Source organism: Hordeum vulgare, chromosome 4H (assembly GCF_904849725.1).
Source record: "Hordeum vulgare subsp. vulgare chromosome 4H, MorexV3_pseudomolecules_assembly, whole genome shotgun sequence".
In the NCBI taxonomy this organism is placed as follows: Eukaryota; Viridiplantae; Streptophyta; class Magnoliopsida; order Poales; family Poaceae; genus Hordeum; species Hordeum vulgare.
The window spans coordinates 239,178,383-239,250,471 of NC_058521.1; positions in this window are offsets into that span (position 1 = coordinate 239,178,383).

The following is a 72,089-nucleotide window of genomic DNA, read 5'->3' on the forward strand; positions in this document are numbered from 1 at the left end:
CAAGATTAAACACAACAGGAGTGACAATGGGACATTGTAAGTGCATCTAGTGCCTCTTAGTGATTTTGGTGGTTTGAAGACTTATAGGTTAAGTATGTAATGTCTTCATGAGTGTACACAGGATCTATAAGTCGATGAGGAGTTTGAATTATACGATGAATATCGACCCCTAAAAATGTATATCTTCGGCTGAAGAAATTGGTCTTCTACTGAAGACTTTCATCGCGAAGAAATTGCGACGAAATTGATATTCCTCATGAAGATATTGAACATGAGGAATTACGTGTGTCCTGAAGAAAAATGATACCAAGACTTTGAAGCATGAAGATTTATTCTTTCTATGTCATTTTCTTCACTTTTGAGTCATAGGAACACCGTACTATTAAAGGGGGTTGAGCTAACACTACGGAATGAATTTCCTGATGATGCTGAACCCAAGCCTAATCCTACAAAAGCCTCAAGTGAGGAATATGAGAGACATGAGGACTCTCACAATTGAGGGTCTCGACCATTGCCGCAATTGGCGTCGCATCACCGATATTATCCACACCAACGATCATAATATCTGAGGGCATTAATGTCAAATCATGTGAGGATGCTCCCATGCTATAAATATCCGCCCCCACAACCATTAGCTGGTTGGCTGGTCGGCAAGAAACTGACACTTGTCATTTAGAGAAACCCAAATTCCTCAGAGAGTTTGAGAGTAAATCAGCAGTGAGGAAATACCCCAAACACCAAACCACAAACCAAAACCAAGTGATTGAGCTTCACTTAAGATTTCCTATGTGGAACTGAAGCCTTTTACCTTTGAGGACTGTGCATCCTCTAGACGGTTAGGCTTCAAGGTCTAGAGCAATCCAGCAGTCAATTGTGGATCGCCGGGTGACCATGTTTGAGAGGGTTTGGAAGTATACCCTAAAGACTTACCAGGAGTGTTGGGTGAGGACAGTGTGTCCTTAGCCCAAGGAGAATACGGTAGGGACTGTGTGTTCGGGACCGTGTGTCTTTTGGTTTCAATACCAAGCCACTCCAAACCAGACGTACAATTGTCACAATAGTTGGAACTAGGTCATCAACCATTGTCTTCACTGTGATATGAGTTCTATTTCTTCAACTCTGTCAATTCCTCAATATTGTATGTTGAAGATTTTCATTGTCTCTGTTTGAAGAATTTGGTGAAGACTTTCTCTGAATTTCCTCAACCTCAAATTCTTCACGCGAGTTAATCCTCACCGGCTCAATCTGTGTCTGTGTACTATGCAAACTGTTTTCCATATTCCTCATCTAGAAAATTGTTGTAGTTATACTTTGCACCCCTGATCCTTTGCTACTTCCGCTGCAAGTTATTCATCAGTGAGTAATTTCCTCAGTGATGAAATTCTAAAAATCTCCTATTCACCCGCCCTCTAGTCGATATAATGCACTTTCAATTGGTATCAAAGCAAGGTACTCCCTTCTTCTGTGTACTTTTGGTTTAACCACCTCGAGTTTTAGTTATGTTCACTGCAGGCATGATCAAGGTTATTGAGGATGTCCTACTTTCGAAGGAAAGGACTTTCCCTTCTCGAAGACCAAGATGCACATGCATCTACAAGCTATTGACAATGATCTCTGGTATATTGTGGAACATGGTGTTCCCTCCATCACTGCTACTGGTTCTGCCACTGATGTGAAGAAATTCAAGCAACTTGAAGTGAAGAATATCATTTGTGGCCATCTGAGCAAAGGTCAGTATGGCAGAGTGAGTGCTTTGGGCTCAGCAAAACTAATCTCGGAAAGGCTGTCCAAAGTCAATGAAGGAGTATCAATTCAGCGTGACTCTCGTGTAGATGTTCTTAGCAATCTCTTCAATCACTTCAAGAGGCTTGACATTGAAATCTGCCAAGATAACTTTGATCGCCTCACTGACATATCAAATGAACTGCAAGCACTGGAGCTCGAGACATAACTGACCATGAAGTTGTGAAGAAACTGTTAAGATCTTTGGATTCACGATTTGATACACTGGTTCCTGATGATTCAAGAAAGAGCAGACTACAAGATGCTTGATCCTGCTGATACACTCGAAAGACTCAATACTCATGAACTCCAACAGGAAGAAAAGAGAGATCTATATGGACCAGCTATTCTAGACCTCGTGCACTAAAGGCCAAAGCAATTTTGTCATGTGAAGAGGAAGACTCGGATTGCAGCATTGGTGATCCCGAAGAACTTGCACATGAGCTTGCAATGCTCGTGAGGAAATTCCAAAAGTTTACAAGACGTGGCCAGTTTGGTAAATCTTCAAGAAGAGATATGAGGAAATCAGAATCTTCATCTGAGGACTACAAGAAAAGAACCTGCCACAAATGCAAGAAATAAGGTCACTATATTGCCGATTGTCCTCGTTGGGTGAAGGAATCAAAGAAGAAGAAATTAAAGGATGAAAGTTCTCATGACTCGAAGAAAAATAAGAAATCTTCAAAATCCTCATCCTCAAAGTCCTCATCGCACAAGAAGACTAGTTTCAGAAAGGCTCGGGCACTTATTTGCAAGGAAATGGCTTCTGAGGCAGAATCTGGGGAATTTTATGAAGAGGAGGGTTCTGAAGAAGACTCAAAATCTGGTGTGTCTAGTATTGCACTGCCTACCACATTCGTGTGGAAGTCAATATTCAACCTTGAAGAAAATGGCAAAGCCATCTACACTGATAACTATTATGATGACTTCTCTCCAACCTATTGCTTCATGGCAAAAGGTTCAAATGTACCGAATGACACTTCCTGCTCTGATTCAAGTGACTGTGAACCCGATGATTATAAAAAACCCAGTTACAGTAAACTTGCCAACATTGCAACTAAACAACAAACTGCCCTTGAAAAGCTTCAAAAACTGCTAGACAGAAGCGATGACCTGTTGAATGATGAAATGAATCTTACCCAGATCCTCACTGAAGATATGAAAAGTCTTCACTCGAGATTTAATAATCTTCAAGATCGTCATGGCACACTCTTCGGTGATCATGAAAAACTTTACTATGAATTTCTACAAAGGAAACTTGATCTTGAGAAGCTGAGGATGTCTCATGATGATCTTTGAATGGAAAACGATTCATTACTTGCTCAACAGATCAGTGCCGCTGAGGTTGAATTAATCCCACCATGTCTCAAATGCATCGAGCGTGAAACTGCCAATTCTTCACCAGAATCATCAAATGCTTCTATTTCTACAAATTCTTCAACTGCTCATGTGGTATCAAATTCCTCACTTGAGGAAACCACAAATGGCACTGATGAAAATGCAGGGCTGAAGGAATTGTATGTGACAGGCATGTACAAAAGTCTCAAAGGGCATCAAACCCTTTCCGATGTGCTCAAAAAGCAGATTTTGAACAAGAACCCGAGGAAAGAAGGAATTGCTTTGGAAAGGAAATTGAATGCTGATGGATCATACTGCAAACCTGAGCAGTATCCCAAAACATCATGAGTAGCTGCTAAAGGGCCTCCTGTTGATCCATCCAATCTAATAGGCTTTGCATGTGAATTATCCTATTCCTCAGATGAGTCATTTGACTGCAACTATAAACTATTCAAAAATCAATCCGGTGAATTATTTGCTCGATATGTTGGAACTACTTGCAGGAATGGACCACCCGAGAGGAAAATCTAGGTCCCCAAAAGTTGTCTTGAAAATCTTTAGGTGAATGTTGTCATGAGACCACCTATGAAGAATCTGAACCCCAGATCAAATTCCTCAGTAGGACCAATGTCTTCAAGAGGATCAAAATCCTCAAATGGTCAAAACTATGATCGCGCTCGTGCTAATGCTACTGACATGCAGGGAACCTACAAGTGATATGAATATGAGCATTACTCTTCAATCATTATGTTCATAAATCATCAAAGAACTTCTTTTCCTATTCATTTGAGTACTCTAACCCCCTACTGTGAAGAGAAGTGCATTATGTTCAATGCCCCCTTTCTCATATGGTGCTCGCAGTATGATCAACTCTTCATCACCCCTTCAGATGTGGGTGGTGAAGGAATTGAACTAATCACTTCTGTAGGTCAGGTCTCTAGATGAAAATCATCATCTGAAGAATTTGCTGGAGACCTGAGGAAAATGCTTGATTGGACGCAAGCTAACATTGATGAAATGATAATATTTCACACGTCCTCAAATCTACTGTTTATGATGAAATTCCTATCTGATGAAATTAATATCATATTCTTCAAGTCTGAAGCATATGAGATGGTAAGATGTAGTAATTCATCTACAGGATGACAAACCTAACAGTACTGAGTGGGTTCTTGATAGTGGCTGCACACACCACATGGCTGGTAACAAAAGCTTGTTGATGAATATGCCATTGACTCCATCACCACTAAAGCAAATCACTTATAATGACAAAGGTAAAAGCAAGGTACTGGGACTTCGCAAAGTAGCTATTTCCAAGGACAGGCATCTGGACAAAGTGATGCTTGTTGAATCCCTTGGGTTTAACCTCATGTCAGTCTCAATGCTTTGTGATCTTGATATGGTTGTTATCTTTGGAAAGTATAGATGTGTTGTCATCATGGAATCTGACAGATCCAAAGTCTTCGAAGGTGTTAGAAGAGGTGATTTGTACATTGTTGATTTCTCTACAGGTCCACACGCTGGCGAACAAGAAGCATGTCATTGGCATCGAATCAGTCAAATTACTCAAGGACCACCTCTTTGGTGCTTGTGAATCTGGAAAATGATCAGATCCAAACACCCCTCGAAGACTATCATGACTACTACTCGTCGATTTGAATTGATTCAATTGATTTTATTTGGACCTACTCATTATGCCACTCTAACAAATGCAGCATCTTTATACGGCTTTTTCATAGTTGATGATTATTCCACATATACTTGGGTGCATATCATTCTGTATAAAACTCAAGTGCAGGAAGTGTTCAAACGATTTTCCTCAAGGGCCTCGACGAACTTCGGCGTCAAGTTCAAACACATCAGGAGTGATAATGGGACATAATTCAAAAATACGGGTCTTGATGCTAATCTTGATGAACTTGGTATTACTCACGAATTGTCTGCTCCTTATACTCCTCAACAGAATGGTGTCGTCAAAAGAAAGAATAGGACTCTGGTTGAGATGGCACGAACCATGTTGTAAGAATATCAGACTGCTCGTTGTTTCTGGCCTAAAGCAATCAACACTGCTTGCGAAATCATCAATAGTGTATATCTTCACAAATTCCTCAAGAAAACCTCATATGAACTCCTCAGTGACAACAAACCTAATGTATGTTATTTTAAAGTCTTCGGTGCCAAATGCTGGATTAGAGATCCTCACCATAGCTCAAAATTTGCACCTAAAGCACATGCGGGTTTTATGCTTGGTTAGGGAAAGGACTCGCACGCCTACAGAGTCTTCAACACCTATCACAACAACGTTGTTGAAACTGTAGATGTGCGGCTCGATGAAACTAATGGCTCGCAAAGAGAGCAATTGCCTCCTGATCCAGATAAACTATCTCCTGAGGAAGCAATCAAGCTCAAACCTACTGAATACATTGTTCCTACTAAGGAAATTGCTGAAGAAATCACTCCCAGCACTGATTAAAATCAAGAAGATGCTCCTGAGGAAATTGCTCCAGAACAAATTCCTCAGCCCAGATGAAATCCTCAACCAGCTATTCCGAGGATTGCAAATGAAGTAGAACTTGATAAAATCCTCGATGACATCAACGCGCCAGGTCAAAAGCTTCACACTTAGTTAACTTTTGTGGGCATTCTTCTTTTGTGTCTATCACAAAACCTTCAAAAGTTGTTGAGGCTTTCATGGAACATAAGTGGATTCAAGCCATGGAAGAGGAACTACTTCAATTCAAGCTAAATGACGTGTGGGAGCTCGTCAAACGACCAGATCCTCGCTAGCACAATATCATCGGCACCAAGTGGATTTTCCTAAACAAGCAAGATGAGGATGGTCAAGTGGTAAGGAATAAGGCACGACTTGTAGTCCAAGACTACACACAGGTTGCAGGAATTGACTTCGATGAAACTTTTGCACCTCTTGCTAGACTTGAAGCTATTTGAATACTACATGCTTATTCTAATCATCATAACATTACCTTATATCAAATGGATGTGAAAAGTTCATTCCTCAATGGTAAGTTTGAGGAAGAAGTATATGTTGCTCAACCCCCAGGTTTTGAGGATCCGAAGAATCCGAATAAAATCTTCAGACTAAAAAAGGCACTCTATGGCCTCAAGCAAGCCCCTCGGGCATGGTATGATACATTGAAGGAATTCCTCATTAAGATAGGCTCCAAATGTGGTTCACTCAATCCAACTCTTTTCACAAAATCCTATGACAATGAACGGTGTGTGTGTCAAATATATGTCGATGAGATCATATTTGGCTGTACTGACAAACATTACAGTGATGAATTTGCTTACATGATGAGTGAAGAATATAAGATGTCTATGATGGGGGAGCTGAAATTCTTCTTAGGTCTTCAAATTCGTCAACAACGAATGGCATCTTCATATCACAAGAGAAATACCTCAAGGATGTTCTGAGGAAATTCGACATGCATGAATGCAAAGGCGCCAAGACTCCCATGACTACCAACGGCCACCTCTGCACTGACGAAAATGGTAAAGAATTCGATCAGCAGGTATATTGCTCAATGATTGGCTCTTTACTGTATTTATGTGCATCTAGGCCAGATATAATGCTTAGTGTTTGCATGTGTGCATGTTTTCAAGCAAAACCGAAGGAGTCACACCAGAAGGCTGTGAAGTATATTCTTTGATACTTAGCTCACACACCAACACTAGGATTATGGTACCCCAAGGGCTCAAATCTTCATATTGTGGGATATTCTGATTCTGACTATGTTGGTGACCATGTGGATCGCAAGTCAACTTCTAGCACTTGTCATTTCCTCATAAGATCATTAGTCTACTGGTCCTCAAATAAGCAGAAGTACGTTTCTCTCTCCACTGCCGAAGCTGAGTACATAGCTGATGGATCATGCTGTGCTCAATTGTTGTGGATGAAGCAAACCCTCAAGGACTACGGCAACAACATGAAGAATGTGCCTCTCTACTGCGACAATGAGAGTGCAATCAATATTGCGTACAACCCAGTACAACACTCGGAGACTAAGCACATCCAGATTCGTCATCATTTTCTTCGGGACCATGTCCTCAAGGGCAATATCATCATCGACCATGTGAAGACTGATGATCAACTAGCTGATATCTTCACTAAGACCTTGGATGAGAAAAGGTTTTGCAAGTTGCGGTGTGAGCTAAATATCTTCGAATCTTCAAATTTTTTTAAAAAACATGCACACATCTTAACACTTATGCAAAATTGATGACTTAGATGTGCAACACACGAAGAATCAATTTTCTTCAATCAATGAAGAATATCACTCGTAGTGTTAGGAAATCAAGGAAGAATCTGGTACTCAGGGCCATACGACAATTGTACACGGCACCTAAAATCATCATTCTTATATGCTGGGTCATGCCACCACCCAACTTTAAAATTCTTCAAGTTCTTTTTCTTCAAAGTAGAAATTCATCAACCTGATACTTTGTCACAAAATCCTCAAGTTTTTCAAAATCTTCAAAATCCAGAAAACACTTGATGATTTTGATTTGCCTAGATATATATATATATATATATATATATATATATATATATATATATACTGTGATTTCAAAGTGCTCCACAACATTTAGTTATAGCTATTTCTTCAATTTGATATTTCATCTAAGTGAATGTGATAGGACCCTACTACCCTCTATGCTATACTCATCCAGTTAATTCAATTCTTCATATGCCTTCTACTTATAACTTTGTTCAACATCCTCACTGTGTCCTTGTCAGCTGAGGATTTTGCAACGAAATTCTCAAATCTTCAAAAATGATTTTTGTATTGTTACACAGTAACTGAACTCCATTTCCCACAATCAGATAAGCATGATCTCCACCGCTTTAATCTCTGGCTACACGTGTCATGCGGAGGGGAATGGGCAAAGGCAGTTCGGTCCGAAAGTTTCGGCCGGACCATTTTCACCTGAGCTATAAATACGTCCTTACCCCTTCTGTCCAAACTCTTCGTTCTCTCGTCCTTCTCTCTGCCTTAAGCAAAAAGTTAGCGCCACCGCTAGCAATCTCGTCGCCGGTGAGGAACAATTTCACTACCTCGACCTCTCCATCGCCGAACTCATGCTGGAAGCGGAACATCTACATCCGACGCCGCCGTAGCCGTCTTCTGCCGCCAAGTTAGGGCGCAGCAGACTCGAACCGAAGAGCATCTTACTGTTACTGCCTATGTTCTTTGTGCTCGCCATATAGGGTAATTAAAATCCTATTTTATAGTCCCTTTTGATCTACTATTTTGCATTAGACTCAAGAAATCTGTTTTTCCTCAGTGTCTATCAGCTTCTCACACTCTATTCCTCAAACAGTTGATGAATTTCACTAAGCCCCTAAAATTCATCACGCGATTCCTCAATTGTGCAAATTTTCGAATCTGCACAACTCTGGAACCCAAGATCAGAGTGCTTAGACAAATTCCTCAACCCACTAGTCAAATTCCTCAACTTTAAAATTTCAATTTCTCCTAATGTAAGAACGCATATGACCTCTTCAAGCCTACACCAACAGGCATTCTGACTCGGAAGCATCCTAGTTCGCAGGGGCGTCTCCGAAGACGTACTCATCTCCAAACTCCGGTCCTTCCATGTCTGGTCAATAATATAACAAGTGGCAAGCCAATGAGTACTTTTGAATGTACACGCAAACAGCCCATGATATGAACAATGAAAGTGAAGGATAACAATAACATGCATCTTTGGTGGAATACATCTTGGTGGTATGATCATGGATATGCATCAAGTTAAAGAATTACTTTTGAAGAACAGGTTACAGATATCAATATATCTGTCGAGCCCTGAACCATCCGGGCTCACCCTATATGCCAAGTCACCAAACTTGGTCATGTCATTACTTCCATAACAACACCTTTTTATCACCACTCACACAAACTTGGTTTATGCGGAAACAACTGGACGTAGTTTAAGCATGATTACCCAACTGTCCTTGACCGTGGACACGGCTATTCGAATAGTTTTACATTCTTTAGAGGTAGTACCCTGGACCCATGAGATCTGAGAAACTTCTGTGTCATCGACGACTCGCGGTATATAACATACCCGAGGTAAGTACCAGATCAATGCCTTTCCCCTGACGATACTAGACAAAGAGGGCCCACTCGATTGGTGCCCAGCCCACATGTTGTACGTCTTACGAGCACCGACTCTGGACAGTATCAACCATGCGGGGACCAAGAGTGTCCCTGGAACTCATAAAAATGGCATAGTTATCCTACCTGGCATGACCCCGTCACGAGAGTGACCACACATCACTCCCGCCACTAGTAATGCGGCTCTTTGCTAGCACCGACCAGAGTAGTCATCATAGCCCTGTCCCATAAGGGGTAACGTGGTCGTACTTGTAAGGTTGGGACGGTCGACACATCATAAATCTAATCCCATTTCCGAAACCATACTCACTCAAAATACCTGGTGCACTACTTCACCAAAAGTGGCCACCTAACTCATCATCACCCTCAGGCATTAGTGGCACCCGACGGGGTTTTCACAAACTTTGATTTATGTCATGAACATGCTCATGCTAATACTATTCCAATATTACTTGCCAACATGATACTAGCATTATCCTCAAAAGGGGTAGGATCAAGCTCAATGCGTGTGCTCTGGAGGAGCCATCGGTAACATCACATCAAATGATTCACCGACACTTATGATCATATCCAACGGAAATACTTACTATTTTGACATGCAATTATAACATATGCTCAGTCATGGTCAAAGGGTTGCGTGCCTTGGTCAGCTAGGTATCCGGGGTCTTCGAGGTCTCCCGCTCCGATTCCCTCGTCACACGAATTTTCTATCGTCGTCAAAAGAATAAATAAGAAGTAGCTCACTCAAAAACTGGTCACAAACTTATTTAAAAAATGTTCTTTATTACTAATAAATCTAACTTGTTATTTTGAATAATATTTGCATCTATTTCCAATGAAGGAACATTTTTAAAATCAACCAAATAGAAGCAAAACTATTCCAATTTAGTCCTTTTTATTATTGCAAAACAGAATAGTTGTTTGAAAAAATCATCTCAAGGTCTTATTAAATACTACATATTTTTAGAAGAATAACATTGGAAAATTTATATTTTTACACTAGTTAGAAGTTTTTATAAAAATCCTAGAAATCAGATTTCAAAAATAAAAGAAAAATGGGCTAAGTCCCTGGCCTGGCTCGGCCTGGAACTCGGCTGGCCCGAGGCCAGCCGACAGCGTGCCCAGGCGCGCGTGCCGTCAGGTTTGAACCTGACGTGCGAGGCCCTGCGGTCTGCGGCTGCGGGCAGCGTAGGGGAGGGAGCTGGGCCATCGACAGGTGGGGCACACCTGTCGGGGTCGTCTCATACCTCCGGCGAGAGAGGAGGAGGAGCACGGCGGCGAGGCTGCCGAAGTTCTCAAGCCCCAATGAGGACAGAAATGTGCTTGGCATGACGCCGCCTACTAGATGGTGGTTCGAACAACGTCAGAGACGAAAGGGTTCACCGGCGACGAGGAGGCCGCGACGGAGGAGTTTCGGGAGGTGGTCGAGGAGGCAGCTAGGGGCTCAGAAATGCTTGGGGAAGTTTGGGAAAAGCTTCCTGGGGTCGAGGGGATCGATTTGGTGGGTCGAGGGACCCACGAGCCATCTTGTAGCCAAAGATCGACCGGAGCTCCGAGGCGGAGGGGCGTCGGTCGATATTGAGCTCTGGGCTCTGCTGGTTTCCTGGGGTGGCTAGGGAGGTGCTAGTGGTCGTGGTGAAGCTATCTGAGGGGTGCAGGAGCGAGAGGGAGGGCTATAAATAGGCCCGCGACGGTGAGCCGATTCTGGAGTGCCGGTGACTCACCGTGGCGTGCATGGGGGTGCAGGGAGGAGCTAGGGTCGAAACCACAGTCTCAGGTCATGGTTTTGACTGCCAGAACCATCTGCGACAGAGGGAGAGAGAGAGGAGTCGAGCATCCGTGGCCGCGCAACCTTGGCCGGTTCTGGTGCGCGCAGGCACACGTCGCACGAGCTCTAGAACGGGAGAGGAGGGGCCCTGAGAGTTTCTCGACGCAGAGGGGTTGTCGGGTAGAGGTTGGACACCTCAGGTGAGGCTGGAACTGGCCGAGAGCTCGCCCCCACCACGGTGGCTTCCTGTAGCGCGCCCAAAGTGCAGTTTGGACATGCCACGGCATGCTGGTGCGCTCTGAGGCACTTTGGACGTGTCTATCATGTCCTGACAATGGCTGGGAGTGAGGCTAGCCGTTTGGGTCTCGTGGGAGCTTCGGCTGGTCAAGGAAGACAAGAAATACTGGTGTTGTCAGCCTTGAACTTAAGCTTAGATTGGGGTTTTTGGCATTTCCACTTTGAACCAGTGAGGTGCCAGTTGACTGGGGTTGGGCATTGATACTGGCCTCCTAATCTATGAGTTTGGAGCAAAGGGGCTGGGTTTAACTGTGGCTAAGAGGGCTTTTTCCCATCTGTCAGAAGGTGCTCGACAGTGGTTTGAGGGGGTTGCACCCCACCACTGGTGCTGCAACTTAACAGGTTTGGGTGTGGTGCTAAAACAAGGTGTTTCACGAAGTTTGAGCTCCATTGGACAAGTTTAGCTTTGTAATCTTGAAAACACCACTATTTGACCAGATCTGTCCCTTCCAAAGAGAGTGTGGGCAAACTAAGTCCCACAAATCCCATTTTTGGTGTGGAACCCTCATTTGAGGTATTAGGCACTCCTCCAAAGTTTCAGCATCATAGGACAAACTTTGCTATGTAGAGTTGCTCTAACTCCAATCTTGACAGAAGGGGTTTTTGGGTTCTTTGGGGTCCTTAATCACCTTGGATCAAAGTTATACTTTATGTGGACACCACATATGGCTTAGGGATACCCCTGGAATTTTCTAGAATTTATTGAGAATATTTTCTTTGTAAATATTTCGAAAGGTCAAAACAGACAGAAATGGTTTTCAAGGTTTTACTCAAATAATTATAATAAAAATAGGGGTTTAAAATCCTATGTATGGAAAATATATTTCCTTCTGATCGTCTACAAATTTAATCAGATTTTTCTATGGCAGAAAAGTATTTTCCCATGTAGGAATACCATTTCTAGCCTCAGAAATGGACTTGTAAATAACTTAAGAAAACAATTCTAAAGATAATTATTTTTGTGGTTTTGAAATACTAAAATAAGTTAAAATCGGATCACCAACTTTGGGTAGAAACCAATCTTGCCATCAAGGGCAAGTAGTGAAAGTCAAAGTAGGGTTTTACCCTGATCAGAAAAAAGAAGGTTTTGAAAATAATTCAATATTGTGAAATGGGGTTTTATCATCACATGATCATCACACAAGTCATTCAATGACAAACATGGCACTCACATCATTAGTTTTGAAAAAGTTATAAAAAGCTCCGATTTTTGCGTTACAAAGAAGTGGTAGTAAAAACAGGGTGTGACAGACCTATCCCCCTTACAAGAATCTCGTCCTCGAGATTCCTAAGCTAGGCTAAAAAGGTCCGGAAACTCAGATCGGAGATAGTCTTCATGCTACCATGTTGCTTCAGCTTCGGTGTGGTTGCTCCACCGAACCTTCAAATACTTGATGGTGCGGCTTCTGGTGCAACGCTCAGCTTCATCCAGAATGCGGATTGGCTTCTCGCGGTAGGTGAGATCTGGCTGAAGGTCGATAGCCTGATGGTGAATGTCCTTGTAAAGATCAGAACAGTTTGGCTCTTGAAGAAACTTTCGGAGTTGTGACACGTGGAATACGTTGTGCATACCCGAAAGATCCGGGGGGTAGCTCCAACTGATAAGCAACTTCTCCACGCCTTGCCGTGATCTTAAAAGGTCCAATGAACCTTGGGGCGAGTTTCCCCTTAACATGGAAACGCTTGGTTCCCTTCAGAGGTGTGACATGGAGGTACACCTGGTCTTCGGGAATGAACTCCACATCCCTGCGGCGCGAATCCGCATAGCTCTTCTGTTGCGACCTGGCTGCCTTTAGATTTTCTCGGACAAGTTGCACCTTCTCTTCTACCTTGTGCCAAACTTCTGGCCCGAAAATCAGCACTAAACTCGTTCCAGAACAGTTGAGAGGGGTGTGGCACTTCCATACGTACAACACTTCAAATGGGGCCATTTGGAGACTGGACTGGTAGCTGTTGTTGTATGAAAACTCAGCGAACGACAGACAGTCCTCCCATTTGGCACCATGTTCCAAGACGCTAGCACGGAGCATATCTTCGAGTATCTGATTGACTCTTTCCGTTTGTTCGCCCGTTTGCGGGTGGAAAGCGGTGCTGAAAGAGAGCTTGGTTCCGAGGGCTTCTTGGAACTTCTTCCAAAATCGTGAGGTGAACTGCGTGCCTCGGTCAGATACAATCTCCTTGGGAATTCCGTGAAGGCTTACAATGTGCTCAGTATAGAGACTAGCCAACTTGTTCCCATCCTACGTGGTGTTAACTAGAATGAAATGGGCCACCTTGGTCAGTTGGTCGACAATAACGCATATAGAGTCATGGCCTCTCCTAGACCTCGGTAAGCCGGTAACAAAATCCATGCCTATCTTGTCCCACTTCCATTCTGGCACATGGAGAGGTTGTAGCAATCCATCAGGTCGCTGATGCTCACCCTTGACCCGCTGGCACACGTCGCACTTGGCAACATAGGACGCTATTTCCCTCTTCATGCCATGTCACGAGAATCTTTCTTGGAGATCTTGATACATCTTGGTACCACCGGGGTGAATAGATTAGGGTGTATCATGTGCTTCCTGTAGGATCAATTCCTTGAGTTCAGCCTTGTTGGGTACGCATAAATGTTTCCCAAACCACACTACTCCTTGTTCATCCACCAAGAATCCTAGGGCCTTGCCTTCTTGAATCTTCTTCTTGATGCCTTCGATGCTCTTATGACCCTTCTGGGCCTGCTTGATAACATCAACCAGCGTCGGTTTGACTTCGAGGTTGGCTAGGAATCCTGATTCTACTAGCTCCAAACCGAAGTTTTCCAATTCCTCGTACAAGGCAGGTTGCCTTTCCTTGAGCATGCCGTTCAAGATGCCGGTCTTCCGGCTTAAGGCATCAGCCACCACATTCACCTTACCGGGGTGATATTGGATGCTGAGGTCGTAGTCTTTGATTAACTCCAACCATTTTTGTTGCCTCATATTCAATTCAATTTGGGTGAAGATATACTTCAGACTTTTGTGGTTAGTGTATATTTCACATCGTTTCCCCATAAGGTAATGTCGCCATGTCTTCAGGGCATGCACTACTGCTGCCAACTCGAGATCATGGGTGGCATAATTCTCCTTATGCGGGCGCAGTTGTCGTGACAGATACCCCACAACTCTGCCTTCCTGCATTAGAACCCCACCGAGCCCGCTCCTGGAGGCATCAGAATATATCACAAACTCCTTGCTGATATCTAGAGTGGCCAATACCGGGGTGGTAGTTAATCTCTCTTTCAATTCTTGGAAGCTTGCTTCACACTCCGGCGTCCACTTGAACTTCTTGCCTTTCTTCAATAGCTGAGTCATAGGTCGAGCGATGCGGGAGAATCCTTCTACAAACTTGATGTAATATCCCGCGAGTCCGAGGAAACTTCTGACTTCCTAGACATCAATTGGCGATTCCCAGCTAGTTACCGTGGTAATCTTGGAGGGATCAACTGCCAAACCACTTGCTATCATGGTATGACCCAAGAACCCAACTTCGTTCAGCCAGAATTGGCACTCGCTGAATTTGGCATAAAGTGGGTGCTCTCGAAGCTTTTCCAGTACTAACCTCAAGTGTTTCTCCTTTTCTTCTTCGGACTTGGAAAAGATTAATATGTCATCAATTAATACGACGACAAACTTGTCTAGGTATTCCATGAAGACCTTGTTCATGAGGTACATGAAGTAAGCTGGGGCATTAGTCAATCCAAAAGACATGACAGTGCGTTCGTATAGACCGTACCGGGTCACGAACGCGGTCTTGGGTATGTCTTCGGGGCGGATCTTCAATTGGTGATATCCAGATCGGAGATCGATCTTGGAGAATACCTTAGCTCCATCTAAGTGATCAAACAAGTCTTCAATCTTGGGGAGTGGATATTTGTTCTTGATCGTGACCTCATTGAGAGAACGGTAATCAACGAGAGTTTGATGGTTCCATCCTTCTTGGACACGAAAAGAGCAGGTGATCCCCAAGGTGGCGCACTTGGACAAATAAACCCGTTCCTGAGTTGCTCATCCAGCTGCTTCTTCAACTCCGCTAGCTCTTCGGATCCCATCATGTAAGGCTTCTTATAGATAGGCCTTGATCCGGTCATGATTTCAATGATGAACTCGATGTCCCGGTCAGGAGGCATTTCTGGTAGCTCATCAGGAAAGACGTCCGGGTACTCACAGACTATTGGCACTCGATCGAGTTCTACCTCTGACAGGTTGTTAACCCGTGGTACTCGAGTGGGTACTGGCTCAGAGACATACTTGACTTTGACCCCTTGGTCGCTTGTCATGGTAATGGCCCTATTGGCATAGTCCAAGATGCTTTGATGCTTGGCCAACAATCCATGTCGAGAATTACTTCTAGGCCTTATGACTTAAGCACAATGAGATCTGCTGAGAAGCTCGTCCCATTGATAACTATCCCGACCTTCCTACATCCTAGGTTGGTCCTCAATACTGCTCCCGAGGTTTGAATTGCCATTTGCCGCGATGCAAGGTACATTTTAAACCACATTTTTCCACAAATCATTGTGTAACAAAAGAATGCGAAGCACCACAATCAAACAATAACCTTGCTGGGGTAGAGTTGACGATGAACGTACCCATAATGCAATCCGGGTCTTCCCGTGCCTCTTCTGTGGAAATATGATTAATCCGCCCCTTGATGTGATACTGCTGATTGTGGGGAGCATGATTCCTTCCTGGTGCTCCTTGGCCTTGATATGGAGCATTGGGGCGCGGTGCGTGGGGCTTCTTATTGGGACACTGCCTGGAATAGTGCTTTATTTGTCCACATCCAAAACAGGTAACTTGTGTTGGAAGATTGGTCTTGACTCCACTGTTGTTCGGTGGATTGATTGCTATCTTGGTGTTGACTTGCTGCTGAGGCTGGTAGTTTTGGAGAAATGTTGGATACTTGTACTGCTGCTGCTGATAATTGGGTCTTGCTCGAGCTCACTACCATCGGCGTGGCTTTGGGTTACTCGGTCCTCCACTACACATTAGCTTGTGCTTACGGGTGTCATCTATAGCACGACGCTTGTCTTCCAACATAAGGGCCTTATTAACCAGATCGCTGAAGGTCCGGCATTCACAAAAAACAAGCTGATACTGGAGTGACTGCTGCAGTCCTTCCATAAAGCATTCCACTTTGGCGGCCTCACTGTTGACGTCTTGAGGTGCGTATCTTGACAACAGATTGACCTTTTATAAATACTCCTTAACGGATCCACTGCCTTGCCTTCAGGCTAGGAATTCCCGCTTCTTAATGTTCATCATTCCAGGGGGAATGTGACCAGCGCGGAATCCATCTTTGAACATAGCCCAAGTGATGACTTGCCCTGCTCGCATGATGTGAAATCCATCCCACCAAGCTCTGGCTCTGCCACGGAGACAGTGAGAAGCATAGAGGACCTTCTCATGATCATCAGTGCATTTGACCAGCGTGAGGAGTTCTTCGATAGTACGGATCCAGTAATCGGCATCCAATTGTTCAGTCGTCTCCATGAATATGTGTGGCATAGGTCGCATGAACTCGGAGAGAGTAGAGCCACCATTGCCATTCCCGTTCTGCGGCGGGCTGTTCACCAAGGTTGGAGCCAGCTGCTGAATAGAGGAATTGTTGGCTTGATGTTCCTCTCAAAGAGCTTGAAGGAACTAAGCCATAGTGAAGCTTTCGGGAGGAGGCGGTGGCGGTGGAATGTCGTCTTGCAACTCGTGGTGATCTCTAGCTTGAGCTTCCCCTCCAGCTCCCTGCTACTGTCCTGAGGAGGCAGAGCCAGGGTTGCCGAAGGTGCTGTTGCGAGTTGCATTCACCATCCTGTCAGGGAGTAGACAGGTCAATTTGCCGCACTGGCTGAATCATAAGGGATGATGCTCTAGTAAAGAGGGGGCTGGTGTTGTGGTAGTGTGAAATTTTTAAGCCAAAGGTTTCGGAAAGCTAATGCATTAGTTTAAAAAAAGTGATGTAGTCACTAACAAGCTGCCTAAGGAAGAATGCGACTTGCATCCAACATGCCTACACAACACTCATGGTTCACTGAACCAATACATGAACTCCTACGCTCGTGGAGTAACTCCTAATTGCCTACGTTGATAATATTAAGCGGCAGACTGTGCGGTCTCATAGGCGGGTTCTGCGGAATATTCGTCTTCGTCTTCGTCGTCATCTTCATCACTGCTTCCCTTCTTGGACGGAGTAGGGGAAGGAAGCGATCCATCATGGTGTCTCTTGGTTGGCGAGGTAGCGAAGAGTTCAGTGTACTCTTCCGCGGTTAGGCGACGACTCTGGAGAGGAGTGGCCTGAAGCGGTGGTATTCCTCCTCGAAAAGAGAAGCCAGGTGGTCCTTCGGGTGCTCCTTCCTTTTTCACCTTGCGGTTCTTTATCTTCTCCGTGCAAAGCAGCTCCTTGACTTTGTGCAGCTCTTGGCGAATCCTTGTTGAATTTTTAATCAAAACGTGCATCAAAGTGTCGGAGGAGAGACTGAAGTAGGTTTGTAACCTCAGTGACGTCCCATCCTTGGATGATGGGTTGAGTGTACAACTCCCGTCTATCCTGTTCTTAACGAAGGGTAGGTGATGAGTAGATAGCTCGTCAGCCATCTCGGGAAGGATGTCGCGGATTCGCACAAGCGCCTCTCGTGCTGTGGTCTCCACTTCCTACATCAGATCCTCCATCTGTGCTCCTTCAAAGAACCAACTAATCGGGGAGTCATTAGCCTTCACTATCACGTCCACGTGATACTCCTTGGTGTCGACGTTGACCCAGTGCTCGTGGTAGAGGAAGATGGGCGTGCGGCGTACTTGGCACTTCTCGAGGCTATCACTCAAAAGTAGAGGAAAGCCCGTCTCTAGAAGCATCTCAGGTACGGCGGCCATCTACAAGATGTAGAGGAGAGGGTTAGAAGTTTTTAGTGGGTGCAGAATATCAGGTTAAGGTCTATGTCCACTAGTCGTCTTGGCTATCGTCCATGATACCTAAGGCTTCCTATAGTCAGGATGGATCTGATACTAGCTCTATGGGGACCCCGACTTACAAGTCGAGATCTCCGAATGGTCGTGCTTAGTGATCCTAGAGATCAATGCTCACCGAACACACAGATACTAAATAATAAGAGTCTTACATCTGAGTACCGAATTATTACATCACATAACCGAAAGGTCAAGTTGACAAGGTTGGGCCTCACGCCAAATCATAATGATACAACTAATAGCGGAAATCATAGGGGCTAAGTGGGTGCCCATGCCATCAAGCCTACACCGAAATGCATTCTGACTCGGAAGCGTCCTAGTTTGCAGGGGCGTCTCCAAAGACGTACTCATCTCCAAACTCTGTTACTTCCATGTCTGGTCAATAATATAACAAGTGGCAAGCCAATGAGTACTTTTGAATGCACTCGCAAACAACCCATGATATGAACAATGAAAGTGAAGGATAAGAATAACATGCATCTTTGGTGGAATACATCTTGGTGGTATGATCATGGATATGCATCAAGTTAAAGAATTACATTTGAAGAACAGGTTACAGATATCAATATATCTATTGAGTCCTGAACCATCCGGGCTCACCCTATATGCCAAGTCACCAAACATGGTCATATCATTACTTCCATAACAACACATTTTTATCACCACTCACACACACTTGGTTTATGCGGAAACAACTGGACGTAGTTTAAGCAGGATTACCCAACAGGCCTTGACCGTGGACACGGCTATTTGAATAGTTTTACACTCTGCAGAGGTAGTACGCTGGACCGATGAGATCCGGGAAACTTCCGTGTCATCCACGACTCGCGGTATATAACATACCCGTGGTAAGTACCCGATCAATGCCTTTCCCCTAATTATACTAGACAAAGAGGTCCACTCTATTGGTGCCTAGCACACAAGTTGTACGTCTTACGAGCACCGACTTCAGACAGTATCAACCATGCGGGGACCAACGGTGTGCCTGGAACTCATAAAAATGGCATAGTCGTCCTACGTGGCATGACCCCATCACGAGAGTGACCACACATCACTCCCGCCACTAGTAATGTGGCTCTTTGCTAGTAGCGACCAAAGTAGTCATCATAGCCCCGTCCCATAAGGGGTAACGTGGTCGTACTAGTAAGGTTGGGCCGGTTGACATATCATAAATCTAATCCCATTTCCGAAACCATACTCACTCAAAATACCTCGTGCACCACTTTATCAAATGTGGCCACCTAACTCATCATCACCCTCGGGCATTAGTGGCACCCGACGGGGTTTTCAAAAACTTTTATTTATGTCATCAACATGCTCATGCCAATACTATTCCAATATTACTTGTCAACTTGATACTAGCATGATCCTCAAAAGGGGTAGGATCAAGCTCAATGCATGTGCTCCGGAGGAGCCATCAGTAACATCACATCAAATGATTTACCGGCACTTATGATCATATGCAACGGAAATACTTGCTATTTTAACATGCAATTATAACATATGCTCAGTCATGGTCAAAGGGCTGCTTGCCTTGGTCAGCTAGGTATCCCTGGTCTTGGAGGTCTTCCGCTCAGATTCCCTCATCACACGGATTTTCTTTCATCGTCAAAAGAATAAATAAGAAATAGCTCACTCAAAAACAGGTCACAAAGTTATTTTAAAAATGTTCTTTATTACTGATAAATCTAAGTTGTTATTTTGAAAAATATTTGCCTCTGTTTCCAGTGAAGGAACATTTCTGAAATCAACCAAATAGAAGCAAAATTATTCCAATTTAGTCCTTTTGATTATTACAAAACAGAATAGTTGCTTGAAAATTTCATCTCAAGGTCTTATTAAATACTACATATTTTTAGAAGAATAACAGTGGAAAATTTATATTTTTACACTGGTCAAATGTTTTTATAAAAATCCTAGAAATCAGATTTTAAAAATAAAAGAAAAATGGGCTATGTCCCTCGCGTGGCTCGGCCTGGAACTAGCCCGGCCCGAGACTAGCCGACAACCTTCCCAGCCGCGCGCGCTGTCAGGTTTGAACCTGACGTGCGGGCCACTGCGGTCAGCGGCTTCAGGCAGAGCGGGGGAGGGAGCCGGGACACCGACAGGTGGGGCACACCCGTCGGGGTCGTCTCCTACCTCTGGCCAGAGAGGAGGAGGAGCACGCCGGCGAGGCTGCCGACATTCTCAAGCCCCAATGAGGACAGAAATGGGCTTGACATGACACCGCCTACCTGCTGGTGGTCGGAACAACGTCGGAGAGGCAAGGGTTCGCCGGCGATGAGGAGCCCACGGCGAGGAGTTTCGGGAGGTGGTCGAGGAGGCATCTAGGGACATGGAAATGCTGTGGGAAGTTGGGGGAAAGCTTCATGGGGTCGAGGGGATCAGTTTGGTGGGTCGAGGGACGCAAGAGTCGTTGTCTAGCCGGATATCGACCGGAGCTCCGAGGCGGAGGGGCCTAGGTCGATCTCGAGCAACGGGGCTCTGCTGGTTTGCTGGGGTGGCTTGGGAGGTGCTAGTGGTCGTGGTGAAGCTATCTGAGGTGTGCAGGAGTGAGTGGGAGGGCTATAAATAGGCCCGCGACAGTGAGCCGATTCGGGAGGGCCGGTGGCTCACCGCGGCGCGCATGGGGGTGTAGGGAGGAGCTGGGGTCGAAACCACGGTCTCAGGACTTGGTTTTTGACTGCCAAAACCATCTGCAACAGAGGGAGAGAGAGAGGAGTGGAGCATCCGTGGCCGCGCAACCTTGGCCGGTTCGAGTGCGCGCGGGCCCCCACCTCGGTGGCTTCCTGTAGCGCGCCCATAGCGCAATTTTGGCATGCCACGGCATGCTGGTGCGCTCTGAGGCACTTTGGACGTGTCTAGCATGTCCTGGCACTGGCTGGGAGTGAGGCCAGCCATTTGGGTCTCATGGGAGCTTCGTCTGGTCAAGGGAGACAAGAAATATTGGTGCTGTCAGCCTTAAACTGAATCTTAGATTGGGTTTTTTGGCATTTCCACTTTGAACCAGTGAGGGGCCAGTTGACTCGGGTTGGGCATTGATACTGGCAACCTAATCTATGAGTTTGGAGCAAAGGGGTTGGGTTTAGCTGTGTCTAAGAGGGCATTTTCCCATCTGTCAGAAGGTGCTCGGCACTGGTTTGAGGGGGTTGCACCCCACCACTGGTGCTGTGTAAGTGCATCTAGTGCCCCTTAGTGATTTTGGTGGTTTGAAGGCTTGTAGGTTAAGTATCTAATGTGTTCATAAGTGTACACATGATCTATAAGTCACTGAGGAGTTTGAATTATACGATGAATATCGACCCCTAAAATTGTATATCTTCGGCTGAAGAAATTGGTCTAAAGCTGAAGAATTGAATCGCGAAGAAATTGCGATGAAATTGATATTCCTCATGAAGATATTGAAGATGAGGAATTCAGTGTGTCCTGAAGAAAATCAATCAGAAGACTTTGAAGCATGAAGATTTATTATGTCTGTTTTATTTTCTTCACTCTTGAATCATAGGAACACTGTACTGTTAAAGGGGGTCGAAGTAACAGTTCGGAATGAATTTCTTCATGATGCTCAACCCAAGCCTAATCCTGCCAAAAGCCTCAAGTGAGGAATATGAGAGACATGAGGACTCTCATAGTTGAGGGTCCCAACCGTTACCGCAATTCGTGCCACATCACTGATCTTATCCACACCAACGGTCATATTATTTAATGGCATTAATGTGAAATCATGTCGGGATGCTCCTAGGCTATAAATAGCCACCCCGACAACCATTAGCTGGTCGGCTGCTCCGGTAGAAACTGATACTTGTCATTTAGAGCAACCCGAATTACTCAGAGTCTTCGGGAGTAAATCATTAGTGTGGAAATACCCCAAACACCAAACCACAAACCAAAACCAATTGATTGAGAAGCACTGAAGAATTTGTTCCTATGTGGGACTAAAGCCTTTTACCTTTGAGTATTGTGCATCCTCCAGACCATTAGGCGTCATGGTCAAGAGCAATCCAGCAATCAATTGTGGATCACCGAGTGACCATGTTTGTGAGGGTTTGGAAGTCTGCCCCGAAGACTTACCACGAGTGTTGGGCGAGGACCGTGTGTCCTTAGCTCAAGGAGAATACGGTAGAGAACTGTATGTCCCGGGACTGTGTATATTTTGGTTTCAATACCAAGCCTCTCCAAACCAGACGTACAACTGTCACAGCAGTTGGAACTGGGTCATCAACCATTGTCTTCACTATGAAACGGGTTCTATTTCTTTAACTCTTTCAATTCCTCAATATTGTATGTTGAAGATTTTCATTGTCACTGTTTGAAGAATTTGCTGAAGACTTTCTCTGAAATTTCTGAACATCAAATTCTTCCTGCGAGTTAATCCTCAGCTGCTGTCTCTGTGCGTGCATACTGTGCAAACTGCTTTTCATATTCCTTATCTTGAAAACTATTGTAGTGATACTTTGTACCCCTGATCCTTTGTTGTTCCAATTTCTTCGCGATTCAACTCTTAAGCTTCAGACCAATTTCTTCAGCCGAAGATATACATTTTTAGGGGTCGATATTCATCGTATAATTCAAACTCCTCAACGACTTATAGGTCATGTGTACACTTATGAACACATTAGATACTTAACCTATAAGTCTTCAAACCACCAAAATAACTAAGGGGCACTTTATGCACTTACAATCTTCCCCTTTTTGGTGGTTGATGACAATTAGATTAAGTTTTCAGCGGGGATAAAATATGAAGAGGAAATACTCATTTTGAGGAATTTGAAATCGAGATACTCAAAGAATCCCCCTGAAGATGTGCATATTTTCAAGATTTTGCTTTTCACAGCGAATGCACATTGATGATTTATATCATGGAGATCTCCCCATGTATCTTGTAAATCATGCATACATATGACATATAATATGAAGAATTTGAAAATGCATGATGAGGAATGGTATCTGATGAATTCCAGCATGCGTGCATTTATATTTTGAGGAATAAGCATGCGAAGAAAAACGTACAAAACTGTCATAGTACCATCGGGCTTAAGTTACAACTCACTACATAAAACACTTCAGAAGAACCAAGAGTTTGTGACTTAGTCAAGTTCATAAGCCCCAAAATATATCCGGCGTGAAGACTAACTCTCAGATTTCTCCCCCTTTGTCAACAGGTGACGAAAAGGGACAAAACTGAGGACTAACGCCCCATGAAGACTTTCACTTCTTGGCTGATGAATAAGACGCGTGAGGATTCTTGGTGACGGGCTTCCTCCTTGGGCCAGTGGCAGTGTCTTATGGTTCTTCATCAGATTCTGCAGTGCGGAATGAAGAAAAGGAACTGTCCTCAAGGTCTGGAACTAGAATTGGCTTTAATATTTTCTTGGGAGGCCACGACCAGTCGAAGTCCTGATTAAACTCCAATTCATCAAGTTCTTCTTGAGTCCTCAGATGAGCCAGAGTGGCCCAGGTGCGATCAAAAACCTCTTGAAGATAGTAGTGATTTTTCTACACTGCATTCTGAGTCTCGTTGAGAGTTTTCACAATGGCGCTGAATTGACGTTTGACCCATTTGTTATTGTGATCGACCTTCTGATGATGACTGAGGAGTAGTTCTTTGTTAGTCATTATCTTTAGAGCAATAGGGCTGGGCGGCTCCCGAGTTTCAGTGTCATCCCATGAAGAATATGCTTCTCGTTCGCGAAACTGGCCATCAAGGGGCCGACTTCCTTCATCGATGACAAATTTTCCTTTTCCTTCAACAGGCTCAAAAGACTTCTTGTTGACTCTGATAGGAGGCAGATATCCAATGTGAGTGTTGAAATCAGCATGATAGTTGATGCCTGACCTATGTCTGATGAATCTCATGATCCATGGAGCGTAAATCTTCAAATCGAAGGGTGACATAGCATTGTCACCCAGAGTCCTCAGGAAGAACTCGTGAAGGTTTATTGGTTTGCCATGGATGATGTTGAAGATGATATTCTTCATGATGCCTACGACATCTTCTTCATCGTCATGGCCTTTGATTAGAGCGATGACACTGCACATGATCCTCTAGACAGTCCTTGGTTCATACTTCATGTCTTGAACAAGAAAGGTCGTTGTTGGAGGTTGATCCTTGGCCAAAGGCATCATGAGGACTTCCATCATCTTGTTGGGTAACTCTCGTTCATCATACATCAGCACAGCTTGTTCTGAGGGAATTGAAACTAGAAGCACTCACTGCAGCTCAGTGGCAGGAGCTTTGGAATGAGCGTGCTGAGTCATCCAATGCAGCACCCAAGTGTTGATATCCTTCGGGTCTCCAGAGATGTGCAAAGTCGCAAAAAATTGAAGAACTATATCACTGTTCCAATCACTGATACCAGTGCACAGAGGCAGCAGTCCGGCTTCATGAAGAACATTGAGGATTGGGACGAAGCAAGGAATTTCTTCCATCTCAACATGAGGAATATGCCTGTGCTGAAATATTTTGTTTCTCCCACAGAGCACAGAGGCATAGTAGTTTAGCTGAGTTCTTCTCCAAAACTTCCTGTACATGATGCGAAGCTTGTCATCTGGATTGTCGTCGATGAAATACATCCGTTCTTCATAGAACTCTTCCTTCTAAAACTTTGGCCTCTTTGAAAAAGGCTGATTTTGCATTGGTTGAAGATTATGATGCTTTTCTTAGGGAGATACTATCATTGCTGTTTCAGAGTTGACCACAACAATACCAGTTTTAGTATTGGGTGCAGGAGAATTTTCTTCAGCCTGTTCCTTAGGTTGAGGATTTTCTTCAGGTTGAGGGTTTTCCTCAGGTTGAGGATTTTCCTCGGGTTGAGGATTTTCCTCAGCTTGAGGTATTTGCTTGGTGGAGGAGGCAAAATCTTCCGCTGTTGCAGCTGTTCCTTGAGAAGGTTCATCAGACATCTTCTGAGTAATGAAGGACTGAGGAATATCATCAATTTGAATTTCCTCATCCATGGTTTCTTTAGAATCAACATCTATCATTTCCGCATCAATCGGAATTCCCTCATCTTCTTCAGGAATGACATAGTCAATTCTGATGGGAATCAATCTATATATGGAGCTACCTTCAGAGACACAACATCCACAGGAGCAGTTTCATCAAGTGTCTTGAGGCGCTTGGCCTCTGATGATTTTGGGGTCAAGGAAGTTTTTCTTTTCTTCGCTTCTTTCTCAGCAGCCTTGGTTTTCTTCACGTCTGATGCAGACGGAACCATCTTCTTCACTTTTGAGGATTGAGGTGAAGGAATTTTCTCTTTAGGAGCTGGTGCAGTATCAGTCCTGGCAGTTTCCTCAGCTAAAGCATTTTCTTCAGCTAGAGCAGATTCATCAGCTGGAGTGTCTTGAGTTATTTCCTCCATTACAGGTTTAAAAGCTCGACTAGCTTGAGGCATTTCCTCAGTAGAAGGTTCTTCTTCTTCATCTTCCTCAGGCAGCTGAACAGAATAGCTCGGCTCAGGCTGCTTTTGTTTTTCTGGAGGAGCACCCTTCTTGTTATATTCATCAACTCCATTAGTTGCAAACTTGATGAAATTTGACTTGAGACTTTGATGATCAGATAGTTTTGTGTACTTGTCGGTCAAAGTCTTCAGTTCAGCCTGGGTAGACACAAGGTCTTTAGGCGGCAGGTTGAGGAGATTCTTCCTGCGGAATTTTTCCTTCTTCAGTTTTGCAGCCTTTGCTTGCTTGGCTTGCGTCTCATTACATTTGGCCTCATTGATGAATGCGTCCACCATGTGGCTGATACCTGGGGGAAGCTTCAACTCATCAATGGGTGTGTTTGGATCATCATACCAGACATTGATGTAGTCTAGCAAAACCTTTGGATCCATGACAAGAGGAATAGCGCCGCCTGAAGCTTGTGCAACTCGTTCCTGCTTGTTTCTGATGATGGCTTGAAGAGTTTCATCATCAAATTCAGCACTTCCTTCTGATGCAGAAGGGACATTGATGACTTTGCTTGGGCTGGGCCTGATGCCCCTTCTAGAACTCATTTTAGTTTTCAATGGTGTTGGTGAAGACTTTGTCTCTGAGCTTGTGGCAGATGGTACAGAAGAGTTGGAGAGAGCAAGCTGTTTCTTGACAATCTGCTTGTGTTCAGGCTTTGAGGCCTATGTAGCTGTTGAGGGTTTTGGTGCAGGTGCAGCCTTCTGAGGCAATTGCTCTTTAGGCTTTAAGCTTTTGGTTTCTGTGGCACATACTTCACTTGAGGAATAGCTGTACCAGAAGCTTCAGCAGCAGAAGAGGTGGCTCCAGTGGGAGCAGCAGATTCCTCATTGAATTTCCTCACCGCAGCTTCTGCTTTCTTCTGAAGCTTAGACAAGTGTTTGTCTTTCTCCTTAGGGTAATCCTCAACTTTTTTGATGCTTGAGGGATGTGCAACCTGATGATCACCAAGAGGAGGCCTTTTGCAAGGTGGCTTGAGGGCGAATTTCTTCGCATACTTTGGAATGACGAAGCGTTATTCCTTCCACTCCTTAGTTGTCACACCCTGTATTTACTACCACTTCTTTGTAATGCAAAAATCTGAACTTGTTAAAACTTTCTCAAAACTAATGATGTTAGTGCCATGTTTGTCATTGAATGACTTGTGTTATGATCATGTGATGATAAAACCCCATTTCACAATATTGAATTATTTTCGAAACCTTCTTCTCGTTTCTGATCAGGGTAAAACCCTACTTTGAGTTGCACTACTTGCCCTTGATGGCAAGATTGGTTTCTACCCAAAGTTGGTGATCTGATTTTAACTTATTTTAGTATTTCAAGACCACTAAAATAATTATTTTTAGAATTGTTTTCTTAATTTATTTACAAGTCCATTTCTGAGGCCACAAATGGTACTCCTACATGGAAAAATACTTTTTTGCCTTCGATAAATCTGATTAAATTTGGGGATGATCAAAAGGACATATATTTTCCATACATAGGATTTTAAACCCCTATTATTATTGTAATTATTTGAGTAAAACCCTGAAAACCATTTCTGTCTGTTTGACCTTTTGAAATATTTCCAAAGGAAATATTCTCAATAAAATCCTAGAAAATTCCAGGCGTATCCCTAAGCCATATTTGGTGTCCACATAAAGTACCACTTTGATCCAAGGTGATTAAGGACTCCAAATAACCCCAAAACCCCTTCTCTCCAGATTGGAGTTAGAGCAACTCTACATAGAAAAGTTTTTCCTATGATGCAGAAACTTTGCAGGAGTGCCTAATACCTCAAATGAGGGTTCCACACCAAAAATGGGATTTGTGGGACTTAGTTTCCCCACACTCTCTTTGGAAGGGACATATGTGGTCAAATAGTGGTGTTTTCAAGTTTACAAAGCTAAACTTGTCCAATGGAGCTCAAACTTGGTGAAACCCCATGTTTTAGCACCAAACCCAAACCAGTTAAGTTGTAGAATGAAAGTGCGTTATGTCGACTAGAGGGGTGGTGAATAGGAGATTTTTAGAATTTCATCACTGAGGAAATTGCTTTTGAGGAAATTCCTCACTGATGACTAACTTGCAGCGGAAACAACAAAGGATCAGGGGTGCAAAGTATCACTACATCATTTTTCAAGATGAGGAATATGAAAAGCAGTTTGCACAGTATGCATGCACAGAGAAAGCAGGTGGTGATTAACTCGAGTGAAGAATTTGATGTTGAGGAAATTCAGAGAATGTCTTTAGCAAATTCTTCAACAGGAACCCGAGGAAAGAAGGAATTCCTTTGAGAGGAAATTGAATGCTGATGGATCATACTGGAAACCTGAGCAGTATCACAAAACTTCATGGATTGCTGCTAAAGGGCCTCCTGTTGATCCATCCAATCTAACAGGCTTTGCATGTGAATTATCCTATTCCTCAGATGAGTCATTTGACTCCAACTACAAACTGTTCAAAAATCAATGTGGTGAAGTATTTGCTCGATATGTTGGAACTAACTGCAGGAATGGACCACCCGTGAGGAAAATCCGGGTCCCCAAAAGTTGCCTTGAAAATCTTCAGGTGAATGACACCAGCTATGAAGAATTTGAACCCCAGATCAAATTCCTCAGGAAGACCAAAGTATTCAAGAGGATCAAAATCCTCAATTGGTCAAAACTATGCTCGTACCCGTGCTAATGCTTCTAACATGCAGGGAAATTACAAGGAATATGAATATGAGCATTATTCTTCAAATCATTATGTTCATAAATCCTCAAAGAAATTCTCTGCATATTCATTTGAGTACTTTAACCCCCTACTGTAAACAGAAGTGCATTAGCTTCAATGCCCCCTTTCTCATATGGTGCTCGAAGGATGATTAATTCTTTACCACCCCTTCAGATGCGGGTGGTGAAGAAATTGAACTACTCACTTCTGTAGGTCAGGTCTCCACACAAAAATCATCATCTGAAGAATTTGCTGGAGACCCGAGGAAAATGCTTGATAGGACGCAAGCTAACATTGATGAACTAAAAAAGATTTCACACATCCTCATATTTACTGTTTATGATGATAATCCTATCTGGTGAAATTGATATCATATTCTTCAAGTCTGAAGCATATGAGATGATAAGCTGTACTAATTCATCTGCAGGATGACAAACCCAAGAGTACTGAGTGGGTTCTTGATAGTGGATGCACACACCACATGACCGGTGAGAAAAGCTTGCTGATGAATATGCCACTGACTCCATCACCCCTGAAGCAAATCACTTATGCTCACAAAGGTAAAATCAAGCTATTGGGACTTGGCAAAGTGGCTATTTCGAAGGACAGGCACATGGACAAAGTGATGCTTGTTGAATCGCTCACTACTGGAATCAGAGAATTTTCCATCTGTTGCTTCTTTGTCGTCTGCTGGCTGATGGCAAAGACACTCTTTGCCATAAGCTACCCAAAACCTGACGACAAAGAGCAGGCTGATGGCAAACATCATCTTTGCCATCTGCTGCTTTTTGCCGTCTGCCATCAGCTACCCAAAACCTGACGGCAAAGAGCAGGCTGATGGCAAAGCACATGCAGGCAGACGGCAAAGAACCCACCCCCACCACCCTCTAACCCATAACGGCCCACCTCTTTGTCGTCAGCCTATTACCACTTTGCCGTCGGGGGCAGACGACAAAGAGGCAACTAGACCTAACGTCGTCAACCCCCACCCCACCCCCTCTCTATCCCCCGTAACGGCTCACCACAGCCCCCGACTCTCTCCCTGCACCGCCACCGGAGCTCGTCCTGCCTCCTCCCTCTTTCCTGCGACCCGCCGCCGGAGCTTGCCCCTCCTCCTCCCTGCAACCCCCTCCTCCACCATCATGCCCCTGCTCCACCACCGCCCCCTCCTCTCCGTTCCCCCACTGCCCCCTCTTCCCTGCGACCCCCTGCTCCACCACCGCCCCCTCCTCTCCATGCCCCTGGTCCACGTTGTCGCCGACATTTCCCCCGAGCTGCACCTCGTCGTTGACGTCTCCCCTAGCCCCTTGTAAGTCCTCCGGCCCTCCTTTCCTCTCTTTGCCTCTTTGCTAAGGGTTATTATGTTAAGTTAAGTTACTTAGGTTAATTTAGTTAGGTTATTGTTATTAGGTTCTTTCTGCTATTAGGTTCTTACTTTAAGTTGTTTAGGTTAATTTTTATTAGGTTCTTAGGTTAAGTTACTTAGTTTAATTTTTATTAGGTTGCAAATTTTTCTTCAAGTTTCATATAGGCTATTTAAAGAAAAAACAGAATTGATTAACACTAGTTCCAGATATTGTGAAGAAAAAAGACTATTGCATTTTGCTTCAAGTTCTATATTGTTCTTCCTATTATATGAAAATTTGAAGTGGACATGTCATATGTGGACATGTGATTTGGACACGTGATATTTGGAATTGGGACATGTCATGCCGAAATTTCCCGTGAAAGGAGAAGAAGAGGAGAGGAGGAGGAGAAAAGGAGAGGAGGAGAACGAGGAGCATAAGAGGAGAGGAGGAGGAAGAGGAGGAGAAGAAGAAGAAGAAGAAGAAGAAAAATACCTTCTCCTTCTTCTCCTCCTCCTCCTTCTCCTTCTTCTTGATTTCTTCTTCTTCTCCTCCTACTTTTGTTCTCCTCTTTCTTTTCCTCTTTATTATTCTCCTTACCTTATTTTCCCCAACAATGAGGTAATTATCCCATTTAGCTATAAAATGACATAATTAGAATATTTGTGTTGATCGGGTGGATTTACATGTGATAGTTGTCTCGTCGCTGTGAGGTCTGCTGTGCGAAGACCTGCCCGTGCATTGTACGAGCTCCACCCGTGCATTTGTGGGTCAGTACAAATTTCATCTCCTCCCCGCCCCTTCATTTACTGTGGCTCGGTTCCGGATGAAACTTTCTAGATTTAGGTAATTCAATTAGTTTATCAGTATGCGTGACCAGTATGCGTCTCCCGTTCGAAAGGGAGACATCTATAAATATGCATGTCTTTGCATATTTATAACCGCCATCCTTTCGAATTGTCCAACATTATCCATGGATAGCCCGAGTATGTGTAGATTGGGTTCATTTTCCCGCATGGTGTGCTCTGGATCCGATGCGGAATTTCGTCAGTGCCTCCCTGTTGTTCTCGGGATGCATATCCTCTCTGTTTATTGCGGAGACGTGTATCAGGAGAATAGCGGGGAGGTGCTGCCGAAATTTTGCGTTGGATCCGGAGCAGAGCATGGGAAAATGAACCCAATCTACACATACTCGGGTGGGATTAGGACCTATATTTACATATTAGCGTGTAGGTTGCCTGGACGTAATAAAAATGGCGAACATGATTAACCGATGAATATAAATGCTAAATTATATATAAATATATTCCTTCTGTCTTTAGTAGCTACGCAAGATGAGTGATCGTGCGTGGATGTATACCGGTCACCCTAGTCAGAAAGAGATGACGAAAGAATGGTTTGTAAAAACAAAGGAATTTGTGAAAGCCACATTCGCAAATGGCCAGGAAAGAAACTATTGCCCCTGTCCTAGATGCGACAACTATAAAAAGACGAAAGAGGCCCTAATGATTAAACACCTGCAGGGGAGGGGTTTTAAGCCTAATTATACGGTGTGGACAATTCATGTTGAGTCTATACAACGCACAAGAGCTGAGGTGGTCCGTCGTCGCACGGACGAGCATGGTACCGGGATCCAAGACATGGTGCAAGACTTTGATGATGCTCGGGATTCGGAAGATGAGATGGATGAATCTGCAAAGGCCTTTTATGAAATGTTGGAGTCATCAAAACATCCTCTCCATGAGCACACTGAGCTCTGTCAGCTGGATGCAATTGCACAAGTAATGGCTCTGAAGGCTCAGTTCAACTTGGGAAGAGAAAGCTACGATGCGATGATGACACTATTTGGACGCTTCCTACCCAAAGGCCATGTCATGCCTGCAAATCTGTACCAGTCGGACAAAATGCTTCATGTACTTAAGATGCCCTATGAGAAGATAGCTGCATGTGAGAAAGGATGTGTCTTATTTAGGAAGGAGTATCCACACTTGGACTATTGTCCCAATTGCGAGTCTTGCAGGTAGCTTGTGGTAGACAACAATATGGGTGAGAAGAGGCATACCAAAATCGCAGTTAGTGTTCTTTGGTATATGCCAATCATACCAAGACTTCAACGTCTTTTCATGGTAGAAGAGACAACCAGATAGATGACATGTCACAAATTGGGCAAAAGAACCGAACTAGATGCGGATGGGAATAAGATGATGGTACACACATCGGATGGGGAAGCATGGAAACATTTCAATGGATTGCATCAGGATAAAGCGGAAGATCCAAGGAATCCTCGAGTTGCGCCGCCACGGATGGTTTTAATCCCTTCGGCATGACGGCAACCCAATACAGTTGATGGCCTGTATTTTTCATTCCACTCAATCTCCCCCCAGGCAGATTATGCAAAGAAAGAACATATTTCTGACGTTGATAATTCCAGGGCCCAATTATCCGGGGAAGAATATGAATGTGTACCTGCAACCGCTTAAGGATTAATTGGAAGAAGCTTGGGATAATGGTGTCAAGACATACGATGCCGCTAAAAAAGAGAACTTCAAAATGCATGTGTGGTACATGTACTCTATGCATGACTTGCCAGCGTATGCGCTATTCTGTGGATGGTGTGTGCATGGAAGGTTCCCGTGCCCCCAATGCAAGGCAGCTCTTCAGTTTCATTGGTTGCAGGAGGGTCGGAAGTATTCTTGCTTTGACTTGCATAGATAGTTCCTGGATCCTGACCATCAGTTCAGAAAAAACAAGAAGAACTTTACCAAAGGTAAAGTTGTCAAAAACATGGCACCACCTGTGTTCACAGGCCAACAGATCCTGGATTAGTTAAACGCCCTCGAGCCTGATCCAGAGCGTCCAGGGTATTTCAAGGGGTATAATTCAAAACACACCTGGACTCACAAGCCATGCTTCTGGGATCTGCCTTACTTCAAAGACCTCCTTCTTCCACACAATATAGACATGATGCACACTGAAAAGAATATCGGAGAGGTTATTTTTGGTACATTGTTTGACATAGATGGGAAGACAAAGGATAATAATAAGGCTAGAGTCGATCAAGAGACACTATGTCATAGACCGTTACAAAACATGCGAGAAGGCAAAGGAAAGAAGAAGTGGTCGAAGCCAAAGGCCTGATTCAATATTTGAATGCCAGCTATGAGGGAAATTATCTTGTGGGTCAAAATGCACTTGATGTTCCCCGATGGGTATGCAGCGAATCTAAAGAGGGGAGCGAGTCTTGAGAAAATAAAAATATTTGGTCTCAACAGTCATGATTGGCACATATGGCTAGAGCGGTAATGCCGGTGATGTTACTTGGCTTTATTCTTGAGGATGAATGGCTAGTACTGGCGGAGCTGAGCTACTTCTTCCGTGTTCTTTGTGCGAAAGAATTGTCGCCTAGCGTGGTAGAAGACATGGAGGAGTTTGTACCGGAGTTGTTGTGCAAGTTAGAGATGATCTTTCAACCGGGCTTCTTTAATCTAGTGCAACATTTCATTTTACATCTACCGATCGAGGCAAGATTGGGTGGGCCCGTGCAATATCGTTGGTGCTATGCAAGTGAGAGGATGAAGAAGACCCTTCGAGCTAAATGTAAAAATAAGCGTAGTATTGAAGCATCGATGGCTGAGGCATTCATTACTAAGGAGGTGGCAAACTTTGTGATAGCACACTACGAAGCCAAAAATCATCATTTGCATAATCCGAAGCCTCGGCACAATGATGCATACCCTAAAAAGGTGGGTCCAACCTCTGCCTATTCAAAGGGAAGCTCGCACCAGCCGGTGCTTCGAAACCAATAACGTTAGATGTCAAAGAATGGCGGAACATATTGTTGTATATCTTCATCAACCTAAGAGAAGTGCGGCCGTACATCGACTGAGTTCTCGGCACATTTTCCCGTAACTTCTAATTCATTTGAATTGCTCTTATTGTTGGATATTTCAAACAGCCGTTACGTCGCCAAATTCTCGGATGGAGCGGTGATCGAAAATGATACCGTCGAAGAGTATGAGATTCTGTCAAAGACAGGAGGCGGCTATCCCGGTTTCATCTCTTGGTTCAAACAAACGGTAATTATCAATAATGGACCATTTCATTTGTTTGTCTAACTTGGAGCTAATGCAACAATCGTTTCGTATTAAAATTGTAGGCTAATTCAGAGTCTATGGACGCCGAATTGAGACAAGTCACTAATGGTTTTGACTATAAGGTCCGTTCATTTGAGAAATACAACATCAACGGGTATCTCTTTCGTACCTTTGGCAAAGAGCTATCTATGCCCGACCAGAAATCTACAAATTGTGGTGTCTCTGCTACCGGCGAAGGTGTTATCGAGTATTATGGAAGAGTTGAAGCAATTTATGAACTTCAATTCTATGGTGAAAACCCACCGCACGTCGTATTCTTCAAATGTTATTGGTTCCAGCCGAAGAAGAATAGAAGGACTCATGAACATATAGGACTACTCGAAATCAATCCAAACACCCATTTAGATCTTCCCGATGTCTATATTACGGCTCAACAGGCGACCCAAGTTTTCTATCTACCGTGGGCATGCCAAACGGATAAGAATCTGGACGGTTGGTATGTTGTTTATGAAGTGCCGCCACATGTCAGACCACCTCTCCCAAATGAACAGGATTATGAACCTCACATTAACCCAAACACATATCATGGAGAATTCTTCCCAGAAACACGTCTTTCCAAGAAATGTTTCAAGAACCGCCGTGCTTTACCCAAGAACATGGAAGTAGACAGGGACAATGAATCCAACTCCAGCCCTTAGCTGGAACCAGAAGACCTGGAACTCGTAGAGGTTACTGATGCGGATGACCTGTCAATGCTTCAACGATTAAAGGAAGGCCTTTCACAACTTCATGCCGTTGAACCCGACGAGCACGTCATTCATGAAGACATGCGTGATAGTGATGATGATGATGCATTTGTTGATGATTATTATTAGTTTGTAAGATTCACAACTTAAATTATATATATTTTAATCTTTATTATTCATGTACGTATTATTCTTCATGTCAGTTATTCAATTTTTTTATGTTGTACTAATTTCTTGTAATCTTTATCATGGCAGGTCACCAGGTGTGGAAAGATGGTGGGCGCTGGTCCAGATAGCTCGACGGGTTCTTCCCACGTGCCCCGCACGAGGGGTGGTACTTCCCTTCCACCCCTATCTCTTTGTAGAGCCTTGGCAGATAGTCTGTCGACACCACCCGTGGGTTCTTCTTTGTTGGCGGCATTGCCCACTGGGAGAGTTGCTGGTCGGGTAGGGAAGAAGGGGAAGGGTACAGGGAGAGGTGGTGGTCGCGGAAGATCCAGGAGGACTGTTGAGCCGTCCTCGCCACCGCCACCAGCTCATTCACCCGAGCATAGGACTACTATGGTCGACCCGTTTGCGGAGGAGGCTACGGGGACTCCGTTCCAGGAGCCTGGTGTTGACGGGCATTCGTCCCATGAGACTCCGGTCCAGGAGCAGCCTCGGGTCGAGGTGCATTCGGCCCACGAGACTACGGTTCCGGAGGCTTCACCCGACGTGGAGAGGCCCTGATGGGAGACCTGGCCGGATCGTACCGAGTTGCCGGATTGGACCGAGGGTCCGGGTGGCTCAGGGGGCGGGGATGGCGGGGATGAGCTTAGGGATAGTGAGGGCGATGTGCAGGTGCACGGGGCCACCGTGTACAAGCGTGGTAGTACAAGTCTCCCGGTCGCGCCGGCTACCCGCGAGCAGAGGCCGGTGATTAAACCTGAAGGAGATAGGTAAGTACATTTACTCGTTTTTAGCTTTTTCCTTCAAGTTTGTTCCAATATCTAATGCGCTGACCCTATCATACTACAGGGGATGGGTACACCCTCTTGGAGTCCGCAGGCCGAACTCCGTCCTTGGTGTGCTTTGCCGGACAAATTTCCCTGGGTTTGTCACGTTGCCTAGTGAGGGTCAGGTTCCTACACTATGATTTTCCTGGGAGCACTACCAGGTTGCGCAGGCCCCGCCGGAGGAGATTATAGATGGTGCCTTGTGCCACACGAGGGCCGAGATGGTGATCAAGAGCTTTTGGGTAAATTATCCTTCTAGAATCTAAAATTAACAATATAGCTAATTATTGTACTAATTGGTGTTTTCACGTTTGATTGAAGACCTTTTATAGGTGTGAGGATGGATATGAGGAGGCGGCGGCCAGGGTTCTCGAGGCCGAGTGTAGGCGGTTACTACAGAACTTGCGCCACGAGGCTCGGCCGCAGGCTATTCGAGATTACTACGCCATGCGTGGTATTAAGAAGCACAAGAAGGATTGCCGCGGAAAGTTTCTGAAGAAGGAGCAATACATGAAGGTAATTACCTATTCTTAAGTCCTTCTACCTAGTTTTCTTGATTACATTCATAGGCGTAGCACTGAAAATTCTTTCTAATAACTTACAGGTGCCCCCGAGATGGTGTGCGGATAAGATGTATTGTTGGGAGGCGTTGGTTGATGAGTGTTGCACAAGCAGCTGGCGAGCCGTCCACGAGAATGCGAAGGATCGGCGTAACCAAATGGTTGGTGTGCCACACCATCAAGGGAGCGCCAACTTACTTCCGTTTGGACGAAACTGGGTATGTGATTTTCTTCATGATTCATGCAATTCATTCTTGATGCTAATATTTTGTTCCCTTCTTTTAGGCGCATCACAATAAGACGGAGATGCCACACTTGTACGACCTTTATGGCATGGCCCATACTGCCTTGTACAAGAAGGCGAAGGCATTCTCTGAGTCTGACCTGGATGATCCCAATAACTTCACCAACATATCATCCCACCAGAAGTTCGTGGCATACAGGGACGCGCGGAAGTCTACGAAAGGGGATGACTTTAACCCTAGCCAGGAACCTTTGGATCCAGAGCTAGTGATGATATCTGGTGGCGGGAGGCCCCATGGCTCGATAGCCATTGGAGATGGGATAATACGTTGTCCACTCACGCTCCCGGAGATCAAGGCGCGCCAGTCGAGCAGCTGTCCCGAGATAATGCGTCGTCCACAGCCAGTCGAACTTGCCATCGAGCTTAGTTGTACAGACTAAGAACACTTTCATCCATTTCATTATGTGTGTCACCATAGATCATTACTGTGGTACCTAGGAATGGTGTTTCAGGCTGCTCTTCAAAAAGAGAGATTGGCAAACCAGGCTGCTCTTGAGAAAGGGAGATTGGCAAGCCAGGCTGCTCTTGAGGCTGGTCTTGAGAAAGAGAGATTGGCAAGTCAGGCTGCTCTTGATGAGAGGGACCAGACCACGGCACGATTGATTGAGGAGGAGAGGTCCCGGAATGAGGCGGGTCAACGGGCCCTGTACGAGCTTTTTGTGGTAAGTTTTCTTTCACATTAGCCAAATCATGTGTGTAATGTCTGTTTCATTACTAACTAATACGACCCACTCTTCACGGTCTGTGCAAGAAGAGCGGTCAAGTCCCTCCGCCGATGCCCGTCTTCTCTTCGATTGGCACGGTGAGTTTCATTATAAAGTAGTATTAATAATTGAGTGTCATCATGCTAAGTGAGACATTGCAAAATATCTATTCTACAGAATAACTCTCGAGCGGCATCACACGACCCTTCTCCAGGTGTTTCTCCTCCTTGATGACCACTACGGCAAGTTTCTCTTCTCCTCTTTCATATTCTCCTTGCCTTAATTTCCACAACAATGGCATAGTTAGCCCATTTAGCTTCAAAACGACATAATTAGCCCATTTAGCTCCAAAATGCCATAATAAGCTCAAAATGGCATAAGAACCTTGGTTAGCTCATTAATATTATATACTTAGCTTGTTTTCCTATAAAATGGGATAATTAGCCCATTTAGCTCCAGAAAGACATAATTAGGTAATTTAGCTCCAAAAAGAGGAGAAGAGGAGAAGAAATAGGAAAAATGAAAAGAAAGAAGAAGAAGAAGAAGAAGAGAACAAGGAGAAGGAGGAGGAGGAGGAGAAGGCCAAGGACCTTCTAGTCCTTCTCCTCCTCCTCCTTCTCCTCCTTCTTCTTGATTTCTTCTTCTTCTCCTCCTCCTCCTCTTTATTCTTATCTTTCATATTATCCTTTCTTTAATTTCCCCAACAATGACATAATTAGCCCATTTAGCTCCAAAATGCCATAATAACCTCAAAATGGCATAAGAACATTGGTTAGCTCATGAATATTATATACTTAGCTTGTTTTCCTCTAAAATGGGATAATTAGCCCATTGAGCTCCAAAAAGACATAATTAGGTAATTTAGCTCCAACAAGAGGGGAAGAGGAGAAGAAATAGGAAAAATGTAAAGAAAGAAGAAGAAGAAGAAGAAGAAGAAGAAGAGAAAGAGAAGGAGGAGGAGGAGGAGGAGAAGGATGAGAAGGCCAAGGACCTTCTAGTCCTTCTCCTCCTCCTCCTTCTCCTCCTTCTTCTTGATTTCTTCTTCTTCTCCTCCTCCTCCTCTTTCTTCTCCTCTTTCATATTATCCTTGCTTTAATTTCCCCAACAATGACATAATTAGCCCATTTAGCTCCAAAATGCCATAATAAGCTCAAAATGGCATAAGAACCTTGGTTAGCTCATTAATATTATATTCTTAGCTTGTTTTCCTCTGAAACGGTATAATTAGCCCATATAGCACCAAAAAGATATAATTAGGTAATTTAGCTCCAACAAGAGGACAAGAGGAGAAGAAATAGGAAAAATGAAAAGAAAGAAGAAGAAGAAGAAGAAGAAGAAGAGAAGAGGAGAAGGAGGAGGAGGAGGAGGAGGAGAAGGCCAAGGACCATCTAGTCCTTCTCCTCCTTCTTCTTGATTTCTTCTTCTTCTCCTCCTCCTCTTTATTCTCCTCTTTCATATTATCCTTTCTTTAATTTCCCGAACAATGACATAATTAACCCATTTAGCTCCAAAATGCCATAATAAGCTAAAAATGGCATAAGAACCTTGTATAGCTCATGAATATTATATTTTTAGCTTTTTTTCCGCTAAAATGACATAATTAGCTCAAAAACATCATATTTTGTTGTTCTACTAACTTTCTTATTCACATTTTTGCAGATTGGATATACTACATGCATGGAAGCTGGCATTCATGGAGTTGAACAATGTCGATGGATGAATTTATATGTATATCATCTAGTTTTCATTTGAGTTGATGAACAATGTCGAACTATATGTATATGGATATATGGATGTACAGTGCAATACTTTGTATGTTGGTTCTTTCGATATATGGGGATGTACATTGATTTATATGTATATCATATATGTGTGGTGAATTAGATATATGTGTTGGCAAGTATATGTGTGGTGAACTATATATCATATATGTGTGGTGAATTATATAAATGTGTTGTCAAATATATATATATATATGTTGTGAAATAATTTGAAACAAAAAAAAGGTACTATATGGGCTCTTTGCCGTCTGCAAGCTGATGGCACATGTCTTTGCCATCAGCTGGCAGACGGCAAAGGTGCCACATGGCACCCAGCTGTGCATCCTGGTGTGTCTATATAGGCTCTTTGTCGTCTGCTTCCAGGGCGGGCAGACGACAACGAAGAGGGCACGGAGGAGGGGGGGAGGAGGAGGTAGACGACAAAGAGTGGAGGGGGGAGGAGGAGGAGGCAGACGGCAAAGAAGAGCGGGAGGCAGACGACAAAGCCTCCGTTAACCCCTAACGGAGGCAACGCCTGTCGGCTGCCGTCTCTAGCACTTTGCCGACTGCTCCTGTGAAAAGCTGACGGCAAAGCTCTTTGCCATCCGCTTTGGGTAGACAGACGGCAAAGAAGCTACGATGCCATCGTAGGCTGACGCACAAAATTTGCCGGCCGTGAGATTCTTTGTCGTTTGTGGTATTCTCTTTGTCGTTCGGGATTTACTCTTTGTCGTTTGTGATGGCAGACAGCAAAGAAGTTGATTCCTGTAGTGCCTTGGGTTTAACCTCATGTCAGTCTCAATGCTTTCTGATCTTGATATGGTTGTTATCTTTGGAAAATATAGATGTGTTTTCATCATGGAATCTGACAAATCCAAAGTCTTCGAAGGTGTTAGAAGAGGGGATCTGTACATTGTTGATTTCTCTACAGGTCCTCAACCAGCCACATGCTTACTAGCAAAAACCTGAGAAGGGTCGTTGTGGCATCGAAGACTTGGTCATTTAGGCATGAGGAATCTGCACACGCTGGTGAAGAAGAAGCAAGTCATCAGCATCGAATCAGTCAAATTCCTCAAAGACCATCTCTGCACTGCTTGTGAGTCTGGAAAATGACCAGATCCAAACACCCCTCGAAGACTATCATGACTACTACTCGTCCATTTGAATTGCTTCACATGGAATTATTTGTACCTACACATTATGCCACTATAACAAATTCAGCATCTCTATACAGCTTTGTTATAGTTGATGATTACTCTGGATATACCTGGGTGCATATCATTCTGTATAAAACTAAAGTGCAGAATGGCGTCGTCGAAAGAAAGAACAGGACTCTGGTTGACATGGCACGAACCATGCTTGAAGAATATCAGACTCTTTGTCATTTTTGGCCTGAAGCAATCAACACTACTTGCCATATCATCAACAAGGTATATCTTCACAAATACTCAAGAAAACCTCATATGAACTCCTCACTGACAAGAAACCAAATGTAAGTTATTTCAAAGTCTTCGGTGCAAAATGCTGGATTAGAGATCCTCACCATAGCTCAAAGTTTGCACCTAAGCCACATGACGGTTTTAGGCTTGGTTACGTAAAGAACTCGCACACCTACAGAGTCTTCAACACCTATCACAACAAGGTTGTTGAAACTGTCGATGTGCGGTTCGGTGAAACTAATGGCTCACAAAGAGAGCAATTTCCTCCTGATCCAGATAAGCTGTCTCGTGAGGAAGCAGTAAAGCTCAAAGCTACTGAAAACATTGTTCCTACTGAGGAAATTGCTGAAGAAATCATTCCCAGCACTAATGAAAATCAAGAAGATGCTATTGAGGAAATTGCTCCAGAACTAATTCCTCAGCCCAGACGAATTCCTCAACCAGCTCATCCGAGGATGGCAAATGAAGTAGAACTCGACAAAATCCTCGATGACATCAATGCGCCAGGTCCTCTCACTCACTCAAAAGCTTCACACTTAGTTAACTTTTGTGGGCTTTCTTATTTTGTGTCTATCACAGAACCTTCAAAAGTTGCTGAGGCTTTCATGGAACTTGAGTGGATTCAAGCCATGCAAGACAAACTTCTTCAATTCAAGTTGAATGACGTGTGGGAGCTCGTCAAACGACCAGATCCTCGCAAGCACAATATAATCGGCACCAAATGCATTTTCCGAAAAAAGCAAGATGAGGATGGTCAAGTGGTGAGGAATAAGTCAAGGCTACACATAGGGTGAAGGAATTGATTTCGATGAAACTTTTGCACCTGTTGCTAGACTTGAAGCTTTTCGAATACTACTTGCTTATGCTAATCATCATAACATTATCTTATATCAAATTGATGTGAAAACTGCATTGCTCAATAGTAAGCTTAAGGAATAAGTATATGTTGCTCAGCCCCCTGGTTTTGAGGATCCAAAGAATACAGACAAAGTCTTCAGACTCAAAAAGGCGCTCTATGGTCTCAAGCAAGCCCCTCGGTCGTGGTACAATACATTGAAGGAATTCCTCATGATGAAAGGCTTCAAACCTGGTTCACTCGATCCAACTCTTTTCACAAAATCCTATGATAATAAACTATTTGTGTGCCAGATATATGTCGATGATATTATATTTGGCTGTATTGACAAACGTTACAGTGATGAATTTGCTTTCATGATGACTGAAGAATATCAGATGTCAATTATGGGGGAGCGGAAATTCTTCTTAGGTCTTCAAATTCGTCAAAAACGCAATGGGATCTTCATATCACAGGAGAAATACCTCAAGGATGTTCTGAGGAAATTCGACATGGATGAATGCAAAGGCGCCAAGACTCCCATGCCTACCAACGGCCACCTCTGCACTGACGAAAATGGTAAAGAATTCGATCAGCAGGTATATCGCTCCATGATTGGCTCTTTATTGTATTTGTGTGCATCTAGGCCAGATATAATGCACAGTGTTTTCATGTCTTCACGTTTTCAAGCAAAACCGAAGGAATCAGACCATAAGGCTGTGAAGCATATTCTTCGATACATAGCTCACACACCAACACTAGGATTATGGTACCCCAAGGTCTCAAATCTTCATCTTGTGGGATATTCTGATTCTGACTATGGTGGTGACCATGTGGATCGCAAGTCAACTTCTGGCACATGCCATTTCCTCGGAAGATCATTAGCCTGCCGGTCCTCAAAGAAGCAGAACTGCGTTTGTCTCTCCACTGCCGAAGCTGAGTACATTGTTGCCGGTTCAAGCTGTGCTCAATTGCTATGGATGAAGCAAACCCTAAAGGACTACGACATCAACATGAAGAATGTGCCTCGCAACTGCGACAATGAGAGTGCAATCAAGATTGCATACAACCCAGTACAACATTCGAAGACTAAGCACATCCAGATTCGTCATCATTTTCTTCGGGACCATGTCCTCAAGGGCAATATCCTCATCGACCATGTGAAGCCTGACGATCAACTAGCAGATATTTTAACTAAGCCCTTGGATGAGGAAAGATTTTGCAAGTTGCGGTGTGAGCTAACTATCTTAGAATCTTCAAATGTTTTGTAAAAACATGCACACATACTATGAAAAATTGATGACTTAGATGTGCGACACATGAAGAATTGATTTTCTTCAACCAATGAAGAATATCACTCTTAGTGTGAGGAAACTAATGAAGAATTTGGTTCTCACGGCCCTACGACAATCGTACGCGGCACCTGAAATCATCATTGTTATATGGTGGGTCATGCCACCACCCAACTTTGAAATTCCTCAAGCTGATTTTTTTCAAAGTTGTTTTCCCTCAAGATGATTTTCTTCAAAGTTGTTTTCCCTCAAGCTGATTTTCTTCAGAGTTGATTATCTTCAAACTTGTGTTTCTTCAAAGCTGAAATTCATCAACATGACGCTAGTCACAAAATCCTCATGTTTGACAAAATCTTCAAAACACTTGATGATTTTCATTTGCCTAGATATATATAGACTGTGATTTCAAAGTCCTCAACAACATTCACTTATAGCTATTTCTTCAACGTGAAATTTCATCTAAGTGAATGCGATCGGACCCTACTCCCCTCTATGCTATACTCACCCAGTCTATTCAATTCTTCATATGCGTTCTACTTGAAACTTTGTTCAAAAGCTTCATTGCGTCCTTGTCAGCTGATTATTTTGCAACAAAATCCTCAAATCCTCAAAAATGATTTTTATATTGTTACACAGTAACTGAACCCACTTCCGACGATCAGATAAGCACGATGTCCATCGCTTTAAACTCTGGGTACACATGTCATGCAGAGACGAAAGGGCAAGGGCAGTTCGATCCGAAAGAATCGACCGGACAAATTCACCTGAGCTATAAATATGTCCTTACCCCCTCTGGTCAAAACACTTCGTTCTCTATCGACCTTCTCTCTGCTACATCAAAGACCTAGCGCCACCGCTAGAAGTTTCGTCACCGGCGAGGAACATCTTCACTGCCTCTACCTCTCCGTCGCCGAACTCACACCGTAGCTGGAACATCTTCGTCCACCGCCGCCGTAGCCGTCTTCTGCCGCCAAGTTAGGGCGCAGTGGACTCGCACCGAAGAGCATCCACTGCTACTTCTTATGTTCTTCGTGCTTGCTATGTAGGGTAAATAAAATCTTATTTTTATAGTCCCTTTCAATCAACTATTTTACCTTAGATTCGTGAAACCTGTTTTTTCCTCAATGTCTATCAGTCTCTATTCCTCAAACACTGTTATTCCTCAGACACTTGATGAATTTAACTAAGCAACTAAAACTCTTCAAGCGATTCCTCAATTGTGCAACTTTTCGAATCTGTACAACTCTGGAACCCACGATCAGAGTGCTTAAACAAAGTCCTCAACCCACTGGTCAAATTCCAACTTTAAATTTTTTCAATTTCTTCAAATCTGAGAACGCATATGACCTCTCCAAATTCCTCGCATCCGTTCTCTATTCACACGTACAAAAATGCCAACTGATAAATCTCCAGGTTCTCATCAACTTAACTCATTTGCAGCATTTCTTGAAGAAAATCTGCCAGTGTCATCAAAATCCTCAAGAGCTCAAATTCATCAGCAAAAGCCTCAGCTGAAGAAAATGGAAGATGACAGGAAGCAAAAGGGTGGCAAGAAACTCGAACAAAACACTACGATTGATATCCCTGAGGATATATACCTGGACTATTGCACGCCAGATGAGCAAGAACCAATGCCTAAGAGGAAAATCAGGCTCCAAAAGATAGAACGCAGGTGGGCTAAGGAGTGGAAGGAATACCACTTCGTCACTCCAAAGTACGTGAAGAAATTCGCCCTTAAGCCACCTGGCAAAAGGCCTCCTCTCAAGGATCATTAGAATGCACATCCTTCAAGCCTAAAGACTATTGATGATTATCCGAAGGAAAAGGACAAACACTTGTCAAAGCTTCACAAGCATGCAAAAGCTGCAGTGAGGAAATTCAATGAAGAATCTGCTACTACTGCAGCTACCTCCTCTGTTGTTGAAACTTCAGGCACGGCTATTCCTCAACCGAAGCCTGTGCCGCAGAAATCAAAGGCTTCAAAGCCTAAAGAGCAATTGCTTCAGAAGGCTACACCTCCGTCTGTGCCAAAACCATCAGCAACCACACAGGCTTCAAAGCCTGAACACAAGAAGATTGTCAAGCAACAGCCTGCTATCTCCAGCTCCTCTGTTCCATCTGCCACGAGCTCGGAGACAAAGTCTTCACCAACACCGTTGAAGACTAAGATGACTGCTGGAAGAGAAAACAGACCCAGCCCAAGCAAAGTCGTCAAAGTCCCTTCTGCATCAGAAGGAAGTGATGAATATGATGATCAAACACTGCAAGTCATCATCTGAAACAAGCAGGAACGGGTCGCTCAAGCTTCAGGCAGCGCCATTCCTCTAGCCATGGACCCAAAAATCCTGTTGGACTACATCAATGTCTGGTATGATGACCCTAACACACCCATTGATGACTTGAAGATTCCCCTGGGTATCAGCCATATGGTGGCCCATTCATCAACAAGGCCAAATGGAAGGAGACACAAGCCAAACAAGCAAAGGCTGCAAAGCTAAAGAAGGAGAAAGTCCTCAGACAGAATCTCCTAAGCCTCGCGCCTGATGCTCTTGTGTCAACTCAGGCAGTACTGAAGACTTTGAATGACAAGTACACCAAACTATCCGGTCCTCAAAGTATCAAGACCAATTTCATCAAGTTTGCAACCAATGCAGTTGATGATTACAACAAGAAAGTTGCTCCTCCGGCAAAACCACAGCAGCCTGATTAGTCTGTTCAGCACATATAGGAAGATGAAAAACAAGAAACCCCTGTTGAGGAAATGCCTCAAGAAAGCTATGTTGATGCTCCGGCTATTGAGGAAATAGCTAAGGATGCTCCAGCTGATGCATATATGCCAGCTGATGAATCTGCTCCAGCTGAAGAAAATGCTTCAGCTGAGGAAACTGCCAGGACGGATACTGCTCCGCCTCCTGAAGAGAAAATACCTTCATCAAAATCCTCAAAGGTGAGGAAAATGACTCCATCTGCATTAGACGTGAAGAAAACCAAGGCTGCAGAAAAAGAAGCAAATAAAAGAAAGGCTTCTTCAACCCCAGAATCATCAGAGGCCAAGCGCCTCAAATCTCTTGATGAAAATGCTCCTTTGGATGATGTGCCTCTCAATATAGATCCATCCTACACTACGATTCCCTTCGAAAGTGAAGATAAGGAGAATCTGACTGACGAGGAAATGAAAAGTGCTGAGTGTGAGGAACGCACAGATGAGGAAATTCAAATTGATGATATTCCTCACACATTCATTCCTCCTGAAAAACCTGCTCAAGGATCAGCTGCAACAGCTGAAGAATTTGGCTCCTCCTCGAAGCAAATTCCTCAAGTTGAGGAAAACCAAGGAGAAGATCCTCAGCCCGGGGAAAATCCTAATCCTAAGCAAGACCCTCAACCTGAGGTTCAGGCTAAAGAAAATCCTCACCCTGAGCAAAACCGTCAACCTGAGGCATAGGCTGATGAAATTCCTCAACCTGAGGAACATGCTGAAGAAAATGCTCCCGCGCCAAATACAGAAACTGCTATTGTGGTTGTCAACACGGAGACTGACATGATCGTATCTCCTCAAAAGAAGCAGCAAAATCTTTAGCCAATGCAAAATCAGCCTTTTTCAAAGAGACCAAAGTTTGAGAAGGAGGCGTTCTATGAAGAATGCATGTATTTCATCGGCGACAATCCTTATGACAAGCTTCGCATCAGGCACAGGAAGTTTTGGACAAGGACTCAGCTCAACTATTATGCATCTGTGCTTTGTGGAAGAAACAAAATATTTCAGCACACGCATATTCCTCATGTTGAGTTAGAAGAAATTCCTTGCTTCACCACAGTCCTCAATGTTCTTCATGAAGCTGGACTGCTGCCACTTTGCACTGATATTTGTGATTGGAAGAGCGAAATCATTCTTCAATTCTATGCAACTTTGCACATTTCTGGAGATCCAAGAGATATCAACACTTGGGTGTTGGACTGGATGATGCAGCACACACACTACAAGGCCCGTGCGAATGAGCTGCTTCGAGTACTTCCGGTTTCAATTCCCTCAGAACATGATGTGAAGATGTATGATGAATGGGAGTTGCCCAATAAGCTGATGGAAGTCCTCATGAAGCCTTTGGCCAAGGATCAACCACCAAGAACGACTTTTCTGGTTCAAGACTTGAAGTATGAACCGAGGACTGTCTACAGGATTCTATGCAGTGTCATTGCTCCAATCAAGGGCCATGATGATGAAGAAGATGTTGTAGTCATCATGAATAATATCATCTTCGACATCATCCATGGCATCCCCATAAACCTTCACGAATTATCCCCGAGGACTCTTGGTGACAATGGTATGTCACCATTCGACCTAAAAATTTACGCTCCATGGATCATGTGATTCATCAGACGCAGGTGAGGCATCAACTATCATGCTGATTTCAATAATCATATTGGATATTTGCCTCCGATCAGAGTCAACAAGAAGAATTTTGAGCCAGTTGAAGGAAAAGGCAAGTCTGTGATCGATGAAGGAAGTCGGCTCCTTGATGGCCAGTTTCATGAGCCAGATGCATATTCTTCATGGGATGATACTGAAACTCTAGAGCCGCGTAGCTCAGTTGCCCCAAGGGTGATGACTAAGAGAGAGCTACTCCTTAGTCTTCATCAGAAGGTCGATCGCAATCACAAATGGGTCAAACGTCAATTCGGTGTCATTGTGAAAACCCTCAATGAAACTCAGAATGCAGTGAAGATTAATCATCACTATCTTCATGAGGTTTTTGATTGCACCTAGGCCACACTGCCTCATTTGAATTCATCAAGAAGAACTTGATGAATTGGAGTTGACATAGGACTTTGACTGGTCGTGGCCACCAAAGAAGAAATTCAAGCCAATTCCAGTTCCAGACCTTCACGACAGTTCATTTTCTTCATTCCGCACTGCAGAACCTGATGAAGACCAAGAAGACACTATCACTGGCCCAAGGAGGAACCCCGCACCCAAGAATCCTCAGGCATCATCCTCAACTGCCAAGAAGTGAAAGTCTTCACGGGGCGTTTGTCCTCACGTTGTCCCTTTTCGTTGCTTGATGACAAAGGGGGAGAAATCTGAGAGTTATTCTTCCCGCGTGATATATTTTGGGGCTTATGAACTTTATTAAGCTACAAACTCTTGGCTCTTCTGAAGTGTTTTATGTAATGAGTTGTAACTTAAGCCCGATGGTACTCTGGCGCTTTTGAACGTTTTTCTTCGCATGCTTATTCCTCAAAATTTTAATGCACACATGCTGAAATTCGTCAGATAATATTTGTCATCATGCACTCTCAAATTCCTCATGTTATATGTCAAATGTATGCATGATTTGCAAGACTCAGGGGGAGATCTCCATGATATAAATCATCAATGTGCATTTGTTGCGAAAAGAAAAATCATCAAGATATGCACATCTTCAGGGGGAGTCTCTCTGTATCTTGATTTCAAATTCCTCAAATGAGTACTTACACTTCATATATTTATCCCCGTTGAAGACTTAACATAATTGTCATCAACCACCAAAAAGGAGAGATTGTAAGTGCATCTAGTGCCCCTTAGTGATTTTGGTGGTTTAAAGACTTATAGGTTAAGTATCTAATGTGTTCATAAGTGTACACATGATCTATAAGTCGCTGAGGAGTTTGAATTATACGATGAATATCTACCCCTAAAAATGTATATCTTCGGCTAAAGAAATTGGTCTGAAGCTGAAGAATTGAATCATGAAGAAATTGCGATGAAATTGATATTCCTCATGAAGATATTGAAGATGAGGAATTCAGTGTGTCCTGAAGAAAATCAATCTGAAGACTTTGAAGCATGAAGATTTATTCTTTGTGTTTTATTTTCTTTACTCTTGAGTCATAGGAACACCGTACTGTTAAAGGGGGTCGAGGTAACACTTCGTATTGAATTTCCTCATGATGCTCAACCCAAGCCTAATCCTACCAAAAGACTCAAGTGAGGAATATGAGAGACATGAGGACTCTCACAGTTGAAGGTCCCGACCGATACTACAATTCGCGCCACATCAATGATCTTATCCACACCAAAGGTCATATTATTTAAGGGCATTAATGTCAAATCATGTTGGGATGCTCCCAAGCTATAAATTGCCGCCCCCACAACCATTAGCTGGTTGGCTGCTCCATGAGAAACTGACACTTGCCATTTAGAGCAACCCAAATTCCTTAGTCTTCGAGAGTAAATCATCAGTGAGGAAATACCCCAAACACCAAACCACAAACCAAAAACCAAGTGATTGAGCATCACTAAAGAATTTGTTCTTGTGTGGGACTGAAGCATTTTACCTTTGAGGACTGTGCATCCTCCAGACGGTTAGGCGTCATGGTCTAGAGCATTCCAACAATCAATTGTGGATTGCCGGGTGACCATGTTTGTGAGGGTTTGGAAGTCTGCCCTGGAGACTTACCACGAGTGTTGGGCGAGGACTGTGTGTCCTTAGCTCAAGGAGAATTCCTTAATATTGTATGTTGAAGTTTTTCATTGTCACTGGTTGAATAATTTGCTAAAGACTTTCTCTGAAATTCCTCAACCTCAAATTCTTCACGCGAGTTAATCCTCACCTGTTGTCTCCGTGCGTGCGTACTGTGCAAACTGTTTTTCATATTCCTCATCTTGAAAACTGTTGTAGATATACTTTGCACCCCTGATCGTTTGCTGTTCCGCTACAAGTTAGTCATCAGTGAGGAATTTCCTTAGTGACGAAATTCTAAAAATCTACAATCCACCCCCTCTAGTCGATATAACGCACTTTCATGAATCGAATGGCGTCGTTGAATGCAAGAACATGACTCTGGTTGAAATGGCACGAACTATGCTTGAAGAATATCATACTTCTCGTCGTTTCTGGCCTTAAGCAATCAACACTGCTTGCCACATCATCAATAGGGTATATCTGCACAAATTCGTCAAGAAAACCTCATATGAACTCCTCACTGATAAGAAACCCAATGTAAGTTATTTCAAAGTCTTCGGTGCAAAATGCTGGATTAGAGATCCTCACCATAGCTCAAAATTTGCACCTAAAGCACATGAGGGTTTTATGCTTGGTTACGGAAAGTACTCGCACACCTACAGAGTCTTCAACAGCTATCACAACAAGGTTGTTGAAACTATAGATGTCCGGTTCAATTAAACTAATGGCTCGCAAAGAGAGAAATTTCCTCTTGTGCGAGATAAATTATCACCCGAGGAAGCAATCAAGTTCAAAGCTACTGAAGACATTATTGCTACTGAGGCAATTGTTGAAGAAATCGTCGCCAGCACTGATGAAATTCAAGAAGGTGCTCTTGAGGAAATTGCTCCAGATCAAATTCCTCAGCCCAGACAAAATCCTAAACCAGCTCATCCAAGGATTGGAAATGAAGTAGAACTTGACAAAATCCTCGATGACATCAACGTGCCAGGTCGTCTCACTCGCTCAAAAGCTTCACATTTAGTTAACTTCTGTGGTCATTCCTCTTTTGTGTCTATCACAGAACCCTCAAAAGTTGCTGAAGCTTTCATGGAACTAGAGTGGATTCAAGCCATGCAAGATGAACTTCTACAATTCAAGCTAAATGACGTACGGGAACTCGTCAAACGACCAGATCCTCACAAGCACAATATCATCGGTACCAAGTGGATTTTCTGAAACAAGCAAGATGAGGATGGTCAAGTGGTGAGGAATAAGGCACGACTTGTAGCCCAAGGCTACACACAGGTTGAAGGAATTTATTTCGATGAAACTTTTGCACCTATTGCTAGACTTGAAGCTATTCGAATACTACTTGCTTATGCTAATCATCACAACATTAGTCTATATCAAATGGATGTGAAAAGTGTGTTCCTCAATGGTAAGCTTGAGGAAGAAGTATATGTTGCTCAGCCCCTAGGTTTTGAGGATCCGAAGCATCCACACAAAGTCTTCAGACTCAAAAAGGCACTATGCGGCCTCAAGCAAGCACCTCGGGCGTTGTATGATAAATTGAAGGAACTCCTCATGAAGAAAGGCTTCAAACCTGGTTCACTCGATCCAACTGTTTTCACTAAATCCTATGAGAATGAACTATTTTTGTGCCAAATATATGTCGATGACATTATCTTTGCCTGTGCTGACAAACGTTACACTGATGAATTTGCTTACATGATGAGTGAAGAATATCAGATGTCTATGATGGGGGAGCTGAAATTCTTTTTAGGTCTTCAAATTTGTCAACAACGCAATGGCATCTTCATATCACAGGAGAAATACCTCAAGGATGTTCTGAGGACATTCAACATGCATGAATGCAAAGGTGTCAAGACTCCTATGCCTACCAATGGCAACCTCTGCACTGCCGACAATGGTAAAGATTTTGATCAATAGGTATATCGCTCGATGATTTGCTCTTTATTGTATCTCTGTGCATGTAGGCCAGATATAATGCTTAGTGTTTGCATGTGTGCTCATTTTCAAGCAAAACCGAAGCAATCACACCATAATACTATGAAGCATATTCTTTGATACTTAGCTCACACACCAACACTAATATTATGGTACCCCAAGGGCTCAAATCTTCATCTCGTTGGATATTCTGATTTCGATTATGTTGGTGAGTGTGTGGATCGCAAGTCAACATCTGGCACTTGCCGTTTCCTCGGAAGATCATTAGTCTGCTGGTCCTTAAAGAAGCAGAATTGTGTTTCTCTCTACACTGCCGAAGCTGAGTACATTGCTGCTGGATCCTGCTATGCTCAACTGCTATGGATGAGGCAAACCCTCAAAGACTATGGCATCAACATGAAGAATGTGCCTCTCTACTGCGACAATGAGAGTGCAATCAAGATCGCCTACAACCTAGTACAACACTCGAAGACTAAGCACATCCAGGTTCGTCATCATTTTCTTCGGGACCATGTCCTGAAGGCTAATATCATCATTGATCATGCGAAGACTAACAATCAACTAGCAGATATTTTCACTACGCCCTTGGATGAGAGAAGGTTTTGCATGTTGCGGTGTGAGCTAAATATCTTAGAGTCTTGAAATGTTTTGTGAAAACATGCACACATACTAACACTTATGCAAAATTGATGAGTTAGATGTGCAACACACGAAGAATCAATTTTCTTCAATAAACGAAGAATATCACTCTTAGTGTGAGGAAATTAATGAAGAATTTGATTCTCAGGGCCCTACGACAATTGTACGCGGCGTCTAAAATCATTATTCTTATACGGTGGGTCACGCCACCACCCAACTTTGAAATTATTCAAGCTGTTTTTCTTTAAGTTGAAATTCATCAATCTCATACATTGTCACAAAATCCTCAAGTTTTTCAAAATTATCAAAATCTTCAAATTATTCAAAACGTTTGATGATTTTCATTTTCCTATATATATATATATATATATATATATATATATATAGAGAGAGAGAGAGAGAGACTAAGATTTCAAAGTCCTCAACAGCATTCACTTATAGCTGAGTCTTCTATTTGATATTTCATCTACGTGAATATGATCGAACCCGACTCCCCTCTATGCTAAGCTCAACCCAGTCTATTCATTTCTTCATATGCGTTCTACTTGACACTTGTTCAAAATCCTCACTATGTCCTTGTCAGCTGAGGACTTTGCAACGAAATCCTCAAAACTTCAATAATCATATTTTATAACATTACACAGTAACTGGACCCACTTCCCCCGATCGGATAACCACGAACTCCACCGCATCAATCGTAGGCTCCACGTGTCATGCAGAGACGAACGGGCAAGGGCAGTTCGATCCCATAGTTTCGGCCAAACAGCTTTTCACCTGAGCTTTAAATAGGCCTTACCACCCTCACTCAAAACTCTTCGTCCTCTCGTCTTCTCTCCGCTCGAGCTCCACCCTAGCGCCACCGCTTGCAATCTCGTCGCTGGTGAGGAAAAGCTTCACTGCCTCATCCTCGCCGTCGCCGAACTCACGCCGGAAGCGAAATCTCTCCCTCTGCCACCGCCGTAGCTGACTTCTGCCACCAAGTTAGGGCGGAGAAGATCTGAACCGAAGAGGTTCACCCTTTAACTTCTTCTGTTCTTCGTGTTCTTCACTCGTGGTAATTAAAATCTTATTTTACTGCCTCTCTTGATCCATTATTTCACTTTACACTCGCGAAATCTGTTTTTCCTCAGAGTGTCTATCAGCCATGCACACTCATTCCTCAAACACTTGATGAATTTCACTAAGCCACTCAAATTCTTCATGAGTTTCCTCAATTGTGTAAATTCTAGAATCTGCACAACTCTCGAACCCAAGATCATAATAATTAGTCAAATTCCTCAACCCACTTGTTAAATTTCTCAACTTCCAAAATTTTCAATTTCTTCAAATCTGACAACGCATATGACCTCTCCAAATTCATCCCACCTATACTCTATTCACAGATACAAAAATGTCAGCTGATGAATCACTAGGTTCTCCTCAACTTAACTCATTTGCAGCGTTCCTCGAAGAAACTTTACAAGTGTCATCAGACTCTTCAACAGTGCAAATTCCTCAGCAAAAGCCTCAGTTGAAGAAAATGGAAGATGACATGAAGCAGAAGGGAGGAAAGAAGCTTGAACAGAACACAACTTTTGAGATTCCTGAAGATATATATGCTGACTACTGCACTCCTGATGAGGAAATTAATGGCAAAGAAACCATGGCGAAGAGCAAGATAAGGCTTCAGGAGATTGAACACAGGTGTGCTAAGGAGTGGAAGGAGTACATATATGTTACTGGAAAATATGCGAAGAAATTCGCCCTCAAGCCACCTTGCAAGAGGCCTCCTCAGGGTGATCAACAAGCTTCTCATCTCTCAAGTGTTGAAACTATTGAGGATTATCCTGATGAGAAAGACAAATATTTGTCTAAGTTACAGAAGAAGGCAGAAGCAGTCGTGAAGAAATTCGACGATGACTCTAATGCTGCTACCACTGCCACTGCCGCCACCTCTTCAGCTGCTGAGGCCTCTGCTACAACAATTCCTCAGAAGAAGACTGTGCCGAAGAAACCAAAGGCCTCAGTGCCAAAGGAGCAATTGCCTCAGAAGGCTGTACCAGTGACAAAATTCTCAATAGCACCATAGTCCTCACAGACTCAACAGAACCAGATAATTAAGCATCAGCCTCCTCAATCAAGTTCCTCAGTGCCGTCTCCCACGAGCTCTGCTACAAAGTCTGCACCACCTCTTTTGAAGACTAAAATGACTGCTGGAAGGGGCATCAGGCCGAGTCCTAGCAAAGTCATCAATGTTCCTTCTGCATCCGAAGCAAGTGAGGAATTTGATGATGAAACTCTTCAAGCTATCATCAGAAACAAGCAGGAACGAGTTGCTCAACCCTCAGGAAGCTCTATTCCTCTTGCCATGCACCCAAAGGTTCTGCTAGACTTCATCAACCTCTGGTATGAAGATCGAAACAGTCCCATTGATGACTAGAAGATTCCCCTGGAATAAGCCACATGGTTGCAACTTTCATCAACGAAGCAAAATGGAAGGAACAGCATGCCAAGCAAGCAAAGGCTGCTAAACTCAAGAAGGAAAAATTCCTCAAGCAGAATCTCCTCAAGTTGACGCCTGAAGCTCTTGTATCAACTCAGGCTCAACTGAAAACCTTGACAGATAAGTACAAAAGTCTATCTGATCATCAAAATATCAAGGTGAATTCCAGCAAACCTGCAACAGCTGCAGTTGATGAATACAACAAGAAACTTGCTCCTCGTATGCAGCAAAAGCAACCTTAGTCAAGTTACACTGTTCAGCTGACAGAGGAGGATGAAACTGATGACCCTGCTGCTGAGGAAATTCCTCAAGATACTCCAGTTGAAGAAACTGGTCCAGCTAAAGAAACTATTCCAGCTAAAGAAAATGCTCCAGCTGAGGAAACTACCAGTACCGAATCTGCAACAACTCCAGATGAAACTATTCCTTCACCTCCACCTTCAAAGATGAAGAAGATGATTCCATCTGCATCCGACGTGAAGAAGACCAATGCTGCTGAGAAAGAAGCAAAGAAAAAAAAGCTTCAATTACCTTAGAATCCTCAGAGGCCAAGCGCCAAAAGGTCACTCAGTCAGAGTCTTTAAATGCCCTTGAAGATGCTACACCTCTGAATGTAGCTCCATCTTACTCAATGGTTCCCTTCGGAGTTGACTACATCATTACTAAAGATGATGAAGAAATGGAGGATGCTGAAGCTGAAGAAATCATGGATGAGGAAATACTGATTGACGATATTCCTCAATCTACCATTCCTCAAAAGACCTCCGAAGAACGTGTGGGTGATGATGAAACTGGATGCAGCACTAAAGTGATGCATGATGACTTCTCGGAAGAAACTCATCGCTCACCAAGGTCATCCCAAATTCCTCCAACTCCGGATGCAACAGAAATCCTCACAGGATCTGATGGGAAGACCTTCCCTGAGGAATCATCTCAAGAATCAACTGCATGAGCTGAATATAATGCAGCGACAAATGCTACAATTGCCTCATCCAACAAGCAAATTCCTCAAGCTAAGAAAAATCCTTAACCTGATGAAAATTCTCAAAATGAAGAAAATGCTCCTGCCCCAAACACTGAAACTGCTATTGTTGTGGTAAACACAGAAACAACAATGATAGTACCTCCTCCTCAAGAACAACAGCATAATCTTGAACCGCAGCATAATCATCCTTTCTCCAAAGGCCAAAGTTTCAAAAGGAGGCATTTATGAAGAGAGCGTGTACTTCACTTGCGAAAATCCTTATGATAAGCTTCGCATCAGGCAGAATAAGTTTTGGACAAGGAACCAACTCAACTACTATGCTTCAGTGCTCTATGGGAGGAACAATATATTTTGGCATAAGCATATTCCTCACTATGATATGGAAGAAATACATTGCTTCACTCCAATCCTCAACGTTCTCCACGAAGCTGGATTAATGCCTCTTTGCATTGACATTGGCGACTGGAAATGCGACATCATTCTTTAGTTCTACACCACTCTGCACATCTCTAGTGACCCAAAGGATGTCAACACTTGGGTTTTGGATTGGACGACTCAGCACACGCACTACGAAGCTCCTGCCACTGAATCGTTTTGAGCTCTTCCAGTCTCAATTCCCTCAGAGGATGCAGTGCTGATGTATGATGAACGTGAACTTCCCAACAGACTGATGGAAGTCCTCATGAAGCCTTTGGCCAAGGACCAACCTCCACGGACTCGCTTTTTGGTACAAGACTTGAGGTATGAACCACGTACAGTCTACAAAATCCTGACCAATGTCATCGCTCCTATCAAAGGGCACAACAATGAAGAAGATGTCGTATGCGTCATGAAGAATATCCTTTTTAACGACATCCATGGCATACCAATGAATCTTCATGATTTCTTCCTAAGGACTTTGGCTAATAATGCATAGTCGCCTTTTGAAATGAAGATTTATGCTCCAAGGATCATGAGATTCATCGGAAGCAGGTCAGGCATCAACTACCATGTCGATTTTCCAAATCACATCAGATATATGCCGCCAATCAGAATCATCAAGAAAACATTTGAGCCTGTTGAAGGCAAAGGCAAATCTATGATTGATGAAGTAAATCGGCCCCTTGATGGCCAGTTTCGCCAAGAAGAGTCATATTCTTCATACGATGACACACATACCCAAGATCCTACAAGCTCACTACCCCAAGAGTGATGAATAACAGAGAGATACTCCTCAGTCTTCATCAGAAGGTCAGTCGCAATCACAAATGGGTCAAACGTCAATATAATGGCATTGTGAAAACCCTCAACGAGACTTAGAACGGAGTGAGGAAAAATCACTATTATCTTCATGAGGTGTTTGATCGTACCTGGGCCACCTTCGATCATCTGAAGACTCAAGAGGAACTTGAGGAACTGGAGTTCAGTCAGGACTTCGACTAGTCGTGGCCTTGCAAGAAGAAATTCAAGCCATTTCTAGTTCCCGACCTTGAGGATAGTTCTTTTTCTTCATTCCGCACTGCTGAGTCAGATGAAGAACCAGAAGACACTGCAACTGGTCCAAGGAAGAAGCCTGTCACCAAGAATCCTCACGCCTCTTCATCAGCCAAGAAGTGAATTTCTTCAAAGGGCGTTAGTCCTCAGTTTTGTCCCTTTTCGTCACTTGATGACAAAGGGGGAGAAATCTGAGTTATTCTTCAAACGACATCTATTTTGGGGCTTATGAACATTATTAAGTTACAAACTCTTGGTTCTTCTGAAGTGTTTTATGTAATGAGTTGTAACTTAAGCCCGATGGTATTGTGACTCTTTTGAACATTTTTCTTCGCATGCTTATTCCTCAAAGGATATTAATGCAGGCATGCTGAAATTCGGTAGATACCATTTCTCATCATGCATTCTCAAATTCCTCATTTTATATGTCAAATGTATGCATGGTTTACAAGATACAGGGGAGATCTCCATGATATAAATCATCAATGTGCATCTGTTGCGAAAAGAAAATTCCTCAAAATATGCACATCTTCAGGGGGAGTCTCTCGGTGATTTCAAATTCCTCAAACTCAGTATTTACACTTCATTTTTTTATCCTCGTTGAAAACATAACCTAATTGTCATCAACCACCAAAAAGGGGGAGATTGTAAGTGCATCTAGTGCCCTTAGTGATTTTGGTGGTTTGAAGACTTATAGGTTAAGTAACTAATGTGTTTATAAGTGTACACAGGCTCTATAAGTTGTTGAGGAGTGTGAGTTATACGATGAATATCGACCCCTAAAAATGTATGTCTTGAGCTGAAGAAATTGGTCTAAGCTTGAAGACTTTGATCGCGAAGAAATTGCGGTGAAATTGATATTCCTCATGAAGATATTGAAGATGAGGAATTCGGTGTGTCCTGAACAAAATCTGCCTGAAGACTTCGAGGCGTGAAGACTAACTCTTTTTGTTTCGTTTTCTTTGCTCTTGAGTCTTAGGAACACTGTACTGTTAAAGGGGGTCGAGGTAAAACTATGGAATGAATTTCCTCATGATGCTCAACCCAAGCCTAAACCTATCAAAGCCTCAAAGTGAGGAATATGAGAGACATGAGGACTTTCACAGTTGAAAGTTTCGGCCGTTGCCGCGACACGTGCCAGCTCACTGATCTTATCCACCCAACGGTCACAATAGTTAAGGGCATTTATGTCAAATCATGTTGGGATACTCCTAGGCTATAAATAGCTGCCCCCACAAACACTAGATGGTTGGCTGCTCCGCGACAAATTGATACTTGTCTTTTAGAGCAACCCAAATTCCTCAGAGTCTTCAAGAGTATATCATCAGTGAGGAAATACCCGAAACACCGAACCACAAACCGAAAACCAAGTGATTGAGCATCACTGAACCATTTTTGTTGTGTGGAACTGAAGCATTTTACCTTTGATGATTGTGCATCCTCCAGACGGTTATGCGTCATGGTCTAGAGAATCCAGCAATCATTTGTGGATCGTCGGGTGACCGAGTTTGTGAGGGTTTGGAAGTCTGCCCTGAAGACTTACGAGGAGTGTTGGCGAGGACTGTGTGTCCTTAGCTCAAGGAGAATATGGTAGGGACTGTGTATCCTGGGACTGTGTGTCCTTTGGTTTCAATACCAAGCCCCGTCAAACCAGACGTATGACTGTCATAGTAGTTGGAACTGGGTCATCAACAACTGTCTTCATCGTGATACGGGTTCTATTTCTTCAAATCTTTCAATTCCTCAATATTGTATGTTGAAGACTTTCATTGTCACTGTTTGAAGAATTTGCTGAAGCTTTTCACTGCATTTCCTCAACCTCAAATTCTTCATACCAGTTAATCTTCACATGTTTATTCTGTGCCTGCATACTGTGCAAACCGATTCTCATAATCTTCATCAACTATACCGTTGTTGTAATCTTTGCGCCTCTGATCCTGAGCTATTTCAGCTACACGTAATTCATAAGTGAGGAATTTCCTCAAAAGGAATTTCCTAAGCTATGAAATTCTAAAAATCGCCTATGCACCCCCCTATAGTTGATATAACGTACTTTCAGCAGGGCACACTCGAGGCTAGGGAGGCCAGCCCCGGCCGGTGCTCACCTCCCCACGATGTCTCACCTCGCCCCTGACAACGACTCAATTCAGGGAAGCCTTAAGGCCCCTTTCTTCCCCTCTCCATTTTCTCAGGAGACGCGCGCGCCCGCGCGCCCGATTCGATCAGGAGGAAACGGCCCGTGCAATCCTCCATAGCTGCCCCCGATCCCCCCGTTGAGTCCGCATAGTCCTACACCACGTCCGCAAACCCTTGTTTCGGCCCCGAGCCCTACCTCCCTCTCCTACAGCTGTGGCGAAAACCACCGGCGCTTCCCTGCTCGGTTCCCCGTCGCCATCCTATAAATAGCCCCCCCCCGTCGTTCTAGCACCTCATTCCTCTCCTCCCAACCTTCAATCGATCCCATAGCACCCCCACTTGAGCAAGGAGAGCCCCAGTGCTCGAGACCGATCGAGGCGCCGCCGCGTCGGAACTCCGTCGATCTCGGCCTACAGGATTGCTCTCGAGCTCCTCTCACTTTCCCCGTGACCACACCAAGCTCAGGAACCTCCCGCACCACTCCCCCGGGCTTCTCCCCGTTTGGAACAACCTTCTCCACCGCAACCCAAATCTTCGTCGCCACGGTCTAGTCATCGTCGGTGATACAGATCCTCCCCGTCAGTCCCTCGACCCCTACCAGGTAGGCGGAGATGCCACGAGCCCATTTTTGTGCTCACTTGGACACGAGGACGTTGGAGCCAGCGCCAGCATGCCTCCCCTCCTCTCTGTCTAGAGGTTGAAGACGACCTCGACAGGAGGGTTCCACCTTCCGGTTGCAAGTCTGTCCCCCTCTCCCCCCTCTCGGTCGCTGACCTCAAGCCCCGACACGTCAGGTTTAAACCTGGCAGCGTGCACACGTGGGCTAGTTGGTTGGCTAGTTAGCCAGTTGGCCAGTTGGGCCGGCCCAGCTGCTGGCCGAGCTGGGCCATGGGCTGAACCCCTTTTCTTTATTTTTAAATCTAGATCCTTGGATTACTTCTATAGGATAAAATTTTTAATTTAATTTAAATATTTTTCCATCATAATTCCTCTAAAAATATGTAGAATTTACTAGTGTTGTTGCGTAAAATTTTGTAAAGACTTTTATGCATAGCATCAATTAAATACCTAGTTTGGGTATGTTTAGTTCTTGTTAATGAGACTTTAAAAATAACTTTCTACTTCAAAAACAGAAACAAACATTTTTGAAATTAAAGATAGAATTTCTCAAAATAGGTTAACATTCTTAATATGAGTTTGTGCTATGTTTTTCAGTGTGCTTATTATTATTATTATTATTATTATTATTACTACTACTACTACTACTACGACGATACATCACGCGTTTGACAAAGGACTTGGATCCAAAGACATCGAAGACCCCAGATACCTAGTTGATCAAGGTAAGCAACCCTTTGACCATGTTTGAGAAAACATTTTTCATGTATGCCATGTTGAATACTTTATTCTGGTGCATATTGCCGGATTTTGGGCTCCGTAAAACCCTAAGGATTCGAACACTGGGGCGCGTACGAAGGTCTCTCCCTGCTCTGTATCGCCTAGCCCACTACTCGATGGAAACAGCGAAGGACCCACTCGATGGTGAGGGGAACACAGAACAAAGTAGTTTACCCAGGTTCGAGTCACTGCGAAGCGTAAAACCCTACTCCTGCTTTTTGGTCGATTGCCTATCACGGAGGTTGATGAACAAACTAGTAAAGTGCTCTCGAGCCTCCGGAGGCCAAGTGGCTAAGTGTGTAGCACTAGGGTTTCGATAATCCGATCCCCTTGCCAAGTATCCTACCCTCTGTTTTTATAATGGAGGCTCGCATCCTCTTCCCTTATCGCCTCGGCGAGAAGGGATCCCACCCTGACCAATTTGGATGGGGAATAGGGGAACATGCTCCCCTGCCTAGTACATGTCCATGCTGGAGAGATGGGCACGTGGGTGACGATCACCCTACTGGTGGGCGGCTGCGGCTTTGTTGCACCAGAAGGGAAACCTTTGGAACATGCCTTTGGAAATCCTGTACACTCCTGCCCCCTTTGCACCAAAGGGGAGACTACCCCGTCCTGCCATCTACTGCTTGCCGATCCTTTCCTAGCGTCACCCTTGACTCCTGAGGCCCGACCTTGCCTCGGATTGTTCGCCTCTCCGGAGGGGTCCTGGCACTACTCCTCCTCATGAGGCTTGGCCCCTCATGACGATCTTACTATGCACGGTACCTGGTCCGCTTGTTTGTTCTGGTGAGTCGGGCCTGCCCTAGGCCACACGCAGGCAGGTCTGGGTACCCCCATTCTCAGAATGCCGACAGTAGCCCCCGGGCCTGCAGAGTGCTCACGCTGGCTCCAGGTGGAGCCTCGTGGGACAGTATGAGGCAATGTGGGCCCTCACATTCCTGTGGGCCAGGCCGTCGCGCGTCACATGGCCTGTGTCGGGTCCTCCTTGTCTTCAATTTATGCCCCCTTATTATGTGCCATGCTTGTAGCTTAGGTGCCTTATTGCTTTCCTCCCTCTGTACTCGCCTTTCCTCTTAGGTCTCCGACACCATCCGGCGGTTCCCAGATCCAGAGCCGCATAGTTCGTTGCCAGTTCAGCAATGGCGCCCGCCGGCAAGCTGAAGCCAGAGGGGCATAGTATGGCCCCATCTTCTCCGCTGGTGGAATGCGCGCTCTCTAAGGATGCAGATCTTGTCCCCGTGCTTCCATGGACTACGGCCGAGTCCAGCAAGCATGGGCCAACCATGATCTGGCCTGGCACCGTAGAAGAGCGGCCCGAGTCTGGGGCGGTATACCCCTTCTTCATTCACAATATTTACGTCGGGCTGGTGAGGCCTTTCTCCCGGTTCTTCGCCGCTGTTTTGGACCACTATGGGATCCAAGTCCTTCATCTGCAGCCCAACTCCATCTAGATCTTGTTTGTCTTAGCCTTTTACTGCGAGGCTTTTGTTGGCCTGCAGCCTTTAGTTGCCCTTCTCCGCCACTTCTTCAGCCTATGCCTGCATGAACGGGCTCATTTCTCGGTGTGCGTTTCCTTCGTGGCGGCCCAGAGCGGCAACGTGCTTTTTAAGACCGCGAAGAAGGTGTAGAACTTCAGGCACCATTGGGTTGTTATGTGTCTCAAGGATGCCAACCCTCGGCTGGAAGAGCCGAAGCAGTTGCCGGAGAAGATCTCTGCATAGAGCTTGGCGAAGCTCTCCAACCCTCGGACCGTGCCCATGCTGGAGCATTTTTCCCGCGACATCAGCGCCAAGAGGCTGATCTGGGGAATTATAGTGAAGGAGTTCCTGGCGTGGTGCTTAACGCCTCTCCACACACATTCCAGGCCCATGTGGAAGTACCGGGCTGCCGACGATGAGCTCCGGCTTCGGTCCCGGGACCTCCCCTCAGAGGACCTGAGCAAGGCTGTGGCGATTCTTCTGGGCGGCAACCCCGACGACCTTCTCGAGGCCTTGGGTCCGTTGTACCATCGTGACGACCGGGCCGTCTTGGTTGTTGTGATGCATGCCTTCAACAGCGGGGGCTCCTCCCGGCTAAAGGCTCCGATCCGGTGGAGGTGTCATCCGGTGACACCTCTGATGAAGGGGGCTCGGAGAAGACCGTCGACGACCGCGTGGCAAGCGTGCCTCTCCCGTCGCAATCCAAACTTTTGCGCGAGCTCAAGGATGATTGCGCCACTAGTGATACCTCCACTAGGACCCCCTCGCGCCTGGCCAGGGCCTCTAGAGGGCCTGTGCCAACTCCACGCGCCACGCGATCTGCACGTGTGCACACTTGCCAGAAGCACGGGGTCGAGCCATCCCCAGCACACCCTGCCTCTGGGAAGCTTGGACAAAGACGGGACGGCCACCAATGTGCTGTTGGCCTTTTTGGGAGCCATGGGCATTGATGAAGATGTTGATGAAGACACGTAGAAGTTGGTGAAGGTTCACGCAGGTGACCCCCTACCTGGCGCGCTAAAGATGTCAGGGTACAACAATCTATGGGACCTGCAACGTCCCTTTGCAGTTCAATTATGGGGACCCACGGGCACAAAGAGCATCACCAATTCCTATGCACATGGGGGATTATATAGATTCGGACTGCTCAGATAAACCCTACATCCTATGTGTTGTGGATTATATGGGTCCAAAGTACAGAAGCGTGATCATGCAATCTCTGGCGTTAGCTAGACGAATGCTTATGACAACAAACCTTCTCCTGCAACGGCACCAGAAGAATGCTGAAAGCACTCCCCAGCAATGAAACTAGAAGAATGTTGTTGACGGCCCACCAGCGCGTGGGTTGATAGCAGCTTTCGAGGGTAGAGTATTCGACCCAAATTTGTAGATCGCCAAAAGGAGGTGAGAGAATACTCTCGAGTATTAGCAGCTGAATTTTTCAGATTCGACCACACCTGAAAGATTAGTATTTGCAAGCACAGTAGTAACAGCAAAGTAGTATGATAACAACGGTGTCAGAAATGATCTGTTGACGGCAGACTATTCCTAATGATTGTATCAATGGCTCCTTCGTTGCCGCGTCGACGAAAGTTGTCAATTCCTGTCAACGGTAGGTGAATCAACAGTGTAGCAGGTAGCAGCAGTGTAACGAGTAATAGAAGTGGCAAGGAACAACAGTAGCAACAGCGGTAGCAGGTAGCAACAGTAGCAAGCGACAGTAGTAGCAAAAGTAGCAGGGGAGCAAGACAAGTAACAGCAGTAGCAACAATTGTAGAAGCAGCAGAGCAAGACAAGCAACACCAGTAGAAACAGTAGTAGCAACGTAGGACAAACTCGTAGGCAATGGGTCGGTGATTTGTTTGGATGATATTCATCATCCAACAGCTATAACACGGAGAGATATGTGGCTAGCTCCCGTTCTTCAATGTGATGTAGGCATGCATTCCGTGTGTCATCATACGTGCTTAGGGAAAAGAACTTGCATGACATCTATTGTCCATCCCTCTCGTGGCAGCGGGGTCCAAAAGGAAACTACGGGATATTAAGGTTTTCCTTTTAATAAAGAACCGGACCAACGCATTAGCACTTGGTGAACACATGAACTCCTCAAACTATAGTCATCACCGGGAGTGGTTCCGTTTATTGTCACTCCGGGGTTGCCGGATCATAAAACATAGTAGGTAACTACAACTTGCAAGATCGGATCTAAAACACACATATATTGGTGACAACATAATAATTCCAGATCTGAAATCATGGCACTCGGGCCCTGGTGACAAGCATTAAGCATGGAAAAGTAGTAGCAACATCAATCTCAGAACATAGTGGATACTAGGGATCAATCCCCATCAAATCTAACTCGATTACATGATAGATCTCATCCTACTCATCACCGCCCAACGAGCCTACGAATAGATTACTCACGAACGACGAATAGCTTCATGGAATTGGAGAGGGAAGAAGGTTGATGATGACGATGGCGACGATCTCCCTCTCCGGAGCCCAAGACGGACTCCAGATCTGCTCTGCAGATGAAGAACAGGAGGTGGCGGTGCCTCCATATCGAAAACGCAACGAAAACTTCTCTTTTTATTTTTTCTGGGACGAAAGGGAACTTATAGAGCTGGAGTTGGGGGCGGCAGGTGCCTGTGGGCCCCACAAGCCTGCCCACCGCCACCAGGGGGGTGGTGGCGGAGCACGGGCTTTTGGCCCACTGGCCCACCCCCTGAGGTGGAACTTGGCGCAGATATTTTTGATATTTTCCAAAACTGCTCCCCGTAAATTTTCGGGATGTTTGGAGAACTTTGATTTCTGCTCAAAAATAACACCAAGGCAATTCTGCTGAAAACAGCGTAAGTCCCGGTTAGTTCAATTCAAATCATGCAAATTATAGTCCAAAACAAGGTCAAAAGAGTTTGGAAAAGTAGATACGTTGGAGACGTATCAACTCCCCAAGCTTAAAACCTTGCTTGTCCTCAAGCAACTCAGTTGACAAACTGAGAGAGAAAGAAAAACTTTGACAAACTCTGTTTGATCTCGTTGTTGCAACTATGTCTAACTCATAACCAGAATTTCAGCAAGATCACAAGTTAACCACATAAGCAAATGACACAAAGGTCTCACGGTAAACTAATATCAATGGCATAATCAGCTAACAAGCAAATAATAATGAGTTCCAAATACCAACACTTCAATCAAAACAAGCATGAAGCAATATGAATAGGTGGTATCTCGCTAGCTCTATTTGAGACCGCAAAACATAAATGCAGAGCACTTTCAAAGATCAAGGGCTGACTAAACATTGTAATTCATAGCAACGAAGATCCAGTCATAGTCATACTCAATATCAATCTAAAGCAAAGCATAAACATGACAGAGGTGCTCTCTAATTGGTGCTTATATAAGAGGAGGATGACTCGACCAGAAAACAAATAGACAGGCCCTTCGCAGAGGGAAGCATTGATTTGCAGAGGTGCCAGAGCTCAAGCTTTGAAAATAGAGATAATAATTTTGGGTGGCATGCTTTCATTGTCAATGCAATGACCAAGAGTTCTCAATATCCTGCAATCAATCACACTCCACGGCTAGCCGAATCCTCGGGTACCGTCCATACTAACATCAATCGGGGGGAGTCTGGTTTTATAGTTATGTTTGCGATTTAAGCATGGAACTGGGCATCCCAACTACCAGCCCCTTTCTCGTGAATGACTGTGAATAAACACATGCCGAGGATAACACTAATAGCATGGAAGATACCAATAGCCCTCTATCACCACAGGAGCGGTTCGGGCATGCAAACCAGATTATTTCTTGAAGGTTTAGAGAATGGCACATGTAAAATTACTTGGAACGGCAGGTAGATACCGCAAATAGGTAGGTATGGTGGACTCTCATGGAAAAACTTTTGGGTTCATGGAAGTGGATGTACAAGCCGTATTCCCGCTTAGTACAAGTGAAGGCTAGCAAAAGACTGGGAAGCGACCAACTAGAGAGCGACAACAGTCATCAAGATGCAATGAGTTTGACTAACATTGAATGCAAGAATGAACATGATATAAATCACTATGAATACGAACATCATAGAGGCTATGTTGATTTTGTTTCAACTACATGCATGAACATGCGCCAAGTCAAGCCACTTGAAACATTCAAAGGAGAATACCATCCTATCATACCACATCATAGTCATCTCAAAATCTATGTTGGCAATCAAGACAAACCATTATAAGCTCTCAGCTAAATAATCATGGCATCAGAAACTTTGATCTCTAAGTTGTCATTGCAAACATGGTTCTCTCACAACAAAGCTAAATCTGGGTCGACAAGCTAGTCATATTTACAAGAACAAAATAGATAGAGTTCATACCAGCTTTTCAGTCTCAGTCACTTCATCATATATCATCATTGTTGCCTTTCACTTGCACGATCGAACGATGTGAACAATAATAAGCGCATTGGACTAAGCTGAATCTGCAGGCAAACACAAAGGAGAAGACTAAGTAATATGGCTCTTTGAAAGCTAAAGAGGTAAGCATGCAAGAACCACTAAGCATTGTAACCAATATCTTCTACCTTGACACAAAGAAAAACAAACTATTTACACGGGAAAACTCCCAACAAGCAAAAGAAGAAAGAAAAATCTTTTTGGGTTTTCTCAAAAGGACACAAAACAAGAGAACAAGAAAATGAAAAAAACTAGCAAGGATAATACAGTGGCAAAGTGTAAACACCGGCTAACAAAGTGAAAGCATAAGCATGAATGTAAAGTCAGTGAGAACACATACTACCCCAAGCTAGGATTTTGGCCTAGCTTGGTCTACTCCCATGGATGATCCTGGCAAAACCCAAAGTCATAATGGGTGTTATACGGGAGTGCTACAGCCACTGCCTAAATAGCTGCCTCGCGAACTCGAGTAGCCGTCGCCTCCCTCTCATACTCCTCTGCCTCTCCTATGGTTATGTAGTATCTTCGTTTTACCAAGGAGTAATTTCCCCAAAATGGTTCGGAGAATGGTGCTTTGAGCAAGGAGATCAAAAATCACAGCCAAATGAGCAAGAACACGGGTTTGAGTTGCGAAACATTTTTTTCCTAGAGGTGGAAGAAGAGGCTGGGAGCTGGAATGAGTGGAGGGGGTGTCTGTGGGCCCCACAAGCTTTCACCCCGCCATTAGGGGGTTAGGTGGCGGTGGGGGGCTTGCGGCCCACTGGTCAGGCCCCGAGGCCAGCTCTCAGGCCCGGAAATTTTCAAAAATTCCAGAAAAAGTCATACTAAATTTTCAGGACCATCGGAGAACTTTTATTTTCGAGGTATTTTTCTCCGGGTCGCTAAAACAGAAAACAGGAAAAACTAAACTAATTCTATCAATTTTCTTCTAAGCAACAGAAAAAGAAAGCTTAAAACAGAGGTATATGACTCTTTGATTCATCTGTTTCATGGTCATCAAAAGAAATCCGTCAATGGGATTGATCAAGTCCTTATGACAAAACTTTCTTAAATTGCAAAAGAGAATGGAGAATTTTCGAATAGCCACTAAGTCACCTCGATGGGGATATGAATCTACCCAACAAGCAAATCGTACTTCATCTTGGCACGAGGAATAGGGCATTCAAAGCTCCCAATAAGAATCGATGAAGTCTTTTCGATAGCAATGATGCAATGTACTGAATATCGTTTCTTTGGAAAGTGCACGGAGTGCTCATTACCATTGACATGGAAAGTGACATTGCCTTGTTGCAATCTATAACAGCCCCAGCAGTGTTTAAAAAGGGTCTTCCGAGGATGATAGCCATGGCATCGTCCTCGGGAATATCTAAGATAACAAAGTCTGTTAAGATAGTGGTATTAGCAACCACAACAGGCACATCCTCACAAATGCCGATAGAAAAGCAGTTGATTTGTCGGCCATTTGCAGATGTTCAAGTCTACGATAAAGAGAAAGCAGTATAAGACTAACACCGGCTCCAACGTCAGATAAGGCAGTTCTCACGTAGTTCCCTTTAATGGAGCAAGGTATAGTGGGCACTCCGGGATCACCAAGTTTCTTAGGAGTACCACCTTTGAAAGTGTAATTGGAAAGCATGGTGGAGATCTCAAGATCTGGTATCTTCCGTTTATTAGTCACGATATCTTTCATGTACTTGGCATACAGAGATATCTTGAGCATATCAATTAACCGCATCTCCAGAAAGACGGGTCTGATCATCTCAACGAAGCGCTCAAAATCCTCATCATCCTTTTTCTTGGATGGCTTAGGAGGAAAGGGCATAGGTCTCTGAACCCATAGCTCTCTTTCTTTACCATGCTTCATAGGAGTGAAGTTGAAAGGATCGATATGGTTGACTAGAGGGGGGGGTGAATAGGCAACGACCACTTTTTAATTAATCTTAACAAGTTAAGGTAAACAACATATGGGTTCACAAATATTACAACAATGGGGTGAACCCTAATGAAGCTAATAACGAGAGCTACTAAGACAAGTAAGAGATAGACGAGAACATAAGCATACACAAAGTAAAGGTTAGAGATAACCACAAGTGGAACCGATGGAGACGAGGATGTGTTACCGAAGTTCCTTCCCTTTGACAGGAAGTACGTCTCCGTTGGAGCGATGTGGAGGCACAATGCTCCCCAATAAGCCACTAAGGCCACCGTATTCTCCTCACGCCCTCGCACAATGCAAGGTACCGTGATTCCACTATAGGTGCTCTTGAAGGCGGCGACCGAACCTTTACAAACAAGGTTGGAGCAAACTCCACACAAAGCTTGGAGGCTCCCAACAAGACCACAAAGCTTCACCAAAGTGGAATGTGGCTTCGAGGTGACCTCAACCGTCTAGGATGCTCAAACACCGAAGAGTAACAAGATCCGCAAGGGATTGGTGGGGGAATCAACTTTTCTCTTGGTGGAAGTGTGGATCTAGGCCTTCTCAACCAATCCCTAAAGAATCAACAAGTTTGATTGGCCAGGGAGAGAGATCGGGCACTTTTGAGCTTAGGGAGCAACAATGGAGCTTGGGAGGGTAAGAGATAAGGTTCCACAACTAGAAGAACCCTTTATATAGTGGGGGGGGGGGAATCCAACCGTTTTCCCACTCTCAGCCCGAGTCTAGCGGTACTACCGCTGGATGCAGCGGTACTACCGCTAGAACTCCAGCGGTACTACCGCTGGATGCAGCGGTACTACTGCTCGCTCTCTAGCGGTACTACCGCTGGCTCTCCAGCGGTACTACCGCTGGGCCCGTGGTAGTGCATAAGCACTACCACCGCCAAGAAAGTCTTCGCAAAAAGGTCCGTCCACGTACAACCGCTAGGCAGGCGGTACTAAGCTCCTGGAGCATACTACCGCTGACCAGGGGCAGTACTACCGCCAGCTAGCGGTACTACCGTTTGCTGCAGCGGTACTACCGCTAGCTCTCCAGCGGTACTACTGCTAGGGCTAGCGGTACTACCGCTTGGCCCAGCGGTACTACCGCTGGGGGACCATTTGCAAAGAAGAGGGAAACACAAAGGCGGGAGCCACTCCAAAGATGCTGGCAAGGGGAAAATATGTGAAGTGTGCGCGTGCAAAGATTGATTCCACCCAAACCTTTCCACTACGGTTCCCCTCTTAATAGTACGACTTTCCTATGATTCAAATAAAGAGAATCGTAAAGAACGCCGACCTTCTGTTCCACGAACGAGGGGGCGAGTCGTCTTGTGCCGTTGACGTGTGTTATCTGAAATCTTAATCACACACGGTTAGTCCTTTGCGTAACTGTCATCAATCACCAAAATTACTTAGGCATAAACTATGCCCCAACAATCTCCCCTTTTTGGTGGATTGATGACAATACCGGATTTGCACACAGAATAATATGAGAACTAAAAGATAGAGATATATATTAAAAAAAGGAGCATATGACTCACAGCATATGATGGAAATAAATCTCTCACAAGTTCATGTCTCACAAAAGATAGCAAAAAAAGAAGCAAACCAAGTTCGAAGCAAAACACGAAAGATAAGCAAAGCAAAGCAAAGTTCGACTCTCAAAGCAAATCCTAGACTCTCTCCCCTTTTGGCACAAGACACCAAAAAGGGGCACACCTAACGCCACAGCTGGCTACTCCTCATCCTCAGCATCGCCAGACTCGTCCGTACCCTCCGGATCGTTCTGCTCCTCCTCTTCCTCCTCAGCGCCAGACCACTGATAACCTTGAGCCCGCATCCAAGTAGCCTCTGGAGTTATGTCATCCTCTGATCTGCTGGAGATGTCAACATCAAGAGTCCTTAGGACACGCTTGTGCCTCTGACGGTTCTCCTTCTGAGCCTGCATACAGAAGAGAGTCTTCATCTTATCCTGCAGTTTGATGGCCCAAGATGGCATGGCAGAAGAGCGGGACTGAGAGGCGGTTCTCTGTCAGCAGCAGTCTGTGTGTCAGTGTCCATGTGCTGAGAGGAAGTCGATGGGTTGGCCCATTTATCCTTGACGCGAAGCTTGACAGGATCGTGCACAATGTAGTCAGCCTGAATGTATAACTCCTCCTGCGGATAGGTGTCTTGCCACTTCTGACGGATATAAGCAAACAGATAGGGCCCGTAGATGGGAACCTTGCGCATCATGATGCAGTTCCAGAGCTCAGTGCACATCACATCAGAAATATCAAGAGGGGCAGACTCCTTAGTCATAGCCTCCTCACAGAGCAGTAGCATCTCAGCCAGAGATGCATGTACCTCGTCGAAGTTGCCAACGCGAGGAAAGAGGGTGTTGCGGAAGATCCGATGCATAATGTCCAGATGCCTGGGGAGCACACCTTTCTTCACATAGAGTTGCTGCAATCTGTCCTTGACGGAAGCCCTATTAGTGGGAACTGCGGCATGAGGACGCTACCCAAGTGGAGTGTCAGCGCCCTGGAAATCAACCATGAGGAATGCCATGAATTCACGCCAGGTACTGGTCATCTTCTGAGTCCCAGTCATCCACACCATGGAGCGCTCGTCATCAGGTGAGAAGTGAACGGTGACATAGAACTGGGCAACAACATTGGGGTCAAAGTCTGTCTTGAAAGATATGATATCCTTGATGCCCAGTTTGTCAATCAGAGAAAGAGCATCAACACAATAGTCCATGTTCCGCTGAAGGTGAGCCAGTTCAGTACACTGAACGGGGACAAAGTTCTTCTTGAAATGGTTGATGATATCACGGTAGATCCTGCGGTGATCCCTTGTCCACACATGCTCGACATTCTTGATCACAGCCCTTGGAGATAGTGGTTTTGGGTGCGGAATCCTAGAAAATCCTTAGGGGGCATGGTGCGGACGTTGATCCCCTTATCCTTGTGAGCGGTCTTCTTGAAGGCCTGCTTTTTGGGTTGTAGACCTGAAGTGGCGGAACCCTCTGGAGCCTCTGGATTGCGGAAATGCTTGGACTGTGTGTCCCGTGGGGGGTTCGAGCGGTGAGCACCAGCTGTGACACAAAACACACACCGAAAACGAGCGACAAAGAGCTGTCAAGGCAATGAACAAGAAAAAAATAGAAAAGTAAACACTCATTGCCAAGCACACGAGAAGAGTACACAGAAAGTCCTCCTGGCAGTAGTACCGCTACCCCTAGCGGTAGTACCGCTGGGGTTTGATTTTCAGATCTGAAATAAAAATAGACCCCATAGATATGGCTACACGAAATTTACGAGGGGCATGGGCTGTGTATGAACATTAAGAACTCTACCACAGCCCTAATCACAAGAGGATCACAAGTACCATCTAAATGAGCACATGCTTAGTCAAGAGAGAGCAAGTTTTAGATCTAATCCAAACATAGTTCAAGTGCTTGATCTAAAACATGTAAATCCTAGGGCATGGCAAAATAAACAGCAAAGATTCATAGGACCTACACTCCCCTCAAATATCTCCTTCATGCCATCCAAGAACAAGGTACAATATCAAAGACATGGATCCTAAGCCTAGAACAAGAACATCAACCAAGAGAAGAAGGACAGGAGCTTTACCGGGGTCCATGGCACTTGGAGGAGGAAGGAGAAGTGAAGCAAACCCTCCAACTCAACGGAGAGAAGGAGCTCCACGAATAGAGATCGAAATAGGAGGAGTTCGGGGTTGGGGAGGGAGGAGCCGCGAGGAAGAAGATAGAGGCAGCAAAATAAAACGGGCTCCCCCTCCTTTATATAGCCCAAGGGGTACGGGCCAGCGGTAGTACTGCTGTGGTCCTGGCGATAGTACCGCTACCTGGCGGTAGTACCGCTGGCTGCAGCGGTAGTAACGCTGAGGTCCTGGCGGTAGTACCGCTCCCCCTGAGACAGCCCTAAAAATTTCCTAGTTAGGTCGTGGTAGATTGGGGTCCTGGCGGTAGTACCGCTATCCCTAGCGGTAGTACCGCTGGAGTCCTGGCGGTAGTACCGCCACCCCTGGTTGTAGTACCACTTGGGTCCTCGCGGTAGTACCGCTACCCCTGGTGGTAGTACCGCTGCAAATGTCACAACAGGACCTAGGAGAAGAGAGGAACGTGGGCAAATGACAAGTAAGTGGAAAAAGAAGATAGCACCAGAAATATATACTGACTTGTCATTTTATATCCTTTCTCCGATA